The 71,659-nt window shown below is 37.1% G+C and overlaps 5 protein-coding genes across 11 annotated transcripts; 3 read left to right on the forward strand and 2 right to left on the reverse strand.

Annotated features, from left to right (window-relative positions):
- The first annotated feature begins 8,491 nt into the window (after positions 1–8,491).
- On the forward strand, positions 8,492–26,148 carry LOC120079618 (ATP-dependent DNA helicase Q-like 3). Of its 4 annotated transcripts, none has more exons than XM_039033870.1 (20): positions 8,492–8,815; positions 9,065–9,172; positions 9,304–9,311; positions 9,414–9,497; positions 9,994–10,134; positions 10,228–10,262; positions 10,753–10,836; positions 11,347–11,435; positions 12,329–12,481; positions 12,578–12,674; positions 13,223–13,226; positions 13,335–13,484; positions 13,583–13,684; positions 13,763–13,828; positions 14,207–14,337; positions 15,119–15,210; positions 15,359–15,486; positions 18,315–18,412; positions 24,967–25,073; positions 25,416–25,555. In XM_039033870.1, exons 1-19 carry the CDS (start codon positions 8,566–8,568, stop codon positions 25,028–25,030), a joined length of 1,884 nt encoding a protein of 627 aa, XP_038889798.1. In that variant the 5' UTR covers positions 8,492–8,565; the 3' UTR covers positions 25,031–25,073; positions 25,416–25,555. The 4 variants fall into 4 exon arrangements, with proteins under 4 accessions (XP_038889798.1, XP_038889799.1, XP_038889796.1 ...); XM_039033871.1 differs by having other exon boundaries at positions 18,315–18,394; XM_039033868.1 differs by having other exon boundaries at positions 8,497–8,815; positions 25,008–25,073; positions 25,416–26,148.
- A 224-nt stretch (positions 26,149–26,372) lies between these two features.
- On the reverse strand, positions 26,373–28,037 carry LOC120079620 (protein STRICTOSIDINE SYNTHASE-LIKE 4-like). Its single transcript, XM_039033872.1, has 4 exons — positions 27,531–28,037; positions 27,369–27,442; positions 27,057–27,293; positions 26,373–26,980 (listed from the first exon to the last, which is right to left on the reverse strand). The coding sequence occupies exons 1-4, from the start codon at positions 27,924–27,926 to the stop codon at positions 26,572–26,574; spliced, it is 1,116 nt and encodes a 371-aa protein (XP_038889800.1). The 5' UTR covers positions 27,927–28,037; the 3' UTR covers positions 26,373–26,571.
- Positions 28,038–30,120: 2,083 nt separating this feature from the next.
- Positions 30,121–35,420, forward strand: LOC120079715 (guanine nucleotide-binding protein subunit gamma 3-like). 3 transcript variants are annotated; one of them, XM_039034047.1, is made up of 6 exons: positions 30,121–30,325; positions 31,396–32,740; positions 33,519–33,571; positions 33,678–33,722; positions 33,801–33,845; positions 34,236–35,420. In XM_039034047.1, exons 2-6 carry the CDS (start codon positions 32,582–32,584, stop codon positions 34,669–34,671), a joined length of 738 nt encoding a protein of 245 aa, XP_038889975.1. In that variant the 5' UTR covers positions 30,121–30,325; positions 31,396–32,581; the 3' UTR covers positions 34,672–35,420. The 3 variants fall into 3 exon arrangements, with proteins under 3 accessions (XP_038889975.1, XP_038889976.1, XP_038889974.1); XM_039034048.1 differs by having other exon boundaries at positions 31,806–32,740; XM_039034046.1 differs by having other exon boundaries at positions 30,121–32,740.
- A 270-nt stretch (positions 35,421–35,690) lies between these two features.
- On the reverse strand, positions 35,691–38,632 carry LOC120079716 (RING-box protein 1a-like). Of its 2 annotated transcripts, XM_039034049.1 has the most exons (5): positions 38,385–38,625; positions 38,222–38,272; positions 38,024–38,083; positions 36,212–36,283; positions 35,691–36,124 (listed from the first exon to the last, which is right to left on the reverse strand). In XM_039034049.1, the coding sequence occupies exons 1-5, from the start codon at positions 38,515–38,517 to the stop codon at positions 36,087–36,089; spliced, it is 354 nt and encodes a 117-aa protein (XP_038889977.1). In that variant the 5' UTR covers positions 38,518–38,625; the 3' UTR covers positions 35,691–36,086. The 2 variants fall into 2 exon arrangements, with proteins under 2 accessions (XP_038889977.1, XP_038889978.1); XM_039034050.1 differs by lacking the exons at positions 35,691–36,124; positions 36,212–36,283 and adding an exon at positions 36,605–37,931 and having other exon boundaries at positions 38,385–38,632.
- An 18,261-nt stretch (positions 38,633–56,893) lies between these two features.
- Positions 56,894–57,262, forward strand: LOC120079265 (uncharacterized mitochondrial protein AtMg00860-like). Its single transcript, XM_039033423.1, has one exon. It carries the CDS (start codon positions 56,894–56,896, stop codon positions 57,260–57,262), a length of 369 nt encoding a protein of 122 aa, XP_038889351.1.
- The last annotated feature ends 14,397 nt before the right edge of the window (positions 57,263–71,659 follow it).

Below are 71,659 nucleotides of genomic sequence, written 5' to 3' on the forward strand. Positions count from 1 at the left end.
TTGTTGAAGGATTTCAATTGAAGAGTTCGTGACTGGTTGGAGAGGATTTTCATGAAGATTTTTGGACTTCAAGGGTTAGTATCTTTTAACCCTAATCTCTTCTCATTTGTTTAGCATGTTGTAAATTTATCGAAAATGTATATTTTGTTCTCTGTAACTTTTGTTATGTGCGAAAAACTAAACTTAGGACATGATTCCGCTTTAGACCTCACAATCCTTTTAGACAACACATGAGATAATGGATAAGTGACACATGACCAATGGACACTAATAATGAGCATCTACATCACACATAATTTAACATATTTATAATAAAAATAACAAAAAGAAGAAAAAAAATAAACGTTAAATAAATGAAGAGAAAACAAAAACGAAGAAAAGTGGGGGAAAAAAAGGAAAGGAGAAATCTTTTAAATGGCCAAAATTCAATAAAACAAAATCAATATCATACAAGGTGGGATGATGACACCATCAACCATCTGAAAACTATTCTCATAAGTTGATCTCATCTTCTAGTAACTCAAAGCATCATCGTAATAAACCTAGACTTCTTTGCCTTTTCCAAATAACATGACATAAAGTACTTTCAGAAACCAAGAGTTTCATTACTCATTTTCAAACCCTTTTAACCAAACAAATATTCAAGGTTCTTTACGTGAAACATGACACTAGGATCCAAAATTTTCCAACAACTTGAGTGACGAAAGTTCCATTACTTTTAACCACAAACGATATAAAATTTCACTTTGCGCTACAAAGCACTCCTACTAGTAATACTTATTGACTTTTTCATGTCAACATTTTAGTACCAAATATCTATTAAAATAAAAAGATGCCAACACTCTTTCCAAAAGAAATCTTTATATTAAAACCTTCCAGAAATTCATAACAAGCACGTAGCAAAAAAACTATATAGGTTAACTATATTCATGCAATAACTATAAAATATGCTATTTAGAAAGAAATTCACGTCCTTTAAGATTTTCGAAACTTAATATTCTAACATAAACTTTTAAACCAATCAACAAACCTCACATTACTAGAGTCTATTGAACCTTTTAACCTTTTCTTTGAGATATCAACTATAACAACTCGTATTTTCTAATACACCTATATAACAAAAATGTGAAAAACATGACAATTAAAAGCTTTTACAACTTAACACTCGCGCAAAAATAACTTATTACAAACAATTTCTAAGTTGAACAATCAAATCCTAAGAGAAACATCCTTTAAAAACTAAAATTTCAAACTTCGCTTCCTTCATTCATGGAATTAATCGTTTCTTTTAATCAAAGGTCAAAGTTTAGGAATTAAATATTTTATCAGTGGTTTGAATTTTTTGGAAAAAGAAATTGGGGGTTGTTATATGTATTTATATATTTTTGTTTACATTTAATTGTTTTTGTTTGTTTTCCCTTTTCCTAAAAAGAAGTAGGTTAAAGGGTTTGGTTATTTTTTTTAAAGGGGACCTCGGGAAGTGTGCCGTTCTCCTTCTCCCACCGACGCCACCCTCTCCAAGTTTGCTCTCCCTGCCGTTTTTCTTCTTCCAGCCACTAGCCGTAGCCACCGTCGATCGCGCACCAGAAGGGGTCGCCGTTCGTCGTCGACTCGAAGCCGTGTTCGTCCAGCCGCCGCCAACACCACGCGTCCTTGCATCAACTCGCCGTTTCAGATTCGCGCCGACAGCCTCCGTCGACCTTAACCAGGCCCGTTGTCGCCGTGAAGACGCGAGCCGCGCCATCCACAACCGACCCCAGCTGCATCCTACTGTTGTCGTCAAGGCCATCGACATCCGTGACAGTGGTTGTCTGTACGGCGTCGACCTGCTCGTGTGTTCTCTGTTCGTGTACTGTAGGGTAACAACTTGGTTGTTTTGGTTAGTTGTTTTGAGGTTCTTGACAGATCTTGACTATTTAGTGAAATCTTGGTTTGACATTTGGTCCAATGTTGAGGCGTTGTGGCAGCCACCAAAGCCTTCGATGGTTATTTTTTTTGGCAAGTTTTGGGGTAAGTTATGAAATGCAACATAAGAAGATAAAATGTTACAACATTAACTAGTATAAAGTTATAAATATAGGGAAAGAAAAAGATTAGAAGGCACATAAATCAACGATAACCAACAATGAAATTAAGTAATATGTGATAAAGTAGTAATACGCCTGAATTAATTTATTTAGATTTTGGGGATTCACCCAACAAATTGAACTGTAGTTGGTTTCAGGGGCTTTGACTCAAGCCTTTACTATTTTAGGTGGGAGTTTCAACTACTCATTTTCTTTTACGTGGACCTAAACCCAAGGTAAGTCGTTTACTAACGGTTGCCCTCGACCTTAAGCATGCTTACCACTGGTTCTATTTGGAATGAAATATCTTATATCTATATGAAATATCTTGATATGTCTATATATGGATGAACAGTTATATGACTATTAGTGTTGTCATTGGGCTATGCACACTAACAGACCAGTAGTGGGTCTCCTTTTCTTTTCATATTTTTCAGGTAAGGGTAAAGATAGACCAACTTATGACATGGTTTAGGAGTCAAACATTTTAAAATCTTATGAAATATTCATTGATTTATTTTATTTTTATTTATTTTAAAGTTGGGTTAGGGGTACCCCGAACATTTTTTTTTAGGATTTCTCTTCTTTGCTTATTTGAACATTATTTAATGAAATAAAAAATTTCTTATCTTTTATTTAATTATTCTTCAAAAAAATATATTGCCAAGCCTATGCATACTAGAAATTTGGGTCGTTACAATATCCTTCATCTAAAAGCATTTTGGAGGGAAAAAACAAAGACGGGTACAAAAATACTCAATAAGAAATTCACATATCAAGCTTTGAAATTTATTCTCTTTCAAAACTTTTCTAAATATAAATACAAATCATTTCAAAACTTTCGGTCACAACTTTGCTACCAAACGATACTTTCAAATCAAAATCTTTCAAGCAAATAAACTTTCAAAACTAAACGTTTTCAAGTTGAAACTTTCAAATAGCCATTCAACAAAACCAAAACTTTCAACACCTTTAATAAATAGAGTTTTCATACTTTTAGAAAACACTAATCTTTTAGTGCTTTCAAATACAAAGCTTTCAATCAATCGATATTTTAATCAAACGTAACTTATCATTCAATACAATCAAATACATAGTGAAAAAAATGCATAGTTGAAGTGGCCTAGCATAAACGGTTACTCGTTGGTAGCATCAACCATTAATTCTGTAACGACCTGATCTTTTGAGTATTCTGATAAGGGTTGTTACTCATAATTACATATTTACATTCAAAATATTTTTATCATTGAGGGAAAAAAATTTCATTAAAATAATAATGACAATTTTCCAAAATAAATAACAAATAAGTAAAACCTTTGTTCGGGGCCCTTAAAATAATGAAAAAAAAATCTTAAACAGATAAATTTTTTACCAACATCGAGTTTTAAATCAAAATTTTTAAATAGCTTGAAAATGTGAACTAAGCGAAAGCGATTTATATGTCTCATATGGCACGATCACATGTCCCTCTTGTCACCTGTCGGTCCGTTCCTATCATTACTTGAAAAACATAAATTAAGAAAGGTTGAGTATAAAATACTCAGTAAGTGATCCCATTACCGGAATCATGCTATGCATCCACGAGCAGAGAATGATGGGTCTGTGGCTCAAACAACTACATCTGTCTTACGTACTATCTTGCCTTGACATGCATATCTAGCGGCCCGTAGGCACACCGTCAAACATGAAAATAACATGAACGTGAACCCGTCGACTCATGCATGTCTAGCGGCACAGGCACGCCGTCAAACATGAAAAAAATAACATGAACCTTCACGCATGTCTTGTGGTCCGTAGGCACACCGTCAAACATGAAACAAATAACATGAACGTAAACCTGTCGGCTCACGCATGTCTAGCAGCCCGTAGGCACACCGTCAAACATGAAACTAGACCCTTTGGTCCTCTGAAATAAAACATGCGTCAAGGCGAGACGGTAAAGTGCCCTATTAGTCTAATCATGTATCACATACATAATTTCAGTACTGATTAGAAATTCAAACATTCTCATAATACTCATAACTGTCATGCAACAAGTATATCACAATGACAAAATCATGCTTCTACAGTCCATTAATTAACTTTATAAATCTAATCTAGGCCGCTTGGTACAAAGGCACCGATAATAGTACCACTTACCTCTACTTGGTCATAAAAGTCCACGCAAATAATTCCTTAAAACCTTTGAAAAACTTGAATCAACCCAAAGTTGTGGCTTGGTCCAAGACAAATTCCAAATCTTGATTCAATTAGCCAATCTGATCAAGAATTAAATCCAAAATCAATAACTTAATTTTCCCGTTATTACTCTCAATCCAAAAGAATAACCAACCAACAACTTAACCAAAACTTACCGATCTTTACCAATTTTCTGCAAAACGAAAAATGGTCTCTAGCTTGATGGTTAATGCCTCAAAACTTCCAAATCTTGAATCTAAGTTTCACACCAAAGAGATGTTACTAATTTAACCCAAAATCAAATAGGTGAATTTCACCTCCCAAATTATAAGGAAAACGAGTCTTACCCAAGGCTTTTCTCAAGATTTCGACAAAGATCGAGTAGTGGCTGCTGATGGTGCGTCGGCTTATGGCTACCATAGATAGAAAGCAGGCGTTGCTGTCAGATGGCATAAATTGTTTAGGCTCGCGACTGGTAGTGAGGGTCTTGCATGAGGAGGGTTTGCGAGGGTGAGAGAATAGGAAATTTCTAGTTTTATAGATTTTATTCAGCAGCAATTACGAATAAACCAGAGCTTTAAACAACCATCCAATCGTTCAAAATGAAACTCTATATGTCTCGAACAGACTGACCAAACTTGAGCACGATCCAACGGTTCAAACTTTAACAATCAACAATTTTATGGAAGCTATCGCTGAAAATCCGAATTGCTTTCTCCCTAATTTTTTGCCTCTTTTTACTCTCATTTAATTTTAAAAAAATCTCAATTCTTTTGTTTTTTTTTTTCAAAATTTGAAAAGATAAATAAAATATTTTATCACAATATCTCCAAAATCTCCAAAGATTCTATTAAATTTATAAATCAATTAACTTTTCAAATTATCTTAATTTAGGCGGGCAAAATCAGAGGGAAGCAAATTTCAATATTTTCAAGATAATTAGTTCGAATATCTAATTAATTAAATTCGATTTAATCAATAAAAGTTTTTCAATTATTTCAACTTAATCTCAATTTCCCAAATGAAAGTGATTTTTTTTTTGAAATTCGGGATGTTATAAATTCAGTCAGAGATGTCAAATAACAATCAACCAGAATTATAAATTTAGGATGTTTTATCACTGGTTATCGTGGCACTAATGCACTACTTTGCAGGATTTCAACGCAATAACTGACAACAACGCATTAAACAAGTACCGCAGGAAACGCGCTAACGCATGAGCCATGCGTCGGAAGGAATTCAACGTATAGAAGATTCGTTACTCTGGGCTGATTGTGCACATCACCACATGGGCACCTGCAACAGGCGGCTCTGAAAAGCTTCCAAGAGGTCAGGTGGCCAACCAGGACATGGAATTTAATGCTGACTAGGGCATGGGTTTAAATGCAACCCATCCTCCAAATGGACGAGACTAGCGCCTATAAATACTTGAAGACCCTCTAGAATTAAAAAAACAATTAGAAACTCGTAAATTTTTAGACTTAGTTTTAGTTGTACAAGTTGTGCCGAGGTATAAGACGATCGAAGGAATTGAGAACCACCAGCAGCAGCAGCCAGGGAGTGGAGAAAGTTATTCTTGAGAAAGATACTCTGTCCTCGGCTCTTTAAAGTGATTGTACACAACAAGATTGAGCCAAAGAACTACAAGAGATTGTATTCTTTGGCTCGACTCATTCTCTCTCTTAATATCATTTTTATATCATTTTGATTGAATATAGTTCTTAGTAAAGAGTCATTGATTCTTTATAAAATTTATATATTTGGATCATCACTTTTGCTATTGTTTGTCTTCTGTTTATGTTGAAAGCATTAGTACTTCATGCATAATTATGTTCCAACGCCTAACCCGACTTGACAACTTGGTGAAAGCATCTTTAACTTGGTTGTTCGAAAGAATAGCTAAGTCGCATGAAGCAGAACGCCTAGTACAGTTAGAGACAGACTACTGGTGTTTATTGCATTCTAAGTTAGACGCATACAACCTAGAGATAGACTTGTATGTCATTTGCATTGAGAAATGTTAAATAGAGTCTAACACATGAACAGAAAGATAAGCAAACCATCCCATTTCATCCACACTACATAAGTTGTGTACAAGTATCTTTAACCGGCACGTCCACTTACAAAAATTCCATCCTCACATGAACCATCATTTTCCACTCAGCTCTTTTGTATCACATTGCACAGGCATAGCATGTTAGTGTAAACAACACATCTTTTGCATTTATTTAGAAAAACCCTTACTGCAAGTACAACGCATTCTCTGTGTTTAGTGAACTGAATCCCTGTGTTCAACCCTGGACTTGCTAGGAATCTAGATTAGATTTATACTTGGATTTAATCTAGGAAAACTTGAACGCCATTTTAAGGAGTTGTGTGCTCTCTGTATATAACTATGCCCCGACACATTGCTCATATTTGGATGCATCAAGGCACAATACAACACTCATACTTAGAATTTATTCTTCCAATTTGTTTTACTCTAAACAATCCTAACACACCACACGATAGAAAGTGGAACAGTTGGGCTTTTTAAGTGGTTAGGCTTAAATTTGAACAAAAATTGATCCACGTATCCCTTTCATGTATCTAGAAGCAGATACCCGTATTTGAAAATTAAAAAAAAAAAAAAAAAACTGATACTTCAAATCACGTATCTACCACGTATCCGTATCTAATATCGATTCTCTGCACAATTAGAAGTATTTGTGCTTCCTAGGTTAGAACAAATACTATCAATTCTAAATTTGTCTACAACAAAAAATCACACAATCCCAAAAACACAAAAACTGAAATATCCAAATAGTCCAAACCGAATAATTCATAAGCATTTGAAACAATAATGTACAGTTTCAAATAGCAATTTTGGCCGTAGAACTGATCAAACCAAACCCTTCAAAAAGTTTTCGGAATTACTAAAGCCAAAACATAAACACTTTCATTTCCAAACATCATTCATAACAGTCATATACTTTTATTGACAGAATCAACTAAAAGTATACAAAATACTTATAGTCGATTCCCATATCACATAAAACATGTTTTTTGATAGGGACCGTAACTTGAAAACATCCCAAACATGTTTTCGATTGAACCATTTGAAAACATCCAAAACGAGTTTTCTACTGTTTGAAAACATGTTTGTGGCACGTTTTCTAGTGTAAAATCGATTTCTGTCAAATCCCCTTTTTTTCAAAAGGATGAGGGTTCCGATCTCATAAAACAATTGAAAACATTCAAAACAAATTCAATTGTTTTCAAACGGTACAAAACTTATTTTCAAACATCCAAACACATTTTCAACCATTTATCAAATCATAACCGTCAAACCATATCTCTATCAAAATTTATATCGTGGAAGGAATGTGAAAACTACTTACCTCGATCGACAATATGATAATTCTCATATGAAAATCCACTTCCTTGAACAAGCATCAATTTTTAGAAAGCCTAAACAATGAACGTCATGTTTAAGTGTTATAACTTCATTCAACAACCTTAATCGACACCATGAGATTTTTCAACTGAAATACCACTCTAACCCTTAATTAGTCACTCCGAACCCAAAACTACAACCAACAAATTTTCACAAGTCAAAGACTGATAGAGGACACTTGTCTAAACTAGTCTGAAATATGTTTAACCTTGCTGAACCTTAATCAAAATACTTAGAAAATTGCCAAAAATATATCAACAAATGAGTTCTAAGTGTTGAGATTCACATTCGAATGCTTAAATCTATTTCAAAAAGGAAACTCAAGCAATTATCCTTACTGAATCTTACCAAAAAGGCACCAAACTGGTTGGTGTCCGAAAAAGATTTAGTCCTTATTGTAAGGGCCTAGATTGTTATAAATTATAAATACTAAGTCATTATATAATCAAAGTGACAATTAAGTTTGATGATTTTTTTCACAACAAAGATTAAATTGTTAAAAATTTGAAGGCAAATCGATTAAAATGTTAAAAAAATTGAAAGGGTATTAGATAAATGTTCACATGCTAACGTTAAAAAAGCTAAATTGTTACCGGTTTGGAAGTACAAGAATTAAATAACTACATATCAAAGTTCATGGACTAAATTGTAATTTCTATAAAAGTTCGGAGACTAAGGACATTTTTCAACTAGTTTTTCTTTATATAAAATTAATGAGTAGATACAACAAATGTTGTATTATAAATTTGAATTCTATGGCTTAGAGAAAGTTCAAATTTATGGTGTGTTTGGTCTAATTGCATTAAAAAAAAATGAAAGAGAAACCCCATCCCCCCCCTAGAATGGGGTCATCTGACATGTTGTGTCCATACTTGCCCGACCCCTATGAACCGACGGCGCGAAAGGGAAGGGAAAAAAAGAAGAAGAAAGAAAAAAAAGTCGAACAAGGTGAACATTGTTCGTAAAACATTCAGGCAGGTAGAAATGAAGAAGTCATCGCTGCCATTACAGAGTACTGTTCGCCCCGAAAAGCATAAATATAGCAAGGAATCCTTGACGAAGCTCTTAAGGTGGCATTTTGGACATTCTGAGTTTAGAGGAAAGCAATTGGAAACCATTGAAGCTGTTTTATCAGGTAGATACTTCCGTTGAATCTGAAAAAGAAAACAGAGGAAAAAGAATTGTTAGTTTGATTAGCACGTACCAAGAAAATTTACTTGTAGAGCCAAGAGAACGAATTGAGAGATTGTTCTATTTCTATTTTGTACCATTGCTTCACATCGTCTCCAATTCATTGTAGCTTGCAGGTTTCATGTTGTACGTTTATTATTGTTGTGAAAACATTGTATATGGGTTATGTTAGCTCTTGTTTTCTCTGAATTAGGAAAAGATTGTTTCTGTCTCATGCCCACTGGGGGAGGGAAGTCCCTGTGTTATCAGATCCCTGCTCTAGCTTCAAACGGAATCGTGCTTGTTGTTTGTCCCTTAATAGGTGAATGCTATTCAGTTTCTTTCTTTACAGTTTGGAGGATTATAACTACCAAAAATTTTCTTTTTTTCCCTTTTTCTGGATAAGATAATTGCACCCTGCCATTGCCTTAATCATCAAGTATTCGCTTGCAGCACTGATGGTAAGCATCGAAGTGTTCGTTTCCTTGTTCCCTTTCTGACAATTTTATTTCTTGATTTGTAATTCTTTGACCATTTTCCCACCGCTCTTCGCACTATATCAGGAAAACCAAGTGATGGCGTTGAAGGAAAAGGGGATTTCTGCTGAATATTTATCCTCAACTCAGTCAATACAAGCCAAAAATATAGTGAATTTTCCCCAACTATTATCTCCCAGTCCATATATTATGATGTCTGCTTTGACGACGCTCATTATTTGTCAAAATTATTATTAATTTTTTTAAAAAATAAATTTTTATTCTTACAACGTGTATGCCTGTATGCGTGGTTGGTATCATCACTCTTTCTAATAAAATAGCAATATTAGTTGAACTCGACATGCACCCATGTTTAAAGTTATTTTTAGGTTACAAACTTCTTTATATTACATCGCCTTGCTATTTTTCAAGCTTGTCTGTGGAGAAAGCAGCATCATGCTTTTGTTTATTTTTTCTATTCTTTTATTGATTTATTTTGCATGTAGCAGAATACAAGAACCATAAAATGCCTTTGTTTCCTCACTTTTTCTTGTGGGAATCTTCTGTTGTTTATAGTCTCGCCCTCTCATCTGTCATAATCTCTGTTTACTCGATACAAACTTTACTCACCCAAGAAATAATGAGTGTAACAATCTTATTCATCTAGATTCACGAAGATCTCGATTCTAGTAAACCTACCTTAAGGCTTCTCTACGTTACACCTGAATTGATTGCGACGCCAGGATTTATGGCAAAACTGATGAAAATTTATTCTAGAGGATTACTAAATCTGATTGCTATAGACGAGGTGAACTTATATTCCTGTATTATGTGTGGAATGCCGTGTTTTATCTTTTTCGATCATACCTTCATCTTCCTTTCTATTTAATGCAATTTTCAGGCACATTGTATTTCAACATGGGGCCATGACTTCAGGTTTGTGATATAGTCATATAGGTGATAATCAATTGTTGTGTTTTAGTAATAGACTGTAAATACTAACCACTTTATATATTAAAGTACCATTTCCATTTTTCTTTGTTTTTTTGAACACCATATTGGAGCTTCACAAGGGTCTTCTCGTACTGTTGTGGTTTTCCCACCCTACCACTCGTTGTTTTACTTCTCTCTACTTTTGTGATATACCGTTATATATCAAGTTGACAAAAGCTACTGATCCTCTTTACTTGTACTTGTACCTTATATTTCAATTCAGTGCTCATCTTATTCATAACATATGTCAATCTTGTTGTTTATGAAGGAACTTTGTTTTTCCGTCTCCTCCTCTTCTTCTTCTTTCTTTCTTTTCTTTTCTTTTTTTTTTTTTTTGGGGGGGGGGGGGGTGGTGTTCTTCTGCTACTATATTCTACTTTTAGTCATGTCCCCTCACTAGTCACTTCTATTGTCCTTTTATGTTTTGAAACAGGCCTAGCTACCGCAAGCTTTCTTCTTTGAGGAGTCGCCTTCCTAATATTCCTATACTGGCCTTGACAGCCACTGCTGTTCCGAAGTGAGTTATTTTTATCACCCATTCACTATAGCAATTCTTCGTGGGAATCATACACACTTGGTTTGAGCATACCAATCCTTTGGTCAACTTATTATTGTTCTTAACCTAGTATTAAAATTTAAACTATCTTGCTTCTCCGGGTAATTCTGTTATCCTTTGCACGTTCATGAGATGGACTCCAGGTCTCTTTTCCTCTCACTAGCAAAATTTTGACGTATGTTTCTATGCCGATAGTGTTCTTATAAAAAGAAAGTTTCTATGCTGATAGTTTACGATTCAGTTGGATATGAGTTTCTTTCTCTGAAAATTTCTGTAAGCGAACTTGTCTCTCTGAAAATATCCTACTGTTCATTTTTTAGTCTTGCCAGCATATTGAGTAATTGAGGACAGTTTGTTAAGATTTTTCCCTTACTTTCTAGTTTCTATATGGATGGTAGAAATCAGTGACATGTAGATACTGAATTTGAAATTCGGAGAGATTAAATCCTGGTTTCTTCTTTGTTTCTGCAGAGTGCAGAAGGATGTGATAGTATCCTTGGGCTTGGAAAACCCTCTAGTTCTCAAGTCTTCATTTAATCGTCCTAATATATATTACGAAGGTTTGTCCTGGTGGCTCAAGTCCCCCCCTCCCCCTCCCCTCAATTGCAGCATTGGAAAATTGGGATGCACTAGTTGAATCTTCTCTTTTCTATATGATTTTCTGCATGTAAATTAACAAAGAATTGATGCTGGGTACACAGAACTGATGCTTTTGGAGAAGGCTATCTATCGCCAACCAAGCCTAACTAACACAGAGCTTACCTCATATTACTGCCCCTCATCGCATACAAAATAAAGAACTAGATCCTATTTTCTCCTCCAATGGCTAGGCTGTTGATATCCTGGATGATGTACTCCCCATCACATATCTCATGGTGTCCCAGGAATCTTAATATGATTTTTTTGGTCACTTTTTCTTTATTGTTGATGTAGTAGGATTAGACTTTAGAGTAAAGTAGGGTAGCTTGATCAAATCCTTATTTAGTTAGGATTAGAATTAGTTTTCTTGATTGATTAGGATTAGGATTAGGATTAGGATTATTTTCCTCCGTTTATTAGGACTGGGATTAATTTCTTTGATTAATTAAGATTAGGATTAGTATGTTTTCCAATTCTCTATGAATAAGGAGGAATTGTCTTCTTGCATTGATAACTTTTGGTTCATAGTAAAGACTTTGATTTTATTCTTGGAGAGAGTTCTCCTTTTATCTCTTAGGCTACATCAATTCTGCATCTCTCATTCGAAATTATTTGCAGCTAAAATTAGGTTTTAGACTTTTAGTTCGTAGGTGTAAACTTCAGTAGTTGCTCTCTTGGATGCATCGGCTGTTTGCTATTACGTTTCATGGTTTACATGCAAGTTCATCTTGTCATGGTTTACATGCAAGTTCATCTTGTCATAGGATTAGTAAATACTGTTGCATTTGAACCTTTGTGAAAATTAATTGTGCAGTTCGATATAAAGATCTTTTGGATGACTCGCTTGCCGACTTGTGTAATCAACTGAAATCTAGTGGAGATGTCTGTGCAATCATCTATTGCCTAGAACGTGCAATGTGCGACCAATTGTCAGTTTATCTAGCAAAATATGGCATTTCATGTGCTGGTAAGTAAAAAAAAATTCTACTCTTGGAATTGGATTCTTAGCTTTGAGTTTTATTTGTTCAAATATTTATACGCTGTTGATCCTGTTGGCCTTCAGCTTATCATGCGGGTTTGAAGAATGAGTTGAGGAAATCCGTTTTAGAGGATTGGATAAGCTCTAAGATACAAGTTGTCGTGGCCACAGTAGCTTTTGGGTATAGTTCTCAATAAAACTTTGTCCTCATTTAACCTCACCACTCATTCATTTTTGGCGTATTTTCTCTTTTAACATAAATGTCTTGAAATTTTGTATTTGACCCTGAAACTGAAGTTATAATTTTATACTGCAGTTGATGTCATCGAGTATGTTCTAGAAGCCAAACTATAATAAGATGAGAAAGATGTGATAAGCATGGTGTTATCTTTCAGTCTTTCAGTCTTTTGAGAATTTAAATTAAATAGTTGCTGATCATATGTTTTGTCAACCTTCCTAGTCCCAGAATTCTATTGCTATCAGTATCTGTTGGCTTCTTGAGAATGTCGATCTTACTTTGTCTTTGGAAATGGTGCAATGACAGCTCCCTCATTATTATTTGTTGTGAGGATAGTCCTCTATATTGCTCCTTGCAATGTTTCTTTGATGCATCCTTTTTGTTTTAAAACTATGATGTACCTTAGGTTGTGATTTGCCTTTCATTACGTCCTTTTGCCTAGAGCCACTCTGGTGCGTGCACAATTACTAAACTAGTGGTACTCCTTTCAGGATGGTATGTATTTACCCAATTTTCATAGTAAAAATTTGGATATGCGTGTTCTTGTTTATGTGTAGTGCAGGAGGAGCATTAATTTTGCTAATTTCATGTTGTGTTACCTAGGGTATAGATAGAAAAGATGTCAGAGTTGTTTGCCACTTTAATATTCCAAAGTCAATGGAAGCTTTTTATCAAGAGTCAGGTAGAGCTGGCCGTGATCAATTACCCTCTAAAAGTCTGTTATACTATGGAATTGAAGACCGCAGAAGAATGGTTAATTTCTGAACTTGAACTTGCTGTTCTCTTCTCTCTTTAGGTTGCATTTGTCTTCACATTATTTATTTATTCATTCAACATTTTTATTGTTGCAGGAATTTATTCTAAGAAATAGCTCCAGTGCTGATAAGAAGATCCTACCATCTTTAAGCTCCCAAGAAAAGTTATCAGAGAAGTCCTTAACCGACTTTGCTCAGGTGATTTTCTTCTTCATTTGTAATTTGAAAATGATAATATTTACCATTATTTTGATGTCCTGGCACAACTGAATGCAGATGGTTGAGTATTGTGAGGGCTCTGGATGTCGCAGGAAGCAAATTCTTGAGAGTTTTGGGGAACAGGTAGGAGGAAGGTGTTAGGCCTCCGATTCTATTTCAAAATCAATGTAAGGGTAGGAAAGGAATTGCCCATGTTAGTGAGATTAGGATGTCCTCTGTTAGTAAGATGGTGGGGAACCAGAGTTAGTAACGGATAGTAGAGAATATATAGTGAGATTATATGTGTGATTTTTTTTTTTTTTTTTTGAGAGAGGGAGAGAGGTCTCAGCCTTCCTTAGAGGTCGAGGAGTCTGTATTTTTCCCTAGGGCAAGTTTCTTTCATTGAATAAGAACATTGTAAGCTAGATACCTTTCAGAAGGTCGATTTGCACAATTGGTGTTAGTTTTTTCTCTACTCTTGAATATTGTCCCACAAGCTAATAGATGTAACTGTTGGACTAGGTTCCTGCATCCATATGTAGTAGATCATGTGATGCCTGCAAACACCCAAATATCGTTGCTGCCTATTTGGAGGAGCTTACTACTACTTGTGCTGTTAGGCGAAATAATTCTTCAAGAATTTGTGTCAGCAGGTGCTTGTTTTAAAATTGTTTAAAATATTTAAAATTTATTATTGAAAAGGCTAGCTGTAAATCTTAGAGGCCGCCTATATATTAAAGTAATATCTTATTACTTTCTTCATTCCGTTGAACGGTTAGGTGGATGATTAGTAGATTTTCATGAGCAGCTTAAAAATCACACACGCACATAAATTTTTAGTAGCTTTATGCATGTTAAAGTGTTTGGAAACCTTAGGTGGGCTTACGACCGATCGACAAGTTTTTAATTATTGATCATTTTCCTTGGCATCTGCTTGAATTTGTTATGTCCCTGGATTTAGACAGCGGTAAATTCCCCCACATTGGTCTGATGGGAATGTTCTTAGAGTGTTTGTTGTGGGCATGGTGATTATGGATAAAGTTAGGGAAGCCAGCTAGGAAAGCAAATATTGATTAAATATTCTAAGTAGCCTGGAACTAGAGAATTCGATCATCCTCATTTTTAATCTTTTGTTTATCTAAATACAAATATCAGCTTGGTTTCTATCGACATCAAAGTCATCATTTCAAGTTTTTGGACCATACACGGTTAATAGAAGTTGTTACTTCCCTAAATGAGCATTGGTATCTTGTTTCAAATGGTGTCCCAAATCTTTGATTTAGTTACTTATAATTCTTTTTTTGAGTACAACAAATGTGGATATGAGAATTTGAACCTCCAATCTCAAAGAAAAGAGCAGATGATGACCATGTTCAGTTGCTGTCATTGACTCATAATTGTTTTGATTTTTTTCCTTTTTATGATAAAAACCAGATCAAATATGGACGATGAAGATGAGTTTTCTGAATTTTGGAATCTCAAGGACGAAGCAAGTGGATCTGGAGAAGATATATCTGATTCTGATGGTATAAATCCTTTGAATGGATTCGACTGCTTTCCTTCTCTTTCAGCCACGTAGCTTCATTTTTGGTTGTATATATTATGTGGGGGGTCGAGTTTGCCTGTTTACCTTATTAATGTATATCTTTAATCTCAATTTTCCCAAATTGCCAGATGATACTGAGATTGTCAAAAGCCTAGCTGGGACAAAGTATCTAAAGAAATCAGGACTAAATGAAAAGATGGCACTTCTGGAACGTGCAGAAGAAAACTATTACCAGAACAAGATTTCAGTTAAACAGGTTTGGTTTGATGGTTTCTTTTTCCCCTGATACTACGGTGGCACGGAAATTACAAACATGCATCATGGTTTTTTTTTTTTCCTTTAATGACCACTTCTCTGAAAAACTTAAGCTTTAGGCTGAAAAAATATAATAATTTTAGGTTAAATTACAAATTTAATCCCTAAACTTCTAATTCAATACCTATATTGATCTTTGAACTTTGAAAGTATCTAATAAGTTCCTAAATTTTCATGCTTTTTATAAAGAGAATTGGGATATCTTAAATGGGGTTTGGAAAAGGTGTTGAAGGAGTTCTTTGAGAGGGGCATTTTGAATATAACTATTTTAGAAACTTTCATCCGTCTCATCCTAAGGAAGGAAAGAACTAACAAGGTTAAGGACTATAGACCTATTAGTCTCATCATTAGTTGATGTAGGAATATCTTGATGTTCTTGAGGTTTCTTGTCACTTCTTGTCTACAATTTAAAGGGTTCCCCTCAATTAGGCTTGGTAACAAGCACAACTCACGAAGCTCCCTCTTGCAATCGACGTCATCAAGAGTTTCCTAACCTTTTACTAGAGACTGTTGTTGAAAATAGGGTTATTAACCTAGGGACATTTATGTAATTGTGTAAGACCCCTAGGGTTTCCTACTGTCTATTTATACAGTGTGTCCTTGTGTGTTCAATGTATCAGTTTTAAAACAAATAAGAAAAAGACTTTATATTGTGGTTTTTCTCCTTGCACTAAGGTTTCCACGTAATCCTGTTGTTTTTCTCTTCCCTGTTCTCTTTATTTAACATGGTATCAGAGCACGGTGACAAAAACCTAGCCGTTATGGAAGAGAATCAACCTCAATCCTCCTCTGTTGATGGGTCTTCAAGTTTTGACATGAGAATGGTAATCCGAGCAGCGGTAAAGGAATGTTTTCAGGATGCCCTTCCGGAATTAATATATGCCGTTCAGGTACAATCCTTGGAAAATTGCCCTCAGCCAACTGGGTATCACCAGTCTGAAACCAGTCAGAATCCGATTGGAGCTAGAGCCGGCCGCGAGGAACCATCGATTCACGATCATGGCAGAGTCGTCGGTGGTCTCAGACGTGAAGAACAGACTGGCCGCAAGGAGGGGTTGATCGTCGATCGGAGCTATCACGATCATGGCAGAGTCGCCAACGGTCTCAGACGTGAAGCACAAACTGGCCGCGAGGAGGGGTTAATCGCCGACGATCACGGTCAGGGTAGAGGGAGAAGTGTCGGGGGCGAAGAGCAGAAATTTGATCTGGTTAAGGTTAGTACTGGTCTGGAGCAAACCAGTTTTTTGTGCCAACTGGTCCACTTTCAGCCCATCCAGCCCGACCCGGTGATCCAGTTTCCTTCAACAGTCGACCCAATGGTTTTTTCACGTCCAACGGCCGAGGTCTCGAGCAACCAGCACCTGTTCCAATCAATTGTGGTTCAGTTCATTACCCAGACGATGTAAGACAGCGGTTGGCTTACCTGCAACAGCAGATTTCTGATTTGGATACGATGTTCGATGTAAATCCTCAACCAGTTTATTCAGAAAATCCGGCAAACTCATTACCTATAGTGCCTAACGTTTCCTGCTTATCTAGTTCGGTTGGTAATACTGCAGGATTTATCGTCGGAGAAAAGTTAAATGGCTAGAACTATTTTTCTTGGTCTCAATCGATTCGGATGGCCTTGGAAGGGCGTCACAAGTTTGGATATTTGACAGGGGAAATTCCAAAGTCGGCTCTCGGTGATCCATAAGAACGACTTTGGAAAGGAGAAGATTCGTTGCTACGGTTTGTCTTGGTGAACAATATGGAACCCCAGATAGGAAGACCGCTATTATATGCTGCCACAACAAAGGATATCTGGGAGGCGGCGCAAGATTTATATTCTAAACGACAGAATGCCTCTCGGTTATATACACTCCATAAACAGGTTCATGAATCCAAACAAGGGTCCATGGATGTTACCTCTTATTTTAACAAACTGTTGATGTTGTGGCAGGAAATGGACTTGTGTAGAGAAATTGTCTGGAATTGTCCACAGGATGGGGCACAATATTTGAAGATTGAGGAAGCAGATCGTGTTTATGTGTTTTTGGCTGGATTAAATCCAAAGTTTGATGGGGTTCGTAGTCGGATCTTGGGCCAGCACCTGATTCCTTCACTTCGAGAAGTCTGTTCTAAAATACGGCTGGAAGAAGATCGGTCGTGTGCCATGAATAATACCACCTCAACTACTGATGCAGCCGCTTTCGTTGCCAAGCCGTCCAGTACTGATGGTGATAAGAAACCTCCTCCCGTTTGTGAACATTGTAAAAAGCTTTGGCATACGAAGGATCAATGTTGGAAATTACACGGGAAGCCCCCAAATAGTAGGCGACGACAGTCTCATGACAAATCTAATCGTGCCCTGGCAAGTGATTCCGTCGATGACCAAACTCAGAAGAAATCTCCTGGTGACGGTAAAAACAACTCAAGTACAGTTGGGGTGAGTGCAATTGCACAGTCAGGTAATTTTCCTTCTTTCGGTCTAATTAGTGTAAATGGTAAGAAACCATAGATTGTGGATTCAGGGGCTATTGATCATTTTACGAGTTCCTCAGAGTTATTTATGTCCTATAATCCGAGTGCTGGTAATGAGAGAATTCGAATTGCAGATGGATCTTTTGCCCCTGTTGCAGGAAAGGGCAATATCTCTCCGTTTCATGGTTTAATTTTACGTGATACCTTACATGTGCGTAAAATATCATATAATTTGTTATTTGCAGTAAACTAATAAGAGATTTGAGATGTAAGGCGATTTTCTCACCTGATTCAGTTTTATTTCAGGATCTGAAATCGGGGATGACGATTGGCACTGCCCGGCACGATAGGGGACTCTACTTCCTTTCTGACGAGGCTTCCTCTAGGAATGATCACCAATCGGGGTTTATGTCTTTAAATTTCTCTGTTTCTGAAAATGATGTTATGTTATGGCATTTTCGCTTAGGACATTCGAATTTTCAATATATGAAATATTTATTTCCTCATTTATTTCGTAATGCTAGTACCTCTTCTTTTAATTGTGATGTTTGTATTCGTGCCAAGCAACATCGTGTTTCTTTCCACTCTCAGTCTTATAAACCCTCGAGTTCTTTTTTCTCTTGTTCATAGTGATGTATGGGGTCCCTCACCGGTTACTACTTCCACGGGAAAACGGTGGTTTGTCACGTTTATAGATGATCACACCCGTCTCACCTGGGTTTTCCTGCTCACTGATAAATCTGAAGTGTTCTATGTTTTCCAACAGTTTTACATAACTGTCGAAACTCAATTTAAAACAAAGATTGGGATTCTAAGAAGTGATAATGGGCGATAATTCTTTAATACCTCTTTCAGAGAATTTCTTGCCTCTAAAGGTATTGTTTACTAGAGCTCATGTGCTTACACTCCGCAACAAAATGGAGTAGCTGAGCGTAAAAATCGGCATCTGGTTGAAGTAGCCCGATCTCTTATGTTATCCGCCACCCTTCCGTCATACCTCTGGGGAGATGCAGTTCTTACTGCGGCTCACCTCATTAATCGGATGCCCTCTCGTATTCTTAATCTTCATACCCAAAGAGAAACATCCCAAAGAGGAAGCCTCGTCAGAAAGGAAGTAGAGTCCTTTCCTACTACTCGGTTGGGACCAGTTAGACTCTGCTTCCTCATTAATCGGCACGATAGGGGACTCTACTTCCTTTCTTGACGAGGCTTAAAGAGTCTTTTCCTACTACTTGGTTGATCTCTGATGTTTCTCTTTGGGTTTTTGGTTGTGTTGCTTTTGTTCACTCCTATGGTCCCAACCGCATGCAATTTTCTCCTTGGGCTCAGAAATGTGTTTTTATTGGATATCCACTCCATCAACGTGGATATAAGTGCTATCACCCGTCGTCTCGTAAGTACTATATCTCTATGGATGTCACCTTTGTCGAGGATCAGTCGTTCTTTCCTGTTAGTCATCTTCAGGGGGAGAACATAAATGAAGAGACTAACTGGTCCTCTTATGCTATTCCTTTAGAGTCAGCGCCCATTCAAACCTTGTCTAAACCTAGTCCTAATCATGATAGTCTGGTTCTTCCTACCAATCAAGTTCCTTGAAAAACGTACTACAAGAAGTATCTCAGGAAGGAAGCAGTGTCACCTATTGAACCAGAACTGTCGGCTCCAGTGCAGGAGTCAGACCTGCCATCAGATCTAGGTACGTATATTCCTAATGATGTTGATTTATGTATGGAGAATGATGAAGGCAGGCATGACAAGGGGGAAGGAAGCAGTGATACTAAGAGAGTGATAGAAAGGGAAATAGTAGAGGATGAAATGATTGAAGCTACGGAGGATGAAATGATCTGTGTTAATGATGATGTGGAAGATACTACTGAAGTTTCTGATACACAGATAGTAAATCATGGTGAGAAGCCTGAAGAGGTGAAAGAACGTGATGCGTCTCTTGATCTTCCTATAGCCTTGAGGAAAGGTACCCGTTCATGTACTAAATATCCTATGCATAGTTACATGACATAGTAATCTGACATATGAGTTCAAGGCTTTTACTACTAGCTTGGACACTGAGGTGGTTCCAGATAACATAAGTGTTGCAATGAAAAAACCAGAATGGCGGTCTGCTGTTATGGAAGAAATAAGAGCTTTGGAAAAGAATAAAACCTGGGAATCAGTGACTTTGCCTGAAGGGCACAAAACAGTAGGATGTAAATGGGTGTTTACTATAAAGTACAAGTCAGATGGGACAATTGACCGATACAAGGCTAGACTTGTTGCAAGAGGTTTCACCCAAAGATATGGAGTGGATTATTCTGAGATGTTTTCACCTGTGGCTAAACTTAACAGGATCCGAGTGCTTCTGTCAGTAGCTGTGAATAAAGATTGGCCCCTACACCAGCTTGATGTTAAAAATGAGTTTTTGAATGGGGAACTTGAGGAGGAAGTCTATATGAGTCCCCCTCCCGGATTCGAGAGTCAATTTAAAAATAAAATGTGTAGATTGCGGAAATCACTATACGGATTGAAATAGTCTCCAAGAGCCTGGTTTGACAGGTTCACGACGTTTGTGAAAGCACAGGGATATGTTCAAGGACATTCCGATCACTCTTTTTGTAAGAAGATCAACATCAGGAAAAATAGTTGTTCTTATTGTCTATGTTGATGATATTGTTTTATCCGGGGATGATGATGTAGAAGTCACAAGACTGAAAACAGAGATGGCTAGAGAGTTTGAAATTAAAGACCTCGGGAAGCTAAGATACTTTCTGGGTATGGAAGTGGCTCGCTCAAAAGAGGGTATATTAGTTTCTCAACGAAAATATACACTGGACTTGCTAAAGGAAACAAGTATGACTGGATGTAAACCTGTTGACATGCCAGTAGAATACAATGCGAAAGTCGGTGATAAGAATGATGGAATTTCTGTTAATAAAGAAAGGTATCAGCGATTAGTTGGGAAGTTGATATATTTGTCTCACACAAGACCAGATATTTCTTATGCAGTAAGTGTTGTGAGTCAGTTCATGCAAGCTCCTTATGAGAATCACATGGTAGCAGTTGAACGTATTCTTCGGTATCTGAAAGGAACTCCTAGTAAAGGCCTAATGTTCAGGAAAACCAATAAACGATCTGTTGAAGCTTACACTGATTCTGACTGGGCAGAGTTTGTTGTTGATAGAAAATCTATGTCTGGGTATTGTACGTTTGTTTGGGGAAATCTAATCACCTGGAAAAGTAAAAAACAAGGAGTTGTTGCTAGAAGTAGTGTTGAGGCTGAGTATCGGGCCATGAGTCTAGGGATTTGTGAAGAAATCTGGTTGAAGAAAGTATTATCGGATCTCCAGCAAGATAATGAGCTTCCAATGAAATTGTTTTGTGATAATAAAGCTGCCATCAGTATTGCAAACAACCCAATTCAACATGACAGAACTAAACACGTAGAGATAGACAGACACTACATTAAGGAGAGGTTGGACAGTGGAAACATATGCATTCCTTATATTCCTTCAAACCAACAAGTTGCTGATGTTCTTACAAAAGGGTTACTGAGACAAAATTTTAATTATTGTGTAAGCAAGTTGGGTCTTGTCGATATTTATGCTCCAACTTGAGGGGAGTGTTGAAAATAGGGTTATTGACCTAGGGGCATTTATGTAATTGTGTAAGACCCCTAGAGTTTCCTACTGTCTATTTATACAGTGTGTCCCTGTGTGTTCAATGTATCAGTTTTAAAACAAATAAGAAAAAGACTTTATATCGTGGTTTTTCTCCCTGCATTAGGGTTTCCACGTAATCCAGTTGTTTTTCTCTTCCCTGTTCTCTTTGTTTAACAACTGTCAATATTGGCTCAGGTGGCTACTCAGATATTGGATTGATGTAGTCATAAAGGATAAAAGGAGAGAATTATCCTAGAACAAAATCAAAATCTTTATAGCAAATCAAAATTTATCATTACAAGAAGACAATCCTTCCATTTATAGAGAATTGGAAAGCAAACTAATCCTAGTTCTAATTAGTCAAATAACCAATCCTAATCCTAACAAACCAAGGAAACTAATCATAATTCTAATCAATCAAGGATTTGACCAAGAGACCCCAATTTATCACAATCCTATTACACCACTACTGTCAATAAAATTCTGGCTAAAGTCATGGGTAACTGCTTAAAAGAATGCTCTCGTCGATGATCTCTGAGACATGGGGCTTTTGTGGCAGAGAGACGGATTCTCGACTAGGCTCTTAATGCTAAAGAGACTATTGAGGATTTTAGATAAAATAAAATGGAAGGTCTGATTTTTAAAAAAGTCTGATCATGGGGACTGGAATTTCTTGAACAAGGGGATGGAAAAAAAAGGGCTTTGGTTACAAAAGGTAATTGTTTTAAATGACAAAACTGTTGTAAATATTTTCAAAATATAGCAAAATGTCAATGTCAATCAGTGATAGATAGTTATAGAAACTGATAGGCATTGATAAATGTCTATCAGTGTCACTGTCTATCACTAATAGACAATGACATTTGTTATATTTTGTAAATAAGTTTGGCTCATTTTCTTATATTTGAAAACAACCTGATTACAAATGGAGGATGTGATTTGGAGATGATGAGAATGCTAGGGAGGTGTCAACCTAGTTGAGATGTCCTAGTGCATTTGCTGATCCATTTTGTACTTTTTAGAGTGCTTGTTTGTAGTGCACTTTATGTTTGTTTCCTTCTTGTCACTTGTAACATCTTTCATTATCTTAATGAAGTGGATTATTTCTTGTTAGAAAAAACAAATGGAGGATGTGATTGTGGAATTGTACGAGGAATGTGTTTTCTCCTTTCTTATTAGTGGAAGTCTTAGGGGTAAAATATGGCATCGAGAGGCCTTAGACAAGGAGATACTTATCTCCTTTTCTTTTCCTTATGGTGGTGGATGCCTTAAGGAAACTTGTCTCTAAGAGTGTCGAGGGTAAAATCTCTTGAGGGAAAAATAATAAACAGGGATGTTGCTCAACACAAAACAAGTCTTCTTGCTTCAGACAAGAAACCTTTCTTCCATGAAGCCAACCTTTTCCTGACTTTATCCACTATCGGGTTCCAAAAGAAAATGGCTTTGGGATAGACCTCCAAAGGGAGGTCCAGGTAAGATGAGGGAAAGAAACTAACTTCACAGCCCACCAATTTTCCCACCTTCAACACTTCTCAACATAATTGATCACTAGGACTTGACATTTGCTCCTGTTAATCTTCAAATGGGACATCTCTTTAAAGAAAGCCAAGATATGATCCAAAATTAAAAACTAAACCTCATTTTCAAAGCAAAAGGTCAGTTGACTGTATCAAAGCTTTGTTAGCCAAATGGTTATGACGGTTCTCCCTTGAGTCTAATTCTCTTTGGAATAGGATTATTTCTAGTAAGTTTGGGCCCATCCTTTTGGTTGGTTGTCGCTTGGTGTTCAAGGGACATACCAGAACATATGGAAGGATATTTCTAAGGAGCTTCGTTCTTTCTTTCGTTTGGTTCGCTTTGTGGTGGAGAAGGGTAAGGATGCTTATTTTAGGGAAAATCGGTGGGTAGGGGATGGACCCCTTTGCTTGTGCTTCCACATCTCTTTCACTTCCTCTAAATGTCGAGTGGTGTCCAATTTTTTAGTTTGGTCGGGGAACTCATTGTCCTTTTCATTTGGTTTTCGTCGTTCTTTGTCTGATTGGGAAGTGAGGGATGTGACCTCTCTTTTGGCCTTGGCTTCAATGGGATTCTCATGTTGTTTTGTAGCCTTCTTGATCCTTCTCCCTTGAGCTGGCCTTTTTTGCTCTTTGGAGGATTAAGATTCCTAGAAAAGTTAAGTTCTTTACTTGACAAGTTTTACATGGAAGGATTAACGCTTTAGATTGACTTGTAAGGAAAGAGATCTTTGTTTGTTGGTCTACTTGCTGCATTATCCATCGGAAGGCAGAGGAGAACTTGGATCACATTCTTTGAAGTTATGAGTTTGTGAGAGCCTTTTGGAGTGGCTTCTTTCATACACTTGGTTTCTTGCTAGCTCGTCACAAGGATACTTATGATAGGGTAGTTCCTTCTCCATCTGCCCTTTCATGAGAAGGGTCTTTAGCTTGCTGGGGTATATGCTATTTTGAAGCATCTTTGGGTTGAGAGGAATAATAGAGTGTTTAGACAGTTGGAATCGACCCTAATAATGTTTGGTCCCTTGTTAGATTCATGTTTCCCTCTAGACTTCAATTCTTAAGACCTTTTGTAATTAGTCTATAAGGTCTATTTCACATAGTTGGAGCTCCTCCTTTTGGTTGGGTTTCTTTTTTGTGTGTGTGTTTGTTTGTTTGTTTTTTTGTTGTCCTAATTCTTTCATTTTTCCTCAATAAAATGTGTTGCTATTATCATTAATAAATACAAACTTTTAAATTATCTCATAGGCCCTTTAATTTTCAATCTTGTGTGTCCAATAGGTCCTTGTATCTTCAAAATTTCTAAACATTAATGATCTATTAGATTTAAAATTATAAACTTTTGATTTTGTGTCTAGTAGGTCCGTGAATTTTAAAGTGTTAAATAAGTCGAGGATCTATTGAACCCAAAATTAAAAATTTTGGGACTTGTTGAAAACAAAATTGAAAGTTCAAGGATCTATTAGATATTTTTTTTGAGGTTTTGAGACCTATTAGACACAAGATTAAAAGTTTAGAGACCTATTAGACACTTGTAAAGTTCAGGGATCGATAAATACAAACTTGAAAGTTCAAGGATTAATGATGTAATCTAACGTTTAATAAGTATGTCTGCTTGTATATATTCTCTCATTGTGAAAATTTCTGTTACACGTTGTAAGATGGATTGTTTTTACTTTAGCGTGATTTAAAGTGGATTTATCCATTCATGTTGAATTCTCCTTGTCTGCTTTTGCTTCTTTCCTGATGGATAACAAATCCAGTCTTTCACTAAGATTTCGAATATGGCAGAATGATAAACATAATAAGAATAGTGTATCTACATCACTTAGGGAAGCTAGCAGGGAGCGATTAGAGAAGTCTTTAGAGCAGGCTCAACAGCGGCTTGGGAGCTCCAAGTAAGTTAACCATGCTTTTTTCGATGGCAGAGCTTTTAATATTTCTTCATTGACTTATGAAGGGGCAAAAACGTTCGTCTGTTTTTACTTAGACGATTATTTCCTTGAGATAATCAGTTGGCGGATTTTCATTTTGTGTCATTTCTATCAATTAAGCAGTGGAGATTAATAACACTAACAGCGTTGTCGACAATAAATTCCATGTCATTTCTCTAGGTAACTAACTAGTTCAGTCCTTACTCCTCGGTGACACAGGAGCGTGCATGCTCGTAATATGCAATATTAGTTCTGCCAACTTATACATGGTTTGACATTTTTTTATCTGGATTGGAATTCTTCCAGGATTGAAGTGGAAAGATGCGCTTGTTTTCTTGAGCATGAGTGCTACGAGAAATATGGAAGGACAGGGAAATCATTCTATTATTCACAAGTAGCAAGCACAGTGCGGTGGCTGTCGACAGCAAGTTCTACAGAGTTAACCAATCGGCTGAGCATTGTTGCTGATAACCCTTGCTCAGAGAAGAATACAGAACTTCCTGCATTGCCATCTCCATCCCCTGTGTTGGATCTCTCGAAGTTAGAAATGAATAATGAAGAATTTCGCAGCAGCAGCCCAGTTTTGGAGACTTCCGCAAGCAATTTACCAGAGCAAAAGACTTCCCCGGCTGTTCCTTTGCCTTCAATTCCTTCCTTCTCAGAATTTGTTAATGGTAAAAGGGAAAAGGAAAATCAATCAAATAAATCACTTAGGCACTCGCTCAACAGAGATGAGAAGGATCCAGTGAAGAGGACGAGGTTGCGGTAGACTGTCTCGTCTACAGACATTTTCTTCTGTTTTGTTATTGTTTTCTTGGACCAACGATGAAGAGCAGAACTCAAAAGATGGACGAATGATATTGCTCATGACGAGGATGTCATTGTTACTTATTGCAAACTGTTAAAATTGAAGAGGTTTTGCGTGGAAACACTTTTCAATCTATACTATATTCCTCCTGAGATAGGGAAATTGGATACGGGTGGTTTGTTCTCAAGAGTGATTTTTATTTATTTATTTTATTTATTTTTTTTTAAAAAATGACAACTGATCCACAGGAGGTCAGTTGGAGTTATGCCCCATTTATCCTGCAGGGACAAACCTGATAAGAATTTGCCACAGATATGCTAGTTTACTACTTGGATATTGATTGTATTAATGTTTAGATTGGTAAAATACAATTCAGACAACTTGTGAAATTTTCAACCAACTATAGCTACTAGATTGAAATTAAACTCAAATTGTAAGGACCAAATTGTATTAAGTTAAAATGATAATAATAATAATAATAATAATAGACTACGTTGAAACTTTTATGATTCAAAATCATAGAGATCAAATGGACACTGTCCAAGAGAATTGCATTTGTAATTAAACAAAAAGGATACTAATGAGATGCATAATTAAAGGTTATTTAAAAATTTGGTAGTTCAGCAAAGAGAGAGAGAGTGCACATAGATGAGGTCACGTGTCCGTTAAAGGCAATTTGCCGAGGAAGTGGGCGTTGAGACTTCCCAAGTAAAGATGATCCTGAAACTCCACAGCGCTTGTGAGGAAGGAAATAACCTTCCCATCAGGATCGTCGAGTTTCCTAAGTATCCTCCCATCCTCACCCACTTTGACCACCGTTGCTCTCCGGCGTACGCCATTGACAAGCAGGTCACACACATTGGGAAAAGTGGCGAGAATGTGCCTCGCCATCTTAGACCTCACAAACAACTCCCACCCATCACGAACCGGCTGGATGAGAGCGATCCAAAAGGAGCCGTCTGGAGCGAGGTTTATGTTGTCAGGCGCTCCCGGAAGATTGTCTATGAATATTTCGGTTTCCCCTCGTTTCTGTCCCTTGAGCCAATACTTGACACATCTATATCTAGAGTTGAGAAAAATTAGATTAACTTTTAGCCAATACTTGGATTGGGTGTAAGAGATTGAGTAATTTACTTTACTTGAAAGATTCACAGACGACCACATAACGTTGGTCTGCGGAGAGAGCAACGCCGTTTGCGAAATAGAGATTGTCGAGAAGGGTGGATATCCGTTGTGAGGAAGGGTCGTACTTAAGGAGGCGACCGTGAGGTTTTGCTTCCAGAAAATCCAAGTACCAATTATGGAGTCCAAATTTGGAGCTTGCATCGCTCAAGTAAATGCTGCCATCCGCCGCCTCCACCACATCGTCTGGAAAGCTGCTTCCAATTTATTGGTTATTAATTAACTTAAAACTTTAATCCCCCAGAAACAAAACCATTATTATTACATACCTTATCATTTTGGTTTGGTTTACATGTGAAGAAACAAGGACGGAACATCCATCTTCGTTCACTTTAAGGATGCCCTGCGGAGGCCGGCGGAAGCAGATGATATTATAATCAAATAAAAGGTAGGATTTAATCAATGGAATGGAATAGAATAAATTAAAAGACCTTTTGAGCATCACAAACGAGGATTCCCCGTTGTTGGATGGATGGGGATGGAGTGAGTCCAAGCAGAGTTTGGGAGTGGGTGTTCTTCCAGTTCTCCAAAGATCCGTTGGGATGTAGTCTCTTGATCCACCCGTCTCTGGAAGCGGCATACACAATACCTGCTGATTCATCCACACAAACATCTTCCGCATCCTTCACAAACCCCTCTCCCAATTTACTTAATTTCTGCAGCTCCTTGTTTAGGCCAGCTGCTGGAAAGGATGAAGGCAATTCAATAACTGGGTCTGGGGATATGGGACATAATAACATTATCTGCACCGACACAGCCAACAACGAACATGCTACCACCAAGCTTCCCAACGCCGGTACCCGTTGCCTCAACTTCAATACCATCATCACCGCCTCCAGTTCCACACTTAATGATGATAATAATAATGCTTTTCAATATCTTTTTCTACTTATCCATTCATTCCAAAGGAAAATTTCATAAAATAACAAAAAAAAAAAAAAAAAACGAATTTTATATGGATGACATTTCATGTGTAAAATGCCCGACTTTAAATACTTCTTCTACTCCCTTCATCTTTTGATCTTTCCTTCCAACCATCGATCATTTATAATTTAATGCAACAATTTCTTCTCAACCAATATTGTACATTAGAATTCAATGCTATTAGATCTGAACCATGGGACAAGTAAACGAATATCATTTTCACTCAAACACCATCATCTTCTCCATTGCTCTATCACTTTTAGTCGAACATAGATCACTTCCAACTCCAATCAATTTATTTTGTAGGTCTAGAATGAACATTCTTCGAACAAGATCATTCTACATATCCAGAACCGAATACTGTAAGTGTTAACTGAAAGATTTAAAAGTTCGTTCACTATTATTTTTCTGATCGTGTATCACTATATATGCAATCTTGTACCATTGTATTTTCGATCGTATATCATTAGGTACATGATCGTATACCACAACATATACGATCTTATACCACAACATACACGATCGTGTACCACAATATATAAGATTGTATACCGTTGTATATAATATCGTATATATACAATAAATAATTCAAAGCTGGAAATGTCAAATGTATAATGTACATTACATGAAAAGTAAATATACAAATACAATAAATTAGGGCATCCTTATACCCATTACACATCTCTTACTTGCCCTAGATTATACTATATACATGTTTCACAGACTTAAACTCTCTAGATAACTCTCAAACACTTTAGCCGAGAGAGCCTTCGTAAATGGATCAACGATGCTGTGTACCATGATGTATATGATAGTATATACAATGGTATACGATCATGTATGTTGTGGTACACGATCATGTACCTAATGATATACGATCGAAAATACAATGGTACAAGATTGCATATATAATGGTACACGATCAAAAAAATAATAGTGAACGGACTTCTAAAACTTTTGGTTAACACTTACAGTATTCGTTTCTGGGTATGTAGAATGATCTTCAAAGAATGCTCGTTCTAGACCCACAAACTAAATTGATTGGAGTTGAAAGTGATCTGTGTTCGACTGAAAGTGCTAGAACAATGGAGAAGATGATAGTGTTTGAGTGAAACTGAAGAAGTGAAAATGATATTCGTTTACTTGTCCCACAATTAAAATCCAATAGCATTGAATTCTAATGTACAATGTTGATTGAGAATAAATGGTTGCATTAAATTGTAAGCAATCGATAGTAGGAAGGGGAGATCGGATGAAGAAGAGTAGAAGAGAAGCATTTAAAGCCGGGGGTAAAAATGATATTTCACATGTGGAAAAGGTCCATGAGAACAAAGTTTTAGAAAGAGGTCGTCCATAGAAAAGTTTTTACTTTTTAAGTTATTTTTTGAAATTTTCTCATAATCCACCTCAATCTAATTTAACCTAACAAATTACCATGTCACCTCTTATTCTTTCCTTCTTACCTATTTGACGTGCTATCTAATTTAACTTTTTCAATGTTCAGATTTACGTAGCTATTTTATTCTTAAAAAATTAAGTTTATAAGCATTATGTGTACTAGGAATTGTTGTTTTTAAAACATTTGTTTTTATTTTTTATCTTTGAAATTGCCTAAAAATTCAATCAACCAAATTTGAAGTTTAAATTGATGAAATTATATATTTAGGATTAAAATTGATAAAACATAAAGTCTAAGGTAAAAGATGAACTTTTCCTAAATTTTTTACATGTGAAAATGTCAATCTCCAAATTGAAACTTTTTAAGCTAGTTAATATTTTTATAAAGTTAGGAATCTATAAATTTACAAATATATAGAGAAGGGTAATAAATACAAAGTTTTTTTTTTAAAGTAAAAAACAAACTAAGAGAGAGGGATATTTGTACATATATAAACTAAAATGGTATATTTCCATTTTCTTAATCGAATTTGGTAAAATAAAAATAAGAATTTCATTTCATAAGAGACAAGTTTATAGTGTTAATTGAGACTACATTTTTTTTTTCCCAATAGAAGTCAAGCATAACTAATTTTAAGATTAATTAGAAGTAAAAAGACTAAATATGGACCTTTGATATCATAAATACTAAAATGAGGCAAAGTTCCAATATATCCTTTTGAATATGAGGAAGAAGAGAAGCGAAGGGAAAGGGGAAACTGGGGGCGCAGTGGTTGGAAGTGGCGAGTGTGTGCTTTTGATTTGAAGGCCGAAATGGGACGGGAGAGGCGCAGCAAGGCAGGCCCTTTTGGAAAAGCGAAAGCCCAGTGCGGGCAGTGGCTGCCTTTGTCAATTTCTCAAACAGGTAAACTGCAACAACTCTATTTCTACTTCTACTTCTATTTCTATTCTATGTTTCAAAATTTTGAAAAAGAAAATTCAAAATTCTCTCTCACACCTCAATCATTGAAAAGGCTTACCAGCTCACGTTAGCAGAGACCACAAGCCGAACAGTGCCTCGAGCTTTTAAAATTATATATATGGAAAACCCTGCCACTGCGCTCTGCCCTCTCTGTCCTCTGCGGCTGTGTCTGGTGAACGGTGATGGTGGCAGAGCGGGGTGTGAACCCCACCTACATTGTCACGAGTCCACTCGCCACTCACCACTCACCACTCACCACCAAAAATATACAAAATAAGAAATCCCCTGTTCCGACAGTACTATACTTCGGTAAATCGCTTCTGTAGATCGACGGGATAACGATCACCCTACATTGTTTTTTTCATGAAAACTAGGGTCTCTTCAAGATTCTAAATTTTTAATAAATACATTGGTTTTTTTATTTAATATGTTATTTAGAGCTCAAGAATGAAACACCATCTTGAGATTTGTTTCATTACTGTTTCTTTCCTTTTTCTCAAGCTAGAGGTCCTGCGTCTGTCTGTTGATCTCCCCCCTCGAACTCGCTGAACTTTTCTAGGTTTGATTTCTTTCTTAATTTCTTAGCAACAAATGAGTTCTTAGGCATCCATTAAAACGTAGGACAAGGAGTATAAAAGGACACAGATTTTTCCATTTTCAAGACCATCTTTCTGAACGAGGCAATCCCAGGTCCACAGAGTTATACTTATGGCCATTACCCCATATGTGGACTCAAGGTTGGGACCATTTGCATTCAACCCTCATCCTAAAACAAAACAAAACAAAACAAAACCAAAACTCTTCCTTTAGTTTAAGTAGGAATCCAACGCCTTGCTTACGTGCACAGTTTCATACCCTAAACACATGGTGCTATGTTTCAGTGCTAAATTTTAAGAAATGAGGAGGATTTTAGCGATTAATCAAGAATAGTTTCTGTGTGTGTATTCAATGATTTTGCCCTGCCTATCTTTCTTTCTTTCGTTTTCTTTACTATTGCATTTTCCACAAGAAAGTTGGACAAAGGCTGAAAAGAATATAGAAGAAGAAGAAGCTGCCCAGAAAACGAAACAAATAACAAAATATAGGAAGAGTAGCAATGTCGGAAAAGGCTTTATTTCTGCTGATTTGCTGATTTGCTGTGGGCACAGACTCCGAATCTGTTTAATGATATATATATATATATAAATTCACTTCCCAGAGAGAGAGAGAGCGAAAGAGAGGGGTGTTTCGTTGAAAACTTTGTAAATTAATGTGTTGAACTGTAACTTTGATTGTAAACTGCTGTGGTATAGTGTATGTGTATATGTGTATGTATATGTGTATGTGTTTGTATCTCTCTCTCCTACGTAGTGCTCACGTGGGGTCTGAGATGGTTGCTTCCATCGTGCTTTTCGCTTCTTTTTTTCTTTCCTCTGCAATGCAGTGGGTGGAGTGGTGAGTCACCAGGGCAGGGGCAGAGACCCAGAGAAGGCAAAGACAAAAATCACTGAAAGATCCACACACGCATCCACATGGGCTTCTTACTCCTCCAAAATTCTCCCCTCTCGCCCTCAACTCAAACTCGTCTCAGATGCCTTAAATTTTGCTAAATGGGTTCGTACAAAACAGACACTCCCATATGGCCATTTCAGAGCAGCCTTTTTCACCCTCTCTCTTTCCCTTTACCATTACCATTGCCATTGCCATTACCGCCTCCCATAATTGTCAAACCTGTAAAGTTTCCCTCCTACTCCTCCTCCTCCACCTCCTCCACCTTCCTGTTTATCTTCCCCTTCTCCTTTCCCCCTTACTCTCTCTCTCTCTCTCTCTGTTTTCCCCAAAGCCTACAACTAACTATTATTGAACTCCCTTCTTCCAAATGAAATGAAGCTTGCTTACTTGCTGCATTTATTGTGGGCTGCAGAAACCTTTTCTTTCTTTTGCCTCAGTCGTAATCTATCCTTGTCAGGGCGTCTTATTTACCGCCCCCTCCTCACTATCTTTTCTTAATTTGCTTACCCTTCGTACACTCCATCATTTTCCGCTTCTCACTATTTTCTGCACTGCAACTTCTGGGCTTTCATAACTGTACTTACTACCAGAAGTGACAACACACTATTCTCTTTCCCTTATGTTTACTTGATTTGTGCCCTGCCACTGCTTGCTTTGCCATTTCGGTAATTCACCCCTCTTGCACTCTGTCTTGCTTGCCTTTCCCCAATGACTACTCCCACTCGCCCACCTTCCTCTTCTTCCTCTTCAATTCCATCCCTCCCACCCCCTTACCCCAAGTCGCCTCCTGAGTATCCAGATTTGTATGGAAAGCGCCGACAAGCCGCCAAGGTTCAGATGCTCGAGAGGGAGATTGGTTTTCTCGAGGTTCATTCCGTTTTTCTCTGCTTTTTCTTTTAACTTCTGATGCATGCGAATGCCCTTTCTTTCGTGAGTCTGAAGAAACTGGTTCTCCTTCACAACCTGATTGAAACCCAAGTCCCGGGTTCCAGTGCCATTTTAGCGAGCATCCCATTTGATGTAATTACAACCTAAGGCTCTCGTAGATGTATGCATAGGGACCGAAATTGACAACGTTTTGCTGTCCATTTCAGATCCCCCATTGTTGAGTTTTGAAGACCTTTTAGGGGTTTGTCCCTTGTATTGTTAGGGTCAGTTAAGGATGGGGTGGGGTACCGACTGGGGCATCCCTCTCAAGTCACACTTCACCGTTGTATGTCCTCAGCTCTCAATATGTTACAAACCAAAAGGAGTTTTTATTTGCACTCTTGTCCCAAAATCATTCACCCCTTTGATTTTGTCTCTTTCTTTTCTTCTAAAAGATTCTCGTTGAAGGTCTAAGTTAGCTGTTTTATTACATTTTGTTCCTTTCCCTCGAACATTTGAGCTCTTGTTTCAATATATTGAATACCCTAAGTCATCTTTCCCTACAAAGTTTAAGGAAAAAAGTATGGGAACTGAACACTACCTATGAAATTGTCGATGCTTCTTCAAATTTAGATTTGAGTTTTGCTTACAAGAAAAATCCCATTGCCATTGATGTTCAACCTAACCATTTGGGTTTATTTCCTGCATTGCTTTCTCCTAACTTCCTGATTCATGATGAAAAATTAACAAGCTTTTCTTGGCAATGTCTCTGGAGCAGGAAGAATTGAAGTCTACTGAAGGTCTTCAACCTGCATCTAAATGCTGCAAAGAGTGTGTATTTATTTTCAGAATACTTTGAACTTTTACTTCGGAATGGTTTTTTGCCCATCCAGTTGGCTACCATTTAGTTGATTTGTGTTTTTCTTACACTTTGCAGAGTAGCTGAGTATGTGATCGCCAACTCAGATCCCTTGATACCAACGTAAGGGGTTTCTCATCATTTTAATTTTCTAAAATTCCTTGTAATTTATTATTCACGCTACATGTTTCTTTTAATCAGATACAAGAAGCATCGCCGCAGATGTCAATTTTGGAAATGGTTCTGGTATGACTCTCGCCTCATCATTTATTCCTTCCTATGGAGTAGAAATAATAAGTGAATTGACCCAAGTTTCTCTCACTTTTGCTATTTGTCTAATCTAGCTTCCCAGTTGTAGTCTTAGGTTAACGTGAAGTAATAAAGCATTGCCTACATTTGGCTTATAGCGAGCAATCTCTAATTAGACAATAGGTGTCATTTGTGCTTGGAAATTAAGAAGATACTAGCAGAATTAAATACTATGCCATTTACTACTTAAAATAATAGCCTGGACTTCCCTCACTACCTTTGCTAATGAAGCAGAAATGTCTCCCATGTCGTATGTAGACTCTGTATTTTGTGTAGTAGGGGTATCGGCTGGTGCATTTGACACAGGTTAATTCTCACTTGATGCAGTGGATTCCCCTGTTGTAAGTTATCCTGGATTTGCTGTTGCTGTTATGCTGGATGCTCGATCCATCTCGAAATCCCACCCTGCTGCAACTGTAATAACCCATGTAAATGCCTATGTTGCGGTAGCTGTAAATTACCGAAGTGGCAGTGTTGCGGGGAGTGCAGGGAGTGTTGTGGCCAGTGTGGGCATTGTTGCACTTGTCCAACACTACCCCAATGCTCATGCCTTTGTCCAACCATCTCATGCAGCCAATGTTGTAGCAATTTTTCATTACCATCCTGCTCTTGCCCGGAATGCCCATGCTGTGAATGCAAATGCAAATGCAAATGTACGTTAGGAAAATGTCCAAAAATACGACCTTGTTGCTGTTTTGGTAGCAGAAGCTGTTGTGGATGTACTGGAAACTGCTGCTGTAATCCATGCCAGTTGTGTTGCTAGCCAGAGACCACTGCTCAATCCCTTAGTCTAATCTGTATCTCTTTGGGAACCTTCGAGCAGTTCAGTTATGGAATGTCAACTAGTCCCAAGAATGTAAAATAAGATACAGTGTTTGCTGAGGAAGTCGGTGGCCGAGTGAAAATGATTCCTTCCTGTGGTGAGTTTAGCGACTGCAACTGTAACTGCAACAACTGTGAGGAGAATGGGGCATCCTAAACGCCTTGCCTGCACAAACTGGGAGAGGTCAGCTTGCTCAGGTCCATTAAGCATAGCAATTAGCAACCATAAAAGCGGCAGTTGGATATGGAAGAAGGAACGGGCGGACCCATGCCACTGCCACTGCCACTGCCATATCATAATTATCAAAAAAAATTTACAAAACAGTATTAGTTGATGTGGAGACCTTTTTGGATGAGTAAAATCAATAATATTCAAGACTTAATCCTTTTCACAAGCGCCATTATTTGCTAATGCAATTTGCTCCTCGCTTGAAAGTTGAAACCTCCTTTTTAAGTGACAGATCTTTCTGTGAGCCCATATGCACATGCAACCCCGCCCAGCTTGCTTCCTCTTCTTTTGTCCTTAACGATTTTCCAAGAGCTAAAAAATTGCCAAATATGTCATTTTATGTTCTCAATCCACTTTTCTAGTTGCATCACAGATTTAATAAAACCTTGGGACTGCAAAATACTTTTCGTAATTTTAATCCTTCTATTTATTCAACAGAAAAGGTAAAAAAAAAAAAAAAAGTCTGAGAAGAGATTAACGACAAGTCTCTTCTAGTGTTTTTTTTTTTTTTTTTTTTCTGTTTCATCCAACAATATGCAGGTGAAAGTTTTAAACCTGTACCTTGAAGGTCAAGACTATGAGTACATACTTATCAACCATACTCATGTTGGCACGAGTCGGTCTAATTGATCTGTCAACTGAATTTCAACAAAATCCACTTGTTTCAACCTATTGGTTTTTTCCCCCCTAGTATATAGTGGCTAAACATGGTTCAAATGTAAGAAAGAGTATTCATTCTTTTAAGACTGATTATTTTATGGGAAGAAATTTACGCAACTGACATAAATAAGACCCAGAGTGCAACCAAACTAAATCCAAATTTTCCAAGTTAATTGAGACAGAAAAGTAAATACAAGTACAGATATGGTAAGCAGTAAAACAAAGAACTAGCCCAATAAAAAAAACAAGCTAACGTTCAAGTGCTACCCTATTTCTATAGACACTGAAATATGTTCGATAATGTGTTCAAGTTGGCGGCACTTAATCCTCTGGACAACTGTAGTTGTGCAACAAAATTCATCTTCAGATTGCTATTTTCAGAAATCATAAATGGGGAGAATCGATCGTCACAACCATAATAGCCCCATGAGAATTTTAAGGATCATATCCTCAACAGCATGAAAGTTCTAGTGACCGTACTTCTGAAATTCCCACTCGCTATTATCTGTAAAAATGGCAAAGCTCCCTTTAAATTTTCAAAGTTCATATAAAGATATGGGATAAGGATAGGGGAAGAACTTGAAACACATACCCAATGGGCAAACTTGACGTGTCTTCAACCATCTACTGATACAGTGGAAATGAAATGCATGATTACACACCCCTACAAATACAAAACACAAGACTTTCAACACCACGCCTTCGGCTCCTGATATAATTCCACATCCGGAGCAAAAGAGGCACATAAATGTTTGGTAATAATTGCAAGAGAATGTTTCAGGCCGTAAGTTGGATAACCATTTAATCAAAAACTATATGAAGCTAGAATAACGGACTTGATCATCATCTTTACAAATTCAATATGATTTATAGCTAATATTAAGCAATGAATAAAATGATTTTTTCAAATTTCTATCGCGTTCATGATCTTTATTAAAGAGAGAATATTTCTCAACATCACAATGTTTGTCAATATAGCCATAAATTTGAACTGTTAACATCAACATCCACATTGAGAAATTTCTAACAGAAACAGGACACTTAGTCCAGTCGACTGTAAGATTTGCAACTACTTGATGTAACTAAAAACACTTGGGAAGGCACTCCAATTAGAAAAATAAATGGCTTTGAAGATTTAAGATACCTGATTGGACTAAAGTCAATCTAACGTTTCAATATTGGAACATTTTCCATTCTGATTGTCTAGCTTTGATCTTATCCAATATTAGCTACCAATAGATGCTGAATTGGGGTTAGCTCCAAAGGAAGACCAGGGAAACAGAACCGATAAGACAAAATTTGGCAAGTTGCGTTTGAGCCAAATTGTTCACATCCTCTACATTGATACCTGTTATCGTGGTCTTAGAAAGGTTGATGGTTAACCTCGAGCCTCTTCAAAGAAACATTTAAGAGACCACCAAAATTCCTGAGGGATTAGAAAGGTGGGTAGGTAGTTGTTGGCGTTGTTTCTCTTCCTAAAGGTCCTTTGATGGGCTGGTCATGTATTGCTTCCTTCAGGTTTCTTACTGAAATTCTTCGGCAGTTTTAAAGATGAAGACAATTTCTCCTTTCAAGGTCGAATTAGTCATTTCCAGTTGCCGATTTTGTATGTATTGAGAGGTCTAGGTTGTGTCCTTGTGATTACACAGCAGCTTTTTGGCAGCTACTTTCAAAAGTTCAAAACTGTTGCCTTTTCTTTAGAACAAACAGGCTTTCCATCTTTTCGCCCAGAGATTTTTCTCATGAATATTTTCTATTAGAAGGGTTTTTCTCTAATCGATTCCTGTGCTGTTTATTTCCCCCTTCCTGTCGGATATATTTTCCTCGGTTCTTCCCAGTAAAATGAAAAAGAAGAAAAAAAGCAATCAAACTAGAGTGGGGAAACCAAAAAAGAACATTAAAGCTTGGCCAAATTATAGACCTTATCCTATCCTTATTCCTCAAAATCCTTGTTCTGATAAGCAAGTCCAAAAACTCACTCACCTTTCAGAATTTTAGCCTTCCAGGTCAGCTTACTACAGCTTGGGTCAATCTCACTAAGGTAGGAAACAATTTAAGGGTAGAGCAATTGGCAAAAAAAAAAAAAAAAAAACACTACTACAGAGAAAGACTCCAATCCAACTGAATAAAAGCTCGTTCATACTTCATAGTTACAAGAAGGTCGTGTGGAATTAAACCTAACCTCCACACAATCTCTCTAATCCAGGCCAACCACTAATATGGAGGGAGCACACTTTGGTATCCTCCTAATTAGAAATATAATTGCTATAAATATTCGGCAGAGAGGCTCAATCGATCATCCACCTCCGTACCTAAGATGCACACAAAAGACATTGAAAATAATACCACATATTGTATCTCTGTGAATAGGTTGGGGATAGGGAGGGGGAATAAGAAAACGTACCCCAAGCCACAGTACATTCCTCACTGGTTGCGCTAGCCTGGTTTGCTTGACACTCAATACCTAGATACCAAACAATGATAGATGGTTAAAATAAATATAGATGATATTTTAAAAAAGGCAGGAAAGAAGACGGAAGGGAAGAGGAAGAAGATCACTCCAGATATATTAAAACTTAGGTCTAAATAATGATAAACTTACAAAGATCCATGATATGGTTCCTACAGATCGCACAGTTATCAACAACGATATCTGCATTAAGAATGAATAACATAACATGCGAATTAGAGACTAGGGTTCCGATAGACGAAGGTAAACAGGACAGTGAGAGCAATTATCGCAAAGATTAGGGTTTTGAATTTACCCCATGCCCAAAGAGCGACAGCATTCCACTTTTTGATCTCAAAACGCTTGGGTTTCTTGGTAGATGAAGGACCGGCACTGCTCGAGGCATCGCCGGCCGGAACCATCGGCACGTCGGAGTCCAAGGTGGCCATAAGTAACTCGCAATAAAAAATTCTTCTTCCTCCGTCGACTTGACACGGCAGGGGCGGACTCAATTCCTCTAGTTAGGCTCTTAAATTTTCTATTTTCCAAAATAATTGTTCTTTACCATTGAATTTTTATATTGTATCTAATCGATTGATATTACATCATGATGTCGACACCTAAGTAGAAAAAGGAAACAGTTTTGTTTAGGAAGGTAAAAGATAATGTTGACTTGACATCCAATATGGCGTTACTAGTTTAAAAGCCGAGCAATGCAAAGTCAAAATTTATGACGTTGAAATTTGAACATAGATTTTTTTTTTTTTAAAGTATTATAATTAAAGTATGAGATGTGGGAATCGAACCTCAAATCTTGAGGTCGATAGTATGAATATTATGTCATTTGAGTTACGCTGTTGTTGGCCTAAGCTCGAAGTTAGATATTCAATAAAGGGAGAGAGAGAAACTACTCTTTCTCATAGATGATATAGATTTACTATCAAATTTTTTTAGTACAATTAAATTGCATTTCTTAAAAAATACTTAATTATGTAGACATTATAATGTCATTACTTATTTATGCTGAAAATGATGTTTTTATCACCATATAAGAAATTTAATTCCGCATTGTAATGACCCGACCCTCTAGGACTTAAGTTAGGTCGTTACTAAATACATGCATGCATGCATGCATGGAACTTAAAACAACACCCTTTTGTGGTGAAATAAATGCTAAATAAATAAGGTAAGTTCAAAAGTCTTTCATTAAATTCAAATATTAAAAACAAATAATGGGGTACCCAGAAATCATAAATGATAATAACGATTCTAATAGTAAGTTTCAAACGGCAAAACTGAAAGTTGAAAAAAAAAATGAAAATAAATATAAATATCATGAGTGGAAGCATAAAACTGGTCTTAGTGGCTCGATCACGAATTCCGCTTGTTAATCGCTGGTGCATCTCTACCTTTACCTGAAACAACAACATGAGAAAGGATGAGTATAAAATACTCAGTAGGTAACCCCACTACTAGGGTTGGGCTAGACATCTATGTCTTCTAGATGTTTACCTCTAGCGGAACATAAAAACTGTTCTAGTCCTCATGAGACATATGCATACATGAAAAACTGGTTTCTATCCTACTGTAGTTAAGTATGCCCACTACCTCTGGTGAATCCCGAAGGAAACACAACCCCAGGTGAATCCCCGAAGGAAACACAATATCTGGTGAGCATCTAACTAATCAGTAAAGACACTATCACAGTCTCAACATCACAATTATCACAATATGGTTTTATAACATACATATACACCTCAACATCATGGCTATACAACATGCATATACGCGTAAATATCCTGATATCAAATACAACCACAGTGAATCAAGTATCGTCTCTTACTAGCATGCAAGTATCTAGGTGCACAAATAAATCTTTCAGATTCTCATACAAGAACATATATCGGTCATACTATACTATCCGTTTATCATGCTATCGTTCTGTTATGATATTCATCCATTATGCTAGCATATATCTAGCGTCTGGCTCGTGAACAGTTCCAGTAGTAAGATTACTTACCTAGATACTAGATTTAGATATCGATCCAAGCGGTAGTCTTCAATAATAAATCTTTGAATTCAATTTCCCAATGAAGCCTAAGCAACAACCACTCTTAATATTCCAATCTCCAAATTTTTCCTTCAATTAGACCCTGCTTCCAACTTTTAATCCTTTTCTCCCGTAAAATTTTCAATTCACAAAGAATTTAACTCACCCCCTTCCACAATGAAATTAATTCTTGACATTAATTTCAAATTAAATTTGTATGACATAACCCCATTCCAAAATGAAATAAATTCTTAACATTAATTTCAAATTAAATTTTTGTGACATTAAAAGTCCAATTTCCATAACTTCCCTCTGATTAAACCATTAAATTGAAATACCCCTTCCTTCCAAAATGAAATTAATTCCTACCATTAATTTCTAAATTGAATAATTTCAACGTCAATCCATTAATTTTCAAATTAAATAATTTCAACGTTAATCCATTAATTTCCAAATTAAATAATTTCAACGTCAATCCATTAATTTCCAAATTAAATAATTTCAACGTCAATCCATTAATTTCCAAATTAAATAATTTCAACGTCAATCCATTAATTTCCAAATTGAATAATTTCAACGTCAATAATTAAATTCCCGCAATTACACTTAAGTCCAAAAATTCCAAAAATGCCCTTAATTAATAAAAATTACTGAATTACATAAATAATAAAAATTCGAGGTGTTACATTCTTCCCTCCTTAAAGAACTTTCGTCCTCGAAAGACGAAAGTTCATTCCTGAAAAAGCTCTGGGTATTGGATCCTCATCTCATCCTCTCATTCCTAAGTGGCCTCCTCGAACTGGTGATTCTGCCACGAAATCCTTACAACTGCTATTTTCCTATTGTGTAACATCTTCACCTCTTTGGCGAGAATCTGCACAGGCCTCTCTTCATAACTCAAGTTGCCATTTAACCACAATGGCTCAAAGTCAACTACATGGGACGGATCTGTTACATACTTTCTCAGCATCGAAACATGGAAGACATTATGAACTGAAGAAGTGATGGAGGCAATGTCAATCGGTAAGCTACGAGACCATCGCTCCAAGACCTTAAAAGGTCCAATGAACCTCGGGCTTAACTTCTCTTTCCTTCCAAAACTCAAAAAACCCTTCATAGGTGCCACCTTTAAGAACACTTTATCACCAGTCTCAAATTCTAGGTCCTTACGTCTCACATCGATGTAGCTTTTCTGTTTGCTATGAGCTGTTTGCATACGAGCCTTGATCTTCTGTATTGCCCCATTCATGGCTTGCAATAGCTCAAGTCCTATCAATTTCCTCTCTTCTACCTCATCCCAACACACAGAAGACCTGCAGCTCTTCCCATAGAGGGCTTCAAATGACGACATGCCAATGGCAGCCGGATAACTGTTATTATACTAATTCCATCAAATGCAAGTGAGATTCTCAACTCCCTGAAAACTCTAACGCACAAGTGCACAACATATTCAACAATGTCTGGTTCAAACGTTCTTTCTGACCATCAGTCTGTGGGTGAAAATCTGTATTAAAATCCAATCAAGTACCCAATGATAACTGGAGACTCTTCCAAAAACTAGATGTAAAACGAGAGTCACTGTTTGACATAGCTGAAACTAGTATCAAAAGAGGTGTGATAACCCCTTCCATATATAATTATGAAACTTAAGATGCCGAAAACCAACAATACTTTAACACGCTCAAGCTGAGAACTATGAAAACTGTCGTGAGCTTAAGAAAGTCTTATCCACTAAAAACATATATCTGAGTTGACCATTCTGTCACAAGGAAAACTCATCCATTAGAAACATATATCTGAGCTTACCATTCTGTAACAGGGAAAACTTCATATCTGTAGTGGAGAAACTGGTCATGCTATATAATGCGTCATTTGAAGATACGTATCAGAACAAATCTACTCAACTAAATACTACTTCTACTCTAGAAGCGCCAACTATGATGTCTCTCTTAGAGTCTACATGTCTGAGAATAACTCTGTCTAATTAAGTCTCACATTCATGAGAAACTCATCATGAGGCTCTATACTGTCATGGGCTATAAAACTGCTTAAGCCAATCATAATATTATTTTTTAGCCTTAAAACCATCACATATCATTACTTAGACCCTACTGCGGATGAGTCTAAAATTCCCTCTGAAAATGAGGTTTTGAAGTCCCTAGATGCTAAAGCATCAGTTAATTGATAACACATTTCCATAACCTCGTAATAACTGTAATTGATCCTTGTAGTTAGTTTTTACGATAAAATCTTCTTGATTCATAAGTCATAGCTTGAATTACTCGTACTCCCTAGAGCTAGTTAATTCATTGCCCATGCAAGGGAAAACGTACTATCTTGTACTGCTTTAAACCCACCTATAGCAACTTCTTGTTATCAACTCAATTTTATTACCAATCTATCCTTTATGCCAATGGTGATATTGGAAGATCTAACTTACTTACTTTTATGCATATACCACTTTTATCTACCTCGAGCTGGATTAATTTCCTCTTTCAATCAAGTTAGTGGTCTTGCTAGTTCATGTTTCGAACTTGCACACTACGTCAAAATCCCTTAAATCTTACTAATGCCCTCAATGGTTTTCCTCTTAACTAATGAAACCTCAACATACCACGGCAATAGTTCTTGAATATCTACTATTACTAGTAACTCCATTTTAGCTTATCCCTTCTCAAACTTTTATTTTGGTAACAGATTCTTGTGTTAAAAAAAGTTCCATACCGATCACCTATGTAAGCTATCTTTCCATCCAACTCATATTCTCCTAAAGTTCCACATGATAATGAGATATTTTTCTTTTAAACCGAAACAAATTCCTTGTAACCCCTCATATCATACCTCCAAACCGTACTTAACTGGGAGTTTTGAACACATTAAATTCCTTTCTATTTCCAAAAGAGTAACTTTCTTGGATACTTTTTTTTTTCCACTTTCCAAGTGGAACATAATCTTTTTACTAAAGTATATTTACTTAACTCCTCCATAAGTCTTATCTTTCTTACTAAGAATTTTCATCTTGTAGAATTCTCCTTTACCAATTTTCATGCTTTTAAACTCCAAAAGACTTTCGTTTGTTCAAATTTGTCCAACTTTGATCTCCTCATCACAATAAGGCTATGGATTTAATTAATCTAGGTACTCTAAAATAATCCTTCAACCCAAATAAATAACACTTTGTTTTATCCCCTTTAAGTCTAAAATCATGTCAAACTATTTTGGCTTCCTTTAATGACATCAACTTAGCTAGATATTCCAAAAGAATTCTTCATATCACTACACATACTTTACCTAGTCTACCAAGTCGTAGTATTACCAAAGTGATTATGACTTATTAATCCTTTCCAAAATTCCTCTCAAAATGTTTGGTTTCAATATCTCATAACCTTAAATAAATCCATAGTTTATTCTTTTTCCCCTTCTTATCCATAAAACAACTTTTAACCTTATACTTGAGTATGTGGCATGTGAAGAAATTTATTGGTACTAACACCAATTGCACTACTCAACGAAAAAACATAACATTAATCCTTAATGTATTCTTATCTAGACAATTTTAATCCTTGGCTTGAACATTTAAATACCTTTATTCCTGAATTATCATAACTCTACATAGTTTCATCAACCTTTAAGATCTTTGAACTGAGGTATATATTTGTTTGTTTCTAACAGAATTTCCATGAGATAAACTAGTGCCAAGTGACCTCATAATTTTATTTTTTTTCCTCATTTTGTAGCATCTTACCTAAATAATCCGCTTATAACTTCGAACGAGTCACTGACCTAGCATTAGAATATAACTAGTGCATTTAAGCTAAACAAATATTTTAATGCACAACTACCATAAAACTTTTAATTGATAAGACATACCTGGCGATGACGAGGAATCTGTTCATGGGCCATAGTGACAATCTAGACTTACATAATAAGTCAGTCTACAAAACCTAAAACGTGGGCTCTGATACCAACTGTAACGACCCAACCCCCTAGGACTTAAGTTAGGCCGTTACTAAATACATGCATGCATGGAACTTAAAACGACACCCTTTTATGGTGAAATAAATGCTATGTAAATAAGGTAAGTTCAAAATTCTTTCATTGAATTCAAATATTAAAAACAAATAATGGGGTACCCATAAATCATAAATGATAATAACAAGTCTGAAAACAATTCTAAATAGTAAGTTTCAAACAGCAAAACTGAAAGTTGAAAAAAAACATGAAAATAAATCTAAATATCATGAGCGAAAGCATAAAACTGGTCCTAGTGGCTCGATCACGAATTCCGCTTGTCAATCGCCGGTGCATCTCTACCTTTACCTGAAACAACAACATGAGAAAGGGTGAGTATAAAATACTTAGTAAGTAACCCCACTACTGGGGTTTGGCTAGGCATCTATGTTCTCTAGATGTTTATCTCTGGCGGAACATAAAAACTACTCTAGTCCTCATGGGACACATGCATACATGAAAAACTGGTTTCTATCCTACTGTAGTTAAGTATACCTACTACCTCTGGTGAATCCCGAAGGAAACACAAACCTGGTGAATCTTGAAGGAAACATAACCCTTGGTGAATCCCGAAAGAAATACAACCCTTGGTGAATCCCGAAGGAAACACAATATCTGGTGAGCATCTAACTAATCAGTAAAGACACTATCACAGTCTCAACATCACAATTATCACAATATGGTTTCTTAAATACTACTATACACCTCAAATCATGGCTATACAACATGCATATACGCTTAATATCCTTATATCAAATACAACCGAGTGAATCAAGTATCGTCTCTTACTAGCATGCCGTATCTATAGTGCACAAATAAATCTTTCAGATTCTCATACAAGAACACTATATCGGTCATACTATACTATCCGTTTATCATGCTATCGTTCTGTTATGATATTCATCCATTATGCTAGATTATATCTGTGTCTGGTCCATGGCAGTTCCAGTAGTAAGATTACTTACTCGATACTAGATTTAGATATCGATCCAAGCGTAGTTTTCAATAATAAATCTTTGAATTCAATTTCCCAATGAAGCCTAGCAACAACACCCTTAATATTCCAATCTCCAAATTTTCCTTCAATTAGACCTGCTTCCAACTTTTAATCCTTTTCTCCGTAAAATTTTCAATTCACAAAGAATTTAACTCACCCCCTTCCACAATGAAATTAATTCTTGACATTAATTTCAAATTAAATTTGTATGACATAACCCCTTCCAAAATGAAATATTTTTACATTTAATTTCAAATTAAATTTTTGTTGACATTAAAATCCAATTTTCCTAACTTCCCTCTGATTAAACCATTAAATTGAAAACACCTTCCTTCCAAAATGAATTTAATTCCGATTAATTTCTAAATTGAATAATTTCTACGTAATCCATTAATTTCAAATTAAATAATTTCAGTTTAATCCATTTAATTTCCAAATTAAGTAATTTCAAGTCAATCCATTAATTTCCAAGAATAATTTCAACGCAATAATTAAATTCCCGCAATTACATTAAGTCAAAAATTCCAAAAATGCCCTTAATTAATAAAAATTATTGAAATTACATAAATATAAAATTGTAATAAAAAGTTGGTCAAAAATTACAAAATTCTTTGATCTATGGTACATAGAATTGAGGTTGGGTTACCTTATTTCTGTAACACGCATTGGATGTTATGGAACATAAGGAGTGTTTACACTTATGATGTTGATCCTAATTTGTACATGTTACATATGAGGAGTGGGGGTGTCCTATTGCAATGGTTTGCATAGATCAGGCCCAATAATAAGTCATTTTACTTTATAACGTTGTTTACTGTTTAAGATGACTATTTCATCTAGATGACCATGGTAATCGATTTCTTAATCCTAAGAGCTAACTATGAACTCCTGTTTTTTCGGGATTGCCTTTAGATTGCATAGTTAGGGTTGAGCTCAATACGCGATCGAATAAGATCCCATTTAGGGGTTTAAGACCGGAGAATAGCTGGGACATAGGGTGCAAGAAAGGAGTTCGACACCTTAACCCGATTTAGGGAAGAAGAAAGTGGTTGTTCTTTTTCAAGTGCTTATAATCAAGGTTGACAAGGGCCCCACCCTCTACTGGGCTGAGAGATTGTATTAGGTTTATGGTGATTGATACAAGCCAGCTGTTCATTAGGAGGATTAGTAGGACTTGTCGAGGAACAAGACATAATCTCGGGAGCTGGTAAAAGTAGGATATTTTGATCCCAACCGTTTTATTCAGAACACCTTGAGGGGATCATTGACTTGTTGATTATGGTTGTAATATGTGGAATAATATCTTCAGGTGTAGGGGAGTGAACTACTGGGCTTTTAATGGAGTGACCATTAGTTAACAGAATGGAGATTAATTCTGGTCTCTAATGGGGGATTTAGCAATTAATCTGGATCATTTGGATGCTATGATCTTAGTCCGGAGGTCAGCTAACGCACCAGGTCTCTATCTAGCTCTGTTAAGGAAACTAGCTCGTTTAGATCACACGTGATAGAGTTAATTGAAACGTTCAAATTCACAAAATTAAGGAATAAGTAATTTTATATGATCATCTATAATTTAGTAGTTTAATTTTAGAATTAAAGGAATACTGAGAATTATTATTTAAAAATATGTTTAATATATAAAGATGGGAATGTTTGTTAAAAATTAAATTTAATATTTTGATATTAAATAATTAAGTTTTATTTAATAATTAAGTTTATTGAAATTAATTCATTTTTCATTTTAAAAATCAAATTAGATTTTTTTTAAAATCAAAATTTGATTTTTAGATAAAATTGAAAAATTGGAAAACTAAAACACAAAATGGAAAAATGGGTTTTTCCATTATCCATCTTTGAAGTAGCTCACACATGAAGCAACTTCTTGCCTTTGTCTTCTCCAAGCATGAGCTGCAACTCATGCAACTCTTCTCTTTGCATGTTGATTTGCAATATAATGAAGAGATTGGAGTGAAAATCGGGCATGCAATCCATAGAATTTTTTAGAGAAAAATTGGTTTGAAGAATGGTTCTTCAACAAGGTTGCAGCAATGAGCTTTTCTCCTCCATCCCTTGATTCAAGCTTGTTTTGAGTCCCACAACTCAATCTAGAGCACCAAGAGAATAGTGAGGAAGATCTTGAGGTGGTTTACAATAAGATATGGAGAAGATAGTAGCTGGAGAAGGAGCTTTGAAGAAATTCTACAAGAGGTATATCTTGAAACCCATTTTTCTGCAGAAGCATGCTTTATATTATGCCAAAATTAGTGAATTTGAGTGCTTAGATGATCTTTGTGCTTCCGCTACTATTGATACAATCCTACAATTGGTATCAGAGCATCAAATAAGCATTCAATTCGGTTTAATTTTGGTTTGGTGGGTGTTTTATATGAGAAATATGAAACTGGTGCACTGATATGGTTTTTTGAGTGTTGGCTGTTTAATTCTCTTTAATTTCTCATTTAAATTTGTAATTGGCTCTTGTTTGATGAGTTTTAATGTGTTCCCAAGAGTCTGTAATTTATTTGGAGTCATTAGAGTTGAAATTAAGCTATAAATTGAAGAAACAAGCGTAGAGGCCGAGTTGCAGTTCCAGAAAATCAGCCTCTGTTCTTATCGTCGTTGTGGTTCCAGTTGCTAAACGATTATCTAACTCCAGACGCTACACGATGTGAAGAAAATCTAGACGAACGTATAACAATGGGCGCTGGTTGTTGTGTGTTGAACGCTAGACGATCACGTGTCTGCGGGAGCTAAACGTTGCGTTCAATTTACTATACGATAGCATTAAGCGATCGTTTAGCTTTGGCATGGGAACTAAACGATACGTTGAATTTACTATACAATGGTACTATGCGATCGTTTAGCAACGATGTGCGCTAAGCGATGCGATGAAGTGCTACACGATAACGCTGAACGATCGTTTAGATGCAGAGTTAAGCAATCGTGTAGACATAGAGTTAAGTGATGCGTTGACGTTTCTATGCGATGGAACTAAACAAATTGCTTATCTACAACGCTGAACGATGCAATGATGTTCTATACGATGGAGCTAAGCGATCGTTTAAGCTATGGCGAATACTAAACAATGACATGCAGTGCTAGACGATGGTGTTAAGCGATCGTTTGGTTCTATACGATAGAACTAAGTGATAGTGATGAAGAGCTATACGATAGCCTTGAGCGATCACTTACTTCGATTATTTATCTTTGATCGGGAGCTAAATGATGCGTTGAGTTGCTATGCGATAACATTACGCGATCGTTTACCTCTATGCGGCAGCTAAGCGATGCGTCGAGTTGCTATGCGATAACACTACACGATCGCAAACCTTTGCGCGGTAGCTGGGGATGCGTTGATTGCTATGCGATGGCATTAAACGATTGTTTGCTTTTTGCGCACGCTAAACGATCGGCTTCATATGTTAGACGATGGAGCTAAGTGACTGTGTAGTAAATTGTCTATGTTAAACGATGGATCTGTGCGATAGTGTAGCTTCCTTCGGCACTAGACAATGACACTATGCGATAGAAGGAAAATACTACACGATCTTATAGCTTTGCTAAACGATCATGCATTTACTAAACAATCTGGAAAAATGCAAGACGATGGTTGTCATTGCTAAACGATGAGACTTAGCGAGATGTTAAACATGTGCAAGGGCTGCAGATTCGACTGGTTCTCTTGTGGTCTGGTTCGGTTCAACTTCGAATGGTTCTTGGCTGGTCCGGTTTAGACTGTTCGGGTCGGTTCAAGCTACTTGAGTTCGTTTTGGAGCGGTTCGGAAGCTGTTTAGTAATAGTTAGGCTTCTGTTTGCTTGTTTTTGTCAAAACTAATACCATATCAGTCTGTGTTTAATTATTTATGCATTTGATGTATGTTATAAGTAAATAAGTATTGTATGTGCATATAATATGTCATTTAAATTTAAAATCCCACCATAGGAAGTATGTAACATGCATTGAAAGTATGTTATAATTGTTATGATATATAGTATGCATGTTAGGGTTTCTTGTATTTAATATAAATTTTATATTAAATTTGAATGCCTCATGTATGTTATGGATGAATAACATGTCTAAAGTTTTATAAGTTGTTATAAAATTGGGTTAGACATTTAAAATCCATAAACAACAGTTGCATGCTCACGTAGGTTGACCACCTGTTTTAATTGTTAAAACTTATAAAACCGAGGTTACAAACTCAACTGGTATATAATCCTATCTAAGGCTGGGGGTACTTAAGTTGACGGTTTACGGAGCACCTCCTATCTGGGGATTACGGCCGAATTATTGAGCGTTGGTAATCGGTTGTATGAGCTTACGTGAGTGATGTGAGGTAATAAAATGGTTTATCACCTAGACATCGTAGGTTAAAGTCCAATTATAAGAGTTATACTTAGATAAACCACATAGATTTAGGGTTGTTTTTATTAGCCAAAAAGAACCTAAGTATAAATATACCCAAATATAACACTTTAGTGGTAGTTTAATAACTTTTATATGATAGAGTTATTAGAAAAATTCAGTGGGAGATTAATAACATATATGTTACATTATTTTTAGCTCTCACGTCTCTAAGAGTTCATAATTCAGATTTAAGCGGTACTTCGTGTCACCCTAGGAGTGACCTCCCTTCGGAAAGTATTTTTTAGCTTAAATCTAGATTACGGTGAATAAGAGGAAGTTTTTCAAATATAAGTCTATTATACGATAAATAGATTTCAACTACCACGTCTCCTCATAGTTTACACTGTGAGATTCATATGACGCTTCATGTCACCCTGGAAGTGGCCTCCATTCGGAAAGTGTTTTGTATGAGTCAATATCAAGGTAAACGGAGGAAGTAGTTCATAGTAAGTGGGTGAAGGATATGTGTCAATATATCCTACAGTCTCCTCCATTAGACTGAACCGTGAGATTCCTATGTTGCGCCTGTTGGTTTGCTTTAAGCGGCCCTTTGTTAGTCGTTTAGCGACGGCTATCCCCTCAGAGGGTTGTAACATAGGATTCGGGACAACCCAGGCTTCAGTAAAATGAATAGGATCTTATAGTTTCGTCTTGGATGTTGTCTTCTATTTCGGAGGCAAATTCATACCGTCCTATAGGATCTGAAAATGGCGGGTCACACTTACAAGAATTACTAAGTTGTTAGTAAAAATCTTGACCGAAAACGATAACTAAACGACTATAGGAATAAGAGTTATTCCGGAGACAATAGGAATAAGAGTTATTCCGGGGATAGTGTTTGGTCAAAATTTTTTGTTTTAGTGAAGGAGTATCTGATTGCCCCTCGGTAGCATATATTCCAACTCACTAAAATATCGTTGCAAATAAATAATAGTTATGGATACATTATTACTTTTTGCTAAAATTTGATTTTTGATTTAGTTACAATTTGCTAATTAAAATTTGTTTGAATTTTATCAGCATGTTGAATTCTAGAATACTTGCTTCCGATGTACATAACAGTAAAATCAAATCAACAAACAAATTACTAGCGGTTGATTATACCAAAAGAGTTTTAACAGAAGATTGTTCTCTATCGTTCAACTCATCTGAAATTATGAATTATGTAGATGAGGATGCTGAATTCGAAAAACAAGATAAATATAATTGACTTGTTATCGAAGCATGTTTAGTGGAAAATGATAAAATTTAGATAATTGATTCAGGTGCCGCTAATAATGTATGTACTATCTCACAGGAAACAAGTTCCTAAAGACAGTTGATAGAAGGTGAAACAATCTTTAAGGTAGGGACTAGGGAGATTGTTTCAGCCAAAGCAGTGGAAGATATGAAGTTATTGATAGGAGTTAAGTACATTTATTTGAAAAATGTATATTATATTCCTTCTATGAAAAGGAATCTAATTTCTGTCTCCTGTTTGCTAGAACAAAATTATAAAGTTTATTTCGAAAATGGTGAAGTGTTCATCAAAATGGGAAATAAACAGATTTGCTTTGTAAAATTAGAAAATAACTTGTACATGTTAAAACCAACTGAGGTCAAAGCTGTTTTTGAACATAGAGATGTTTAAAACTGCTAGGACTCATAAGAAAAGGAAGATTTCTCCAAATGTCTATCTTTGGCACTTGAGATTGGGTCACATAAATCTCAACAGGATTGAGAAATTGGTTAAGAACGGTCTTTTAAACAAATTGGAAGACAGTTCATTACCACCATGTGAGTCCTGTCTTGAGGGTAAAATGAAAAATAGATCTTTTTCTGGAAAAGGTCTTCGAGCCAAAGAACCCCTAGAGCTGATTCATTCAGACCTTTGTGGGCCTCTAAATGTTAGAGTGATAACTTGTAGAAATACAAGTTATTTATATTGTTTTATTTAGATATTGCGGCTAAAATAAAGAAAACATGCATTGATAGTAGAGAAATTGGCTAAGAAATGTGAAAATTATAAAATGTCGTCAATACACCCACTAACACCATTGCGATGGTAGAATAGAATGTTTCAGTTTCTGTTTTGCAGGAAATCAGTCACCGCATGCGTTCATGGCTTAAAGATAAAATAAACAACGTATCTACGTCGCATTGCGCCCATCAATCGAGAACGAAGAGATGATCAACACAATGACGGCGCATGCGACAATCGATCAACGCAATTTTAACCGAATGTGGTAATAAAAAATAACACCGCATATGGCGATCGATCGAAGATGTAAAGAGCAATGCATTTGCGGAGGATTCTGACAAATGTACAGCTTTCAGTTGTGCATTTCTGACGGATTGATTGCGTAACAGAAGGAAGATTCACTCTGCCATTTCAGAAACTACCATAACCATACAGTGGGGACCATATATTCAAAGAGCCAAGCCTCACCTATAAATAGCTTCTGCAAATTCACTGAAAAAGATACATGAATACATAGCGACGTGCATATACTGATTCTGAGAGAGAGACTGGTTTGAAGCGACTTACAAAGTAGATCTGGGTGAACCACGAGACAAGGCCGAGAGGTGAGTCTCCAAGCAGAGAATCCTTCCAATTCCCGTAGCTGAAGCTCTATACGGAGGTCAATTCTACAAGGAAAGCAAGCCTGAGAGGGAAGTTTTCCTCTCTATTACTTCCACACGCCGGCAAGCACAACCTCTGTTCAGGATCTGTGTCAAGACGTTGACACTTCTTCTGTATTTGTTTCTAGTCTCTATTTCATCATTTGTATTCATCTTCCTTAATCTTTCATTCACACCATGTATCGAACGCTTAATTTTAGAATTAAATGTTATGATAATTACCATTGCCATCTCTTTGTCTCTTTCCGTTCGTCCATAACCCATTTTCTTCATGATGTTTTCCTAATTCCCTGGGTAATTAGCAAGAATTAAGCGAGTGAGTTAATTTGTGTTAAGGAAATAATTAAGTTTAGCTAAAGCATGCTCGACGGCATTTTCACTTGTGAGAGCAGAAGTGGAGATGTTATTCCGCCTATCGAGAGAAGGTTGGAAGAATGCATTAACTAAAGCGAGAAGTATTTCCAGAGATGGAAACAACCTTGTGTTCATCACGTTCATCCCTGTTTCACCATAGAGATACGGGAACGCGACCGATCACCGAGAGGTGTACGCCAAGGGAAAGCGGAACCTTAGTTGCATCTTTAACGCAATTGACAAACTTGCGATATTTTTACTATTTATTCTTTCTCTTTCTACGTCATTCATAAAGACTTGCCATCGCATACATCGAATCTTTGTACAACTTCACAGTCAGTTCTCGACTTCATTATCGTGTATCATGTATCTTGTATCTTGTATCATATTAGTTTGGGATTTTATTTTATCAACGCAATTTTATTTCATCGGCATTTACATTTCTGTATAAACCTAATTTTTATTCATTGTTAAACCGGTCACATGTATCACAAAAGTAACGCATTAACGAAAACAATCCCTGTGTTCGACCTCGGATTATTCTGAGAAACTTGCGTTGGAATTATACTTGGTTTCAGCGCAAGGAAACTTGTGACACGCATTACTCCATCGCTATTACGAGCATACCATTAACAATGCATATATTTAGACGTAGTATTGCATGTTTAGCACATCATTCATCTCATCCATAAGCCATGCGTTAGAGTAGATAAAGAGATTAACTTAACAGTCGTGTGCATAAGTGATAACACAGTATAATATCTCATTCATTCATATTCATCATTGTCCTTATGCTTAAAAATTCATTTTCACCGTTACAAGTTTATGGCGTTGTTGCCGGGGATTGTTAAACGGTTAGTGTTGAGTACTTTTGTGGTATTTTGCAGGACAGATCTCTTTGTATTGGCTGTTTATTGCGAAGAGTAGTCTGATGGTTTATGAGTACTGGAATTGGTCCAGAAATTCTATGTTGACCCAGAGATCAGGTGTATTTTTCGCACAAGAGCACATCAGGACCAAGCTAGGCAAAGAGGAAACATGGCTAATAATAATGAGGGGCCCGATGGGAATCAAGGGGTAAATTGGCCAGCGCAAGACCCTGTATTTCTTGCTGCCGACCGCAATATCCCTATGAGAAACTATGCGGCGCCAAATTTTTATAACTTCTTTCCCGGAATTTCAAGACCCACGATTGAGGAGAATACAAGGTTTGAGATAAGACCGATTATGCTTCAAATGATTCAAAATGCGAGACAATTCGGAGGTCTACAAGGAGAAGACCCGCATGCTCATTTGACCCGTTTCGTAGAAATATTTAGCGCATTCTCCATACCTGGTATGACTCCAGAAGAAATTAGATTGTATCTCTTCTCGTATACACTGCGGGATGAGGCAAGGAGGTGGGCTCAGTCATTAGAGCCAAATGAAATCAACGGATGGGATCAGTTAGTCGAGAGGTTTATGAATAAATTCTTCCCTCCAGCCATCAACGCAAGGAGACAGAGGGATGTGTTGAATTTCGAACAGAAGGGGTATGAAACTTTAAGCACCGCATGAGTGCAATTCAGGCAATTAGTGAAGAATTGTCCGTACATCGGGATTCCTGATTCCATTCTGATGGAAACTTTTTATAATGGCTTGGATCGATCAATGTAAGCAGTTGTTGATGCCTCTGCAGTAGAAGGATTAATGGACAAGACGTATATGGAAGCAAAGGTTGTCTTGGATCGCATCTCTCGAAATACAGATGAGTGGTTAGATAACGGGTATGAGGAAAGAGGTTCAGGACAAAGAAGAGCAGAAGGTGCCCTTGTACCAGCTGATACAATGAACACTCTGGTAGACCAGATGACCACAATGATCTAGCTCCTTCAGACTATGGCTATTCAGCAAGGACATCTCTCTCAAGGTTTAGCGTAAGCCAATGCGTTGACACACATGGCCGCAATAAATTGCGTTCAATGTGGAGAGGGACACTCAGTGGAATTATGCCCGTTGAATCAACATTCCGTATACTCTATCTATAATGAACCATACAACAACACTTGCAACCCTGGTTGGCGGAATCACCCAACTTTCAGTTGGGATGGGAATCACAACTAGGGGGGCCAAAGTGATCATCAAAACAGTCATCCTGGGAATTGAGGCAATCCTCCGGTTTTCATTAATCAGCACCACAACCCAGGTAATCTTCAGAGTATACAACCCTACGACCAACCATTCTTTTCTGACACCTCTTGTAGTACCTCGTCTTTGGAAACATTATTGAAACATTATATTGGGAAGAACGAGGTAATCAAGCAATTGCAAGCTTCCTCCCTTAGAAATTTGGAAGAGCAGATTGAACAGCTTGCGATCGAGCTAAAGAATAAAACGCCTGGTACGCTGCCCAACAGCTCGAGAGCATCGGGGCCATGTGGTAAAGAACAATGTCAAGCAGTGACATTGAGAAGTGGCAGAACAACGGTCCCTATGTCACCTGTACCAGATTCAGTAACAAGACCAGTAGATTTAACCATCAACGATGACCAATCGACCATTAATGAAGAATTATCAGTTTAGAAGAAAGTACATCTACAAGGAATGAATCTCAGCAAGACTCCAATGCAAAATCACTACAACCTTCAGCTCCTAAAACACAACAAGCAAAGGACCTCAATGAACAACAAATTGAACAGGAAGTACGGTGGGATCCTCCACCTTTCCCGTCCAGGCTAAGGAAGAAAGATGACAGCAAACAATTCCAGAGGTTCCTAGATGTTCTCTGGCAACTACATATCAACATTCTCTTAATGGAAGAATTGGAACAGATGCCGAGCTATGTGAAATTCCTCAAGGACATACTTGCCAACAGGAGGAAGATCGGGGAGAATGAAACTGTTGCGTTAACACATGACTGTAGTGCGTTGTTTCAGAACAACATCCCACCAAAATGAAGGATCTAGGAAGTTTCACATTGTCATGCTCGATAGGGGAAAAAGAAGTCGGAAATGCACTGTGTGATTTGGGGGCAAGTATAAACTTAATGCCCTTGTCAATCTTCAAAAATTTAAATATCTGCAACGCAAGACCAACCACGATTACGTTACAGTTGGCCAATAGATCAATAACGCATCCTGAGGGCAAAATAGAGGATGTACTTATGTAAGTAGATAAGTTCATCTTCCCCACTGACTTTATCATATTAGACTATGAAGCTGATATTGAGGTGCCTATCATCTTGGGTTGCCCATTTCTTGCAACAAGGCGAGCATTGATCGATGTACAAAAAGGAGAACTTACCATCAGGGTCGACGATCAGTAAGTTAAGTTCAACGTCCTCAATGCGTTGAAATACCCAGGTGATATGGAAAATTGTCAATATGTTGGGAAATTGCAGGAAGAACATTGGCACGAGCCCCTAGAAGAATCGGAGGAAGAAAACTTTAGGATTGGCGCAATGTGGGAGGAAAATTGCGTGGCAATTCAAATCGAGTCAGATTTTGAAACAACCAAGTTATCTGAACGAACAACGCAGCGTACTAAGCCATCTTTAGAGGAACCACCCATGTTAGAGTTGAAGCCTTGCCCGTACACCTCAAATATGTGTATTTAGCGGGCAATAACACTTTACCGGTTATTATATCTGGCTCGCTGAGCAAAGAGAAGGAGGAAGCACTTATCCAGATCCTGAAAAAAAACGCAAAAGCTTTGGGATGGACCTTAGCGGATATTCGAGGGATTAGTCCTTCATATTGCATGCACAAGATTCGTCTATAGAAAGACAACGCCGTTTGAACCCTGCTATGAAGGAGGTTGTGAAGAAAGAGATAGTGAAGTGGCTTGATGCAGGCGTCATTACCCTATATTAGATAGCAGCTGGGTAAGCTCAGTGCAATGTGTTCCAAAGAAGGGGGGAATGACAGTCGTCACCAATAGCAAGAATGAGTTAATTCCTACAAGGACAACTACGGGGTGGAAATATGTATGGTATACCGCAAATTAAATTTGGCCACTAAGAAGGACCACTTTCCACTCCCGTTTATTGATCAAATATTAGATCGACTTGTGGGGAACGAGTTCTTTTGTTTTCTTGACGGTTACTTAGAGTACAACCAAATTGCGATTGCGCTAGAGGATCAAGATAAGACAACCTTCACGTGCCCATTCGGCACGTTTGCATTCCGTCGCATGTCGTTTCGACTCTGTAATGCACCAGGTACTTTCCAAAGATGCATGATGGCAATATTTTCAGATTTCTTGGAGGATTCAGTCGAGGTATTTATGGATGGCTTTTCAGTTTTTGGCAATACTTATGACTCCTGTTTATGAAATCTTGAAAAAGTCTTGAAGAGATGCATTGAAACTAATCTTGTTTTGAACTGGGAGAAATGCTATTTCATGGTTGAAGAAGGAATTGTACTAGGTCACAAAATATCAAAGGTAGGATTGGAAGTTGATCAAGCGAAAATCGACGCAATTTCCAAGTTACCACCACCAGTCAATGTGAAAACGCTTAGGAGTTTTCTGGGACATGCGGGGTTTTATCGAAGATTTATCCACAACTTTTCTCAGATCGCAAGGTCCTTAAGTGCGCTCCTCGAGAATGACCGCGAATATGATTTTGATGACGCATGCGCTGAAGCATTCCACACGCTGAAAAATGCGCTCATCACCGCACCTATTCTGATTGCACCAGATTGGACACAACCGTTTGCGTTGATGTGTGATGCTAGTGGGTATGCAGTGGGCATAGTCTTAAGTCAGTAAGGTTTTCCATCCTATCTATTATGCTAGCAAAACGTTGAATGATGCGCAGGAAAATTATACAACCACAGAAAAAGAAATGCTCGCAGTGGTATTTGCGCTGGAGAAATTTCGACAGTACTTGATTGGAACAAATGCGGTGGTATATACTGATCATTCTACGATCAAATACCTTATGACAAAGAAGGATGTGAAACCGAGACTGATAAGGTGGGTGCTACTCCTGCAAGAATTTGACCTAGAGATTAAGGATCGGAAGGGCACCAAGAACCAAGTAGCAGATCATCTATCAAGATTAGAAAATTGCGAGGTTCAGAAGAAATAAAAAGACATTGAAGAAAGATTCCCTGATGAGCTACTGGTGGCGGTATGCGTTAATGTTCCATGCTATGCAGACATTGTAAACTTCATAGTTTGCGGCCAAGTACCAGAAGACTATACATACTAGTAGAAGAAGAAGCTGAGACATGACGTCAAGTTTTATTTTTTAGACGACCCCTTCTTGTATCGACTTGAACCTGATCATATTTTGCGTCGATGCGTTCCTAAGCATGAGGCCAAGCAAATTTTGGAGCTTTGTCATGAGTCCCCTTATGGAGGACATTTTGGGGGGCAGTAGACCGCCGCAAAAGTTCTACAGAGTGGCTATTTTTGGCCAACACTATTCAAGGATGCCCATGCCCATGTTGTGCAATGTGATAGATGCCAGAGAACAGGGAACATGTCTAGAAGAAATGAAATGCCCTTGACTTCAATCTTGGAAATCGAATTATTTGATGTATGGAGAATCGACTTTATGGGCCCATTTCCATCTTCAGAAGGTCATCAATACATTCTGGTCGCGGTTGACTACGTATCAAAGTGGGTTGAGGCCATCGCATGTGCTAAGAATGATGCGGCCACGGTGGCGAAATTTCTCAAAAAGAATAGCTTTACTCGATATGGAACGCCTCGTGCCTTAATCAGTGATGAAGGCTCACATTTCATCAACCACATCATCACCAACCTGTTGACCAAGTTTAATGTCAGCCATAGAGTTGCAACCGCCTATCACCCACAAACCAATGGGCAGGCAGAAATTTCTAACAGGAGATATCAAGACTATCTTGGAGAAGGTAGTCAGTACCTCTAGGAAGGATTGGTCACCCAAGCTCGATGAAGCATTTGTGGGCATATAGAACTGCCTTCAAAACTCCAATTGGCATGTCCCCATATGCTTTGGTCTTCGGAAAAAGCTTGTCATCTGCCTCTTGAGTTGGAACACAAGGAAATGTGGCAAGCAAAAAGCTGAACTTTGATCTAGCAAGCACGGGGAAAGTCCAGAAGATTGCAGCTGAATGAGCTAGTCGAGTGGGACTGAACGCCTATGAAAATGCCAAGCTCTATAAGGAGAGAACCAAGAAATGGCATGATGACCGCATAAGCAACCAAACATTCTTCGAGAGTCAACAGGTCCTTCTGTTTAACACGCGTTTGCTATTATTTCCAGGGAAGTTGAAGTCCCGCTGATTTGGGCCATTCTACATCAAGACTATCTTTCCCCATGGCGCAGTGGAGCTAACAACTGAAGATGGAAACAACACATTCAATGGTCAACGAATTAAGCCCTACTAGGGGGTGATGTGGAAAGACGCATGAAGACCATCGACTTAGGCAAGCAGGATTGAGCGTTTGCGGGGATGCTATTGTGGTAACTCTGAAAAACTTCTTTCAATTAGCATCCTTATATCTATGTTTAAGTGCTTTCTTTACAACTTTCATTTACTGATTTTTAAATTACGTTATTTACTGCTTAGTAGACCCAACCTTTACTGGTTTACATGTTTACTTTCAATTTAATTCAATTGTGTATTTTCATGTCGTGTTTAATTTCTTTACTTTTATGCATTAGTAGCGCTGTTCTTAAAATTTCTGTGAATGACTGAATAAAACGATGAACATCGCAAAGTCTTATCAACTTGCGTGTTTGATGAATTAAAAAGAAAAATAAAGATTGGTATGCATTGCGATGATGGGTGCATCTTGTGATAACAAGATACACTTTGCAGACATCCAACCCAAATGCATTGCACTGAGGGGTGTGTTGCGCTCGTATGTATTTTTCGCCCGTCCTTAGCAGAAACACGCTATGTTGAGGTAGTGTTGCGTCAGTAGAAATACCGTGCACCCGTCCTCCATAAATGCACTACGTTGAAGGGTGTGTTGCGATGAAACATGCGTTGTTGCCCATCCTCACAAATATGCATTTGTGTTAATATAGGCGAGGTGTTGATTCTTTGTACATGCTCAAATCTTTAATCTTGCACCCATTTGAATCAAATACAAAGGATAAATTTCATTCATTATTTCTATGTATAGAAGCTATTTCTTGATTCTTTGTACATGCTCAAATTTTGTATTGCGTTATTTGTAATTCTTTGTATACTTGGTTAATTTTTAATACAACTGAGTAAAATTCTTTCCATATGCGTTAGCCTCTTATTTATCATCCTTTGTCAATTATTGCGATGTTCTTTATCTTTTCTTTTGCGTTATTCATTGAGCTGTCATGATGAGTTATATGTATACCTTTAGAAACATTTTCCACACTTTGTATTTTTTGACTAACACTTAGATAATTCGTAGCAATAGCACTGCTTTACCTTTTATCCTTCAAGACTCTGCTCAAACCTTCTTTTCAAACTTTTGATTAAGTGTTTTGTCTATTTTGTCCAAAACAACACAATGAGGACCTTGCGCATCTTTAAATTTGGGGGTGGGGAAGGTCTGAGCATATGCGATCAAGTGGATGCGGTCATCAGAAAAATGCTTTCATTGCCAAAAAAAAAAATTCATACAAACTCCAATGTCAGCGTAAGGGAAAATCAAAATCCCAACCTGATAAGCGTAGTGAAAGGAACCTGCTCGTAGTTGGATGTTCGCATGACACCCGTGGGAGCAAGCCAAAATGAAGGTGGGTTTCCAAGAACAACGCAATATGAAAAGAGAAAAAAAATGAGACAAAAATAAAAGAATATAAGAGACAACTCCTCTGACCAGCAAAAATTAAACTTAGCTGAAAATCAAGAGTTGAAGTTGAGATTGGCATATAACCGTAGTTGGATGTTCGCATGACACTCTTGGGAATAAGCCAAAACGAAGGGTGTAACCATGATCAACAGTCTCTAATAAAATGACGCAAACTAGACCACCGCATACAGACGCACCAAGGTGTTTTTGCATGAAGAGGTAAACATTCTTTTCAAAGCCAGAAAGGAATTTTTGAGTAGTGATTTGTTGTATAAAAGAATAAAGTAGGGCATGTTTATGAATTATCAAGGATAGAAAGAAATTGCGTTGTTAAGTAATGTTGCCTAGGTGGAGCATTCAGAGGAATCAATCGATGCAAAATAAGGATAGGAATTGAGCGATATTGCCTTAGTTGAAGATATGCTTGAGAACAAGCATATATCTAAATTTGGAGGTGTGATAACTTCTAGAAATACAAGTTATTTATACTGTTTTATTTAGATATTGCAGCTAAAAGAAAGAAAAGTTGCATCGATAGTAGAGAAATTGGCTAAGAAATGCGAAAATTATAAAATGTCATCAATACACCCACTAACACCATTGCGATGGTAGAATAGAATGTTTCAATTTCTGTTTTGCAAGAAATCAGTGATGCCTGAATTTTATGAAGTGGAAATTATGGATGATATGTGTTGGTGGATTGCGTTATGTACTTAAGTTTCCCCAGGGGAATCTAAGTGTAAATTCCTCTGAGTTTCCTGGTAAGTCAAGGGTCGAACACAGGGACTTGTGAAAATAGTTGGGTTGGAGATTTTTATGAAAACTTGCGGTAACCAGTTGAACAAATATGTGTTGGGTTGTTGTTGCATTAATGAAAATAATAACGAATGCGGCAGAGTTCGAAAAGAGTTGGTAAATGGAAAATACGATGAATATGCGGTGAACGGGTTGAGAAGGGTTTAAGCTAACACTCCCCAGGATGCATTCATGCCTTGCGATCATGCAACATGCATACAATAGTAAACCACCTCTCGACGCGAATGCCACGGCTTCTAAGGCTAGAATGCATGCGATAAGTCTATAAGGTTTACACATAAACCTCTATCTCTATTTATGCGATGACAACATGACATTTACACAAATATGCGACCACATAATATCATTCCTATTCCTAGGATGCATGCGATGCAAGTTGACAAACAAAGTTTATCTCTAAGTCCCTATCTCTTGGTTATGCAAGCCTAATCTTGTTCTTTCGAGTCTAAATTCTAAGGTAGCTCTCTCGAGACATTAGGTTCTTTCTTTAGATTCTCTCTCGAGTAACTCTAAAGGGGTATTTTGCACAACATAAAACAAGACAATCTTAAGCAATGAACTTCCTAGATCATGTTAGCTTAGTTCCTTTCAACCCATTCAACTAGTTTAGCTACTCATGCGTATTAAGAGAGTGAGCAGATGTAGAAATAGAACTTCCATTGAATAGATATAAGATGAAGTACAGAATAACAATGGAAGTATAGTAAAGAGCCCGGAGCAATTTCTTGCTGCCAGGCGTTACACTGTTTCTACTCATGCTCTAAAGATATTCTCGCTTTCGTGAGAGTTAGCCTGCTCTCTACTCTTACGTCCTAAGGTTCTCTCTTGAGCTGCCTTGGACAATCTTCGGCGTCACCACTCTTCTCTTGCTCCGCCATAAAATGGAAAAGAAAACTATGAACAGAGGTATGAACTTGTAATGGTGATGAGGTAATCGACTGCTTAACCCCTTCTCTGAAGAATGCACTTGGTATTTATAGGCCATCAAAGGTGAAAGGCGGCTTCTCTCTCCTGGTTGTGAAGATGGGACAACTTTAATTCATGACTGATGCGCCGGATAATTGTCATCGATAAAGCTGGATGTACTTTATGACCGTTATCGGCTGTCAACTTAATTTGGATCCGACTGCCGTTAGCTTTCTATCCCATCGATCTTAATTGTCCTTTTGTCTGGAAGTGCCCACCATGTTGCGGTGATTCTTCTTGGGTGAATGTTTACGATCACGATCAACGTAAAGTCTTGTGATGAAGTTGCACTCGACCAATGTACTTCTATGATCGCATTATTTGCATTGCGTTAACGCATTATTCTACACAAAAATATAAAGATCAAATGCTCTAATGCATTGGATGCATGCGACCGCAATATCATAGAATTTATGCTTAATGGACGCAATTTAACATATTTCATCAACGCAATCCAACATTGTTTAAGGATTTAGCATTATGATAACGTGCATTTTTGCCAGTTATCAATCAGTCACTGCATGTATTCATGGCTCAAAGATAAAATAAACAATGCATCTACGTCGCATTGTGCCCATTAATCGAGAACGAAGAGATGATCAACACAATGACGGTGCATGCGATAATCGATCAAGAGCTCTAGCGATCAACGCAATTTCAACTGCATGCGATAATAAAAAAATAACACCACATGCGGCGATCGATCGAAGATGTAAAGAGCAAAGCATTTGCGGAGGATTCTGACAAATGTACAGCTTTCAGTTGTGCATTTCTGACGGATTGATTGCGTAACAGAAGGAAGATTCACTCTGCCATTTCAAGAACTACCATAACCATACAGTGGGGACCACACATTCAAAGAGCCAAGCCTCACCTATAAATAGCTTCTGCAAATTCACTGAAAAACATACATGAATACATAGAGATGTGCATATACTGGTTCTGAGAGAGAGACTGGTCTGAAGCGACTTATAGAGTAGATCTGGGCGAACCACGAGACAAGGCCGAGAGGTAGTCTCTGAGCAGAGAATCCTTCCAATTCCCGTAGCTGAAGCTCTGTACGAAGGTCAATTCTACCAAGAAAGCAAGGCCTTGAGAGGGAACTTTCCTCTCCATTACTTCCACATGCTGGCAAGCACAACCTCCATTCAGGATCTGTGTTCAAGACTGTTGACACTCCTTCTGTATTTGTTTCTAATCTCTATTTCATCATTTGTATTCATCTTCCTTAATCTTTCATTCACACCATGTATCGAACGCTTAGTTCAAGAATTAAATGTTATGATAATTACCATTGCCATCTCTCTGTCTCGTTCAATTCGTCTATAACCCATTTTCTCCATGATGTTTTCCTAATTCCATGGGTAATTAGCAAGAATTAAACGAGTGAGTTAATTTGTGTTAAGGAAATAATTAAGTTTAGCTAAAGCATGCTCGATGGCATGTTCACCTGTGAGAGCAGAAGTGAAGATGTTATTCCGCCTATCGAGAGAAGGTTGGAAGAATACGTCAACTAAAGCGAGAATTATTTCCAGAGATGGAAACAACTTTGTGTTCATCACGTTCATCCCTGTTTCACCATAGAGATATGGGAACGCGACTGATCACCGAAAGGTGTACGCCAAGGGAAAGCGGAACCTTAGTTGCATCTTTAACGAAATTGACAAAGTTGCGATGTTTTTACTATTTATTCTTTCTCTTTCTGCGTCATTATAAAGACTTGCCATCGCATACATCGAATCTTTGTACAACTTCACAGTCAGTTCTCGACCTCAGTATCGTGTATCATGTATCTTGTATCTTGTATCATATTGGTTTAGGATTTTATTTTATAAATATAATTTTATTTCATCGCAATTTACATTCCTGTATAAACCTAATTCTTTATTCATTGTTAAACCGGTCGCATGTATCACAAAGGTAACGCATTAATGAAAACAATCCCTATGTTCGACCTCGGATTATTCTGAGAAACTTGCGTTGGAATTATACTTAGTTTCAGCGTAAGGAAACTTGTGACACGTATTATTCCATCGCATACTACGAGCATACCATTAACAACGCATATATTTAGACGTAGTATCGCATAAAAATGTCTTTATCGCAAAGTACTTGAGCGCATATTTAGCACATCATTCATCTCATCCATAAGCCATGCGTTAGAGTAGATAAAGAGATTAACTTAGCAGTAGTGTGCATAAGTGATAACACAACATAACATCTCATTCATTCATATTCATCATTGTCCTTATGCTTAAAGATTCATTTTTACCGTTACAAGTTTATGACGCCGTTGTCGGGGATTACAAGAGGATAGTATAAATATTTGATTACTTTTATAGATGGTTATTCCAGGTATGGGCATGTTTACCTAATGCACCAAAAGTCTAAAACTTTTGAAAATTTTAAAAAGTATGAGGCTGAGGTTGAGAATCAATTAGGTAAAAAGATTTAAACACTTCGATCGGATCGAGGTGGTGAGTATATGGATATAGAATTATTTGATAGAACATGGAATTCAGTCTCAACTCATAGCCCCTGGCACTCCTCAGCAGAACGGTGTGGCAGAGAGGAGAAACAGAACCTTGTTAGACATGGTTCGTTCCATAATGAGTTACGCTCAGTTACCAAATTCTTTTTGGGGACACGTAGTTGGGACTGCGGTGTATATTTTGAACATAGTTCCCTCGAAAAGCGTTTCTAAAACGCCTTATGAGCTCTGGAGAGGACGTAGAGGAAATCTATATTACTTCAGGATTTAGGGTTGTCTAGCACATGTGTTGGTGAAAAATCCTAAAAATTTAGAACACTGTTCAAAAGTGTGTCTACTTATAGGCTACCCAAAGAAAACAAGAGGTGGTCTCTTTTATGATCCTCAGGAAGATAAAGTATTTGTATCGATAAATGCAACCTTCCTAGAGGAAGATTATATAAAGAACCATCAACCTCGTAGTAAGCTAGTAATAGAAGAAATGTCCAGAGAAACGACAAATGTATCAATAAGAGTTGTTGATCGAGCAGTCCTTCAACAAGAGTTGTTGATAGAGCAGGTCCATCAACAAAATTTGTTGATGAAACTGATACTTCACATCCTTCTCAAGAGTTAAGAATGCCTCGTCGTAGTGGGAGGGTTGTGCAACAGTCTGATTGGTACATGGGTTTAACTGAAACTCAAGTCATTATACCAGATGATGGTTTAGAGGATCTATTGTCTTTTAATCAAGCAATGAATGATGTTGAAAAAGACCAATGTATTAAAGCCATGGACCTTGAAATGGAATCTATGTATTTCAATTCTGTGTGGGATCTTGTAGATCAACCGAAAGGGGTAACACCTATCGGTTGCAAGTGGATCTACAAGAGAAAACGAGACCAAGCTGGTAAGGTACAGACCTACAAAGCTAGACTAGTGGCAAAAGGGTTTACCTAAAGAGAGGGGTTAGATTTTGAAGAAACCTTCTCTCCAGTTGCCATGATAAAGTCTATTAGAATACTCTTGTCCATAGCCACATTTTATGATTATGAAATATGGAAAATGGATGTCAAGACAGCTTTTCTGAATGGCTATCTTAAAGAGAGTATCTATATATCTCAACCAGAAGGGTTTATACAGCAGGGTCAAGAGAAAAAGGTTTGCGGGCTTAATCGACCCATTTATGGATTAAAGCAAGCTTTTAGATCCTGGAATATAAGATTTGACGCTGCGATCAAATCTTATGGCTTTGAAAAAAATGTTGACGAACCCTGTGTCTACAAGAAAACCGTCTACAAAACTATCGCTTTTCTGGTGTTGTATGTTGATGATATTCTGCCATTGGGTATGAGGTAGAATATCTAGCTGACGTTAAGAGATGATTGACTTCACAATTCTAAATGAAAGATTTGGGAGAAGCACAGTATGTTCTTGGAATCCAAATAGTTCGAAATCGCAAGAACAGAACATTGGCATTATCTCAAGCATCTTATATAGACAAGATGTTGTCTAGGTATAAAAAGAAAAATTCCAAGAAAGGATCTTTACCTTTCAAGCATGGAATTCACTTGTCTAAGGAACAGAGTCCTAAGACACCTCAAGAAGTTGAGGAGATGAATTGAATTCCATATGCATCTGTAGTTGGGAGTTTGATGTATGCAATGTTGTGTACTCATCCCAATATATGCTATGCCGTAGGAATTGTCAGTAGATTTCACTCCAATCCTGGTCATGACCATTGGACTGCTGTTAAAAACATTCTCAAGGATCTGATCCTTACTGGATACACTGATTCTGACTTTCAGACCGATATTGATTCAAGGAAATCAACTTCGGGGTCAGTATTCACTCTTGACAGAGTAGATTTATGGAGGAGCATCAAGCAAAGTTGTATTGCGAACTCCACAATGGAAGCTGAATATGTTGCTGTAAGAGAATCAGCAAAAGAAACATAGATGATCCATTGACAAAGGCCCTCCGGCTAAAGTGTTCGAGGGTCACCTAGTAGGACTAGGTCTACGAGTTTTGTATCACTAGGGCAAGTGGGAGAATTGATGGATATTGTGATGCCCTAGTTTATTGTATTTATACATTTTATTCTCTTCATATAAACTCAACATTGTATATATTTGTATATATTGATCCACTGGAGTTTTAGTCCAAGTGGGAGTATTATAGGGTTTTTTGTCCTAAAAACTCACAGTTTGTAAAATAACAAACATTTTCTATTATCAATATACTTGTTATTGATCTCATAAATTGTATGAAAGTCTAAATCCAATAAACTAAGACCCATGACTATTGTATGAGTACTTGAACTTTATGTAGAGAAATAAGAGTGGATCGGGATGAGTAAATAGTCAAAATGATCTATGGTACATGAATGAGGTTGGGTACCTTATTCTGGTAACACCATTGGATGCGGCCTACTCTGTAGTTGTTACAAAGAGTTGTAAAGTGCTACATACGATGTGATCCTAATTCGTACATGTTATGACATGAGAAGTGGGGGCGTTCTATGCAATGAGTTTACATAAAATCAGGACCATGAAATAAGTCACTCTTACTTTATAACGTTATTTACTGTTTAAGACTGACTATTTCACCTAGATGACCTAGGTAACTTGATCTTAATCCTGAGCTAACTATGAACTCCTGTTTATTCGGGATTGCCCTAAGATTTGCATAGTTGAGGGTTGACTCAATAGCATCGGCTCAATAAGACTCCCATTTCAGGGGTAAGATCAGATAGATAGCTGGGGACATAGGGTGCAAGAAGGAGTTCACACCCACCTAATTTAGGGATAGGAGAAAGGTTTTTCTCTCAAGTATTGAATCCAGGTCTTGAACAAGGGGCCCTACCCTCTCACTGGGCTGAGAGAGTTTGGTTTGGTGATTGGATCATAAACTAGTTGTTCATTAAAGAATCAGTAGGGATTTGAGGAATAAGACCTAATCTCGGGGGTAAAACATGAAAGAGTAAAACAATATGCAGCGAAAGTATCAAGGATCCATAAGCTTCTAATTCACTAATTTTAGCAAAAATTAAAGCATGCTCTTCTCAAAAAGTGGGTTTTTTGAACATACCTTTGATGAACTCTCCAAGAAAACGCTTGTTCAACTGCTGTCTTCACCTGTTATCAACGTGAACCACTTCAAAGCCTTCCCTGCTATGCTCTTGGAGCTTTAGGTAGAGTTGTGGGACTCAAGAACAGCTTAAAGATGTGAAGAAACTAGAGAAACTCACAGCAGCCTGACTGAAGAAGACAACTTCTTCTTCAGAAAAATTTCTCTCGAAATTCTGTATTATCTTTTCTCTAACAACTTCAATATTCTTTATATATATTTAATGAACATGAAAAGAGATGGAGTGCATGGCTTACAGCTCATGCTTGGAGAATCAAAGTAGAGAAGATAATGCTTTTTGTGTGAGCATAAAGATGATGGTAATGGAAAAAATCCATTTTCCATTTTTGTGCAACAAGCAAACGAATTTCCATTTTCTTTTTTTCAAAACATAAAATGATTTAAAATCATTTTCATTCAAAATTTGATTTTCTTATTAATTTCATAAATTAATTTTAAAAAAATTAATTAATCTAATATCAAATATTAAATTAATTTTTGCACAATAATCATCTTTATATATTTAAATCATATTTAAATATTTATTCTCTTGTTCTATTTAATTTGAATGTTTCAAATTAATTTCTCAAGCTACCCTAAAGCTTATCCATTTACGAGCTAGTAGGGGGACCTCACGGACCTACAGATCATGGGCTCCAACAATTCGAGATTAATCGGCTAAACTCATTAGTCCGATCTAACCCCTATTCGTTAACTAATGGGACACTCCACTAGTTAGCTTAGAATTAAGATCGTATTATCCTAGGTCATTTTAGTTTGAAATAGTCAATTTTAACAGAAACGGTCGTTATAAAGAAAAGTGACTACTTCGAAGTCCAGTCTTATGCAAATTCATTGCATAGGATGCCCCTACATGAATGATTTGTGAATCACATCATTTGTATCAGTATATGAAATGGGCCGCATCCAATGGTGTTACCAGGATGAAATATCCAACTTCATCCATATACTTATAGACCATTTAGGCTATATACTATAACTTGATCCTATTTATGTCACCACATAAAGTTAAAGTATTCATACTGTAGCCATGGATATGTTTATTGGATTTTCATAATAGAATGCAATATCAACAACTTTATTTGAATAAAATACTCAATAATATTTTATTGATAAATAGAATGTTTAACACAAAATTTACGAACTGCAAGTTCTAGGACATTCTCAACAATCTCCCACTTGGACTAAAACTCCAGTGAGAATAAATATATATATAATACAATGTTGAGAAACATAGAGAAAAAATACAATAAACTAGGGCATCACCAATACCATAGATATTCTCCCACTTGCCCTAGATTACGTTGCTCGGAGTCCTAGTCCAACCAGGTGGTCCTCGAACATTTTAGCCGAGAGAACCTTCGTAAATGGATCAACAAGGTTGTTTTCAGAGCTATCTTCGTGATGATCATGTCTCCTCGGTGTACTATCTCTCTGATGAGATGGTACTTTCTCTCAATATGTTTTCCATGTTTGTGAATCCTTGGTTCTTTCGAATTGGCAACAACACCACTATTGTCACAATAAAGTCTGATGGGTAGGTGCATATCTGGAACTACTTCCAAGTCAACTAAGAATTTGTGTACCCATACTGCTTCTTTAGCAGCTTCATATGCAGCTACGTATTCTACTTCCATTGTGAAGTCAGCGATACAACTCTATTTAATGCTTCTTCAAACTATAGCTCCTCCATTGAGAGTGAAAACTGATCCTGAAGTAGATTTTCTTGAATCTACGTCAGTCTGGAAATCAGAATCAGTGTCCAATAAGGATCAAATCCTTAGGCCCATACACAAGCATATAGTCTCTCGTTCTCCTTAGATACTTGTTTTTTTACAACAATCCAATGATTGTGACCTGGATTGGATTAGAACCTGCTGACGATTCCAATTGCAAACATATATCAGGATGTGTACATAAGATTGCGTACATCAAACTCCCAACTGCAGATGCATATGGAATTCTTTTCATTTTCTCAACATCTTGAGATGCCTTAGGACACTGTTCCTTTGACAAATGAATTCCATGTCTAAAAGGCAACATACCTTTTTTAAAATTTTGCATATTATATCTTGACAACATCTTGTCAATATAAGATGCTTGAGATAGTGCTAAGGTTCTATTCTTTCGATTTCGAAAAATTTGTATCCCTAGAACATATTGAGAATCACCCAAATCTTTTACTTGGAACTTTGTTGTTAACCATCTCTTTACGTTAGCAAGGAAGCTTGTCTCATTCCTAACGAGCAAGATATCATCAACATAAAGTACTAAGAATGCTATAGTTTTGTTGACTATTTTCTTGTAAACACAAGGTTCGTCAATATTTTATTCAAAGCCATAGGATTTGATCGCAGTATCAAATCTTATATTCCAAGATCTTAAAGCTTGCTTTAACCCATAAATGGATCGTTTAAGCTTACAGACTTTCTGTTCCTATCCTTGTTCGATGAACCCTTCTGGTTGAGACATAAAAATACTTTCATCAAGATGGCCGTTCAGAAAAAACTGTCTTGACATCCATTTGCCATATTTCATAGTCATAATATGTGGAATGGATAGAAGTATTCTTCATAATTAACCCTTTCTCCTTGGGTAAAACGTTTTGCCACGAGTCTGGCTTTGTAGGTTACCACCTCACTAGTTTGGTATCATTTTCTTTTGTAGATCCATTTGCAACCTATAGGTTTGACCCCATATGGTTGATCTACAAGTTCCCAGACAGAATTGAAGTACATTGACTCCATTTCAACGTCCGTGGCTTTTATCCACTGTTCCCTATCAACATCTTCCATTTCCTTTTTAAAGGTTAATGGATCCTCTAAACCATCATCATGTATGATGTTTTGAGTGTCAGTTAAACCATATAGCATTCAGGTTGCTGAATAACCCTCCCACTACGTCGAGGCATACTCAACTTTTGAGAAGGATGTGACGGGGCAACAACTTTTGTTGATTTTTCTGTAGCATTTTTTGTCATTTCTTTTAATATTAGTTTACTACGAGGTTGATGATTTTTAACATGATCTTCTTCCAAGAATGTAGCATTTGTCGATACAAACACTGTCTTTGTGGGGATCATAGAATAGTCCTCCTTTTATTTCTTTAGGGTATCCTACAAAGAGGCATAACTTCGAACGCGTTTCCAGTTTCTTAGGATTTTGTACCAACACATGTGCTGGACAACCCCAGATACAGAAATGATTTAAACTAATTTTATGTCCTTTCCATAATTCATGCGGTGTTTCTGAAACACTTTTTGAAGGATCAACGTTTAAAATATATACTGCAGTCTGTACTGCATACCCTCAAAAGAATTGAGGTAACTGAGCATAACTCATCATTGATTGGACCATGTCTAACAAGGTTCAATTTCTCCTTTCTGTAACACCATTTTGTTGTGGTGTTCCAGATGCTGTGAGTTGGGATTGAATTTGGACTATTCTCACCTATGCAGATCAAAGGATGATCCTGAAATAAACAAGAGTTCATAGTTAGCTTAGGATTAAGATGGTATTATCCTAGGTCATTTTAGTTTGAAATAGTCAGTTTTAACAGAAACGGACGTTATAAGAAAAATGAATATTTCGAGGTCCAGTCTTATGCAAACTCATTGCATAGGATGCCCCTAGTCACATGTCTCTACATGAATGATTTGTGGATCACACCATTTGTATCAGTATACGAAATGGGTTGCATCCAATAGTGTTACCAAGATGAAATACCCAACTTCATCCATATACTTATAGACTATTTAGGCTAGATACTATAACTTGATCCTATTTATGTCACTACATAAAGTTAAAGTATTCATACTATAGCCATGGATATGTTTCTTGGATTTTCATAATAGAATGCAATATCAACAACTTTATTTGAATAAAATATTCAATAATATTTTATTGATAAATAGAATGTTTAACACAAAATTTACGAACTGCGAGTTCTAGGACATTCCCAACAGATCTGTAGGTTCATAAGGTCCCTCT

This window comes from Benincasa hispida, chromosome 6, assembly GCF_009727055.1.
Source record: "Benincasa hispida cultivar B227 chromosome 6, ASM972705v1, whole genome shotgun sequence".
Lineage (NCBI taxonomy): Eukaryota > Viridiplantae > Streptophyta > Magnoliopsida > Cucurbitales > Cucurbitaceae > Benincasa > Benincasa hispida.

Coding starts and splice junctions, on each gene's coding strand:
- LOC120079620 (XM_039033872.1), bottom strand. CDS start 27,926: ATGATGGTATTGAAGTTGAGGCAACGGGTACCGGCGTTGGGAAGCTTG. Junction 27,294..27,368: donor AACCAAACCAAAATGATAAG/GTATGTAATAAT, acceptor AATTGGAAGCAG/CTTTCCAGACGATGTGGTGG. Junction 26,981..27,056: donor GTCGTCTGTGAATCTTTCAA/GTAAAGTAAATT, acceptor TCTCAACTCTAG/ATATAGATGTGTCAAGTATT.
- LOC120079716 (XM_039034049.1), bottom strand. CDS start 38,517: ATGGCCACCTTGGACTCCGACGTGCCGATGGTTCCGGCCGGCGATGCC. Junction 38,273..38,384: donor TGTCGCTCTTTGGGCATGGG/GTAAATTCAAAA, acceptor TTCTTAATGCAG/ATATCGTTGTTGATAACTGT. Junction 38,084..38,221: donor GAACCATATCATGGATCTTT/GTAAGTTTATCA, acceptor TTTGGTATCTAG/GTATTGAGTGTCAAGCAAAC.
- LOC120079715 (XM_039034046.1), top strand. CDS start 32,582: ATGACTACTCCCACTCGCCCACCTTCCTCTTCTTCCTCTTCAATTCCA. Junction 32,741..33,518: donor GGGAGATTGGTTTTCTCGAG/GTTCATTCCGTT, acceptor TCTCTGGAGCAG/GAAGAATTGAAGTCTACTGA. Junction 33,723..33,800: donor TCAGATCCCTTGATACCAAC/GTAAGGGGTTTC, acceptor TCTTTTAATCAG/ATACAAGAAGCATCGCCGCA.
- LOC120079265 (XM_039033423.1), top strand. CDS start 56,894: ATGGTTGAAGAAGGAATTGTACTAGGTCACAAAATATCAAAGGTAGGA.
- LOC120079618 (XM_039033868.1), top strand. CDS start 8,566: ATGAACCGACGGCGCGAAAGGGAAGGGAAAAAAAGAAGAAGAAAGAAA. Junction 11,436..12,328: donor TCCTAATATATATTACGAAG/GTTTGTCCTGGT, acceptor TTAATTGTGCAG/TTCGATATAAAGATCTTTTG. Junction 25,074..25,415: donor CAGCGGCTTGGGAGCTCCAA/GTAAGTTAACCA, acceptor GAATTCTTCCAG/GATTGAAGTGGAAAGATGCG.